At 46.2% G+C, this 72,089-nt stretch overlaps 4 protein-coding genes across 4 annotated transcripts; 3 read left to right on the top strand and 1 right to left on the bottom strand.

Moving 5' to 3' along the window:
* Window positions 1–10,120: 10,120 nt before the first annotated feature.
* Window positions 10,121–11,119, bottom strand: LOC311514562 (olfactory receptor 52J3-like; the record flags this gene model as incomplete). Its single annotated transcript, XM_084617131.1, has 1 exon — window positions 10,121–11,119. The coding sequence occupies one exon, from the start codon at window positions 11,117–11,119 to the stop codon at window positions 10,121–10,123; it is 999 nt and encodes a 332-aa protein (XP_084473257.1).
* A 23,889-nt stretch (window positions 11,120–35,008) lies between these two features.
* Window positions 35,009–36,007, top strand: LOC311514563 (olfactory receptor 52R1-like; the record flags this gene model as incomplete). Its single annotated transcript, XM_084617132.1, has 1 exon — window positions 35,009–36,007. The coding sequence occupies one exon, from the start codon at window positions 35,009–35,011 to the stop codon at window positions 36,005–36,007; it is 999 nt and encodes a 332-aa protein (XP_084473258.1).
* Window positions 36,008–45,439: 9,432 nt separating this feature from the next.
* Window positions 45,440–46,378, top strand: LOC311514619 (olfactory receptor 52R1-like; the record flags this gene model as incomplete). Its single annotated transcript, XM_084617184.1, has 1 exon — window positions 45,440–46,378. One exon carries the CDS (start codon window positions 45,440–45,442, stop codon window positions 46,376–46,378), a length of 939 nt encoding a protein of 312 aa, XP_084473310.1.
* A 24,233-nt stretch (window positions 46,379–70,611) lies between these two features.
* LOC311514583 (olfactory receptor 52R1-like) lies at window positions 70,612–71,601 on the top strand (the record flags this gene model as incomplete). The annotated part of the gene is made up of 1 exon (XM_084617150.1): window positions 70,612–71,601. One exon carries the CDS (start codon window positions 70,612–70,614, stop codon window positions 71,599–71,601), a length of 990 nt encoding a protein of 329 aa, XP_084473276.1.
* Between the last annotated feature and the right edge of the window lie 488 nt (window positions 71,602–72,089).

The following is a 72,089-nucleotide window of genomic DNA, read 5'->3' as shown; positions in this document are numbered from 1 at the left end:
GAAAAGAAGGAAATGGACTCACGCTCTGCCCCTCCCTCAATGAGCAGAGGACAATGAACAAGCCCATATTCCTGAGCATATGCTATTTTGTATTTCACACATTCAAGTGTCACAATCATTATAGTGTTACCCACAGGCGTTCTTGCAAAGTTCTGTGTACCTCGTAACACATTGTATATCAGCCTTGTCAAGGTTCCTCCCCCACTCTGAACTCTAGGGTACAGATGTGGGGACCTGCATGAAAGATCTCCTAAGCTTATCTTTACCAGCTTAGGTCAAAAACTTCCCCAAGGTACAAAATATTCCACCCGTCGTCCTTGGATTGGCCGCTACCACCACCAAACAAATACTGGTTACTGGGGAAGAGCTGTTTGGATGCGTCCTTCCCCCCAAAATACTTCCCAAAACCTTGCACCCCACTTCCTGGACAAGGTTTGGTAAAAAGCCTCACCAATTTGCCTCGGTGACTACAGACCCAGACCCTTGGATCTTAAGAACAATGAACAATCCTCCCAACACTTGCACCCCCCCTTTCCTGGGAAATGTTGGATAAAAAGCCTCACCAATTTGCATAGGTGACCACAGACCCAAACCCTTGGATCTGAGAACAATGAAAAAGCATTCAGTTTTCTTACAAGAAGACTTTTAAGAAAAATAGAAGTAAATAGAAATAAAGAAATCCCCCCTGTAAAATCAGGATGGTAGATATCTTACAGGGTAATTAGATTCAAAAACATAGAGAACCTCTCTAGGCAAAACCTTAAGTTACCAAAAAGATACACAGACAGAAATAGTTATTCTATTCAGCACCATTCTTTTCTCAGCCATTTAAAGAAATCATAATCTAACACATACCTAGCTAGATTACTTACTAAAAGTTCTAAGACTCCATTCCTGGTCTATCCCCGACAAAGACAGACTACAGACAGACACACAGACCCTTTGTTTCTCTCCCTCCTCCCAGCTTTTGAAAGTATCTTGTCTCCTCATTGGTCATTTTGGTCAGGTGCCAGCGAGGTTACCTTTAGCTTCTTAACCCTTTCCAGGTGAGAGGAGCTTTCCCCTGGCCAGGAGGGATTTCAAAGGGGTTTACCCTTCCCTTTATATTTATGACAAGCCTATTGATATTAAAAGTCAGCAAACGTGCCTTCTCTGGGTCGCTAGAGAACCTCTCTTTGTATCTGTATACCATTGCTAAACATTGGGCTTTTCCAGCTGGGAAAAACTCAATACAGATATTCATTAATGCCATGAGGTGGGGGTGCTTCACTTTCCCCTTCCACACAGCAGACCATGTTGATTATGGTTTCCCTACTGTGAGAAACTTTGAGCCTGTTTACAGGTGTTAGCTGAGAAGCAGTATCCACATAATGTTTCTTGTTTACTACTCCTACCATGTCCAAATGCTTTCCTCAAAAATCATACAGATTATACCTTTTTATAAGAGTTACCATCAGTATCAAACTCTTTGTTATAAGGTTTATCATTAGCAACAAACTTTGTATCATGAGATTGAACAATAGCACAAAATCTTTGTTCAGAGCTACACTTTTCTCAGACTTTTTATTTTGTTACACCTTCTGCTTCAACAGTTTGTTTCTTCAAAACACACTGTGACTTTCAACTCCTCTCTGAACCTTAACATGTGTTTAGTAAGTGGTTTTCCTTTCCCCTCAGTGTCCCTCTCAGAAGGGTTGTCTAATTTCTGACTAACAAAAACAAACAGCCTTGCCCCGCCCCTTATCCGAGGTCCCACCCCTTTCACTCCACCCGACTTCCCTCAGTCGCTCGCTCTTCCTCTCCTTCCCTCCCTCTCTCATTTCACTGGGCTGGGAGGGCTGGAGAGGGTCCCTTTTCAACCAAGTGTTCAGTTGAAAACTGGGCATCTTTAAACCTGTCAGTAGGAATCTCAGTCTAAGGTAATCTCTGGGGTCATGGAATACCGGGATATGATGGGGTTAGGATGTAAAGTGAATTTGAGTGTTGGCTAGCCCTCTGTGGAGCTGCTTCCCAAACCCAGGGTTATGCATGCAAAGAAACCCATGCAAAAAAGAAATCCTCCTCCCCCTTTGGGCTTTTCTTGTGATCCTCACTCTATGCAGTGGGACTCCTAACCCCATTCATAAAGGGTTGGGATCTGTGCTCTCTGGGCTAAGAGGTGTTTCTTGTGCCAGAAGCTCTTTCACAAATGCTTTCTGTGTCTTACCAGCCCAGGGAATTTCCTTCTCCCCTGTGTCAGGTGGGTCATTAGCATTTCCACAGACAACCATTTCTTCAGTGGGATCCACACCCTGTCTTAAAGAGAGAGTTAGTTTTCACAAGCACATCAGGAACCAATTCCTGAATAATCAGGACCTAGATTGAGGTGCCCTCCTTCACCCCTCTCTATCCCCAGGAGGTCCGTTGCATGACTGCTCCCTTGGGAAGTCAGTTACACAGTTTCCTCTCAAAACCTGAGCCATGGATTGAGTACCTGAGTGCACAGATGCTTAACCAGCCATTCTGTCCTGGGTATCCTCCCCTATGTGATGAGTGAGAAAATAATTCCTGTTCTCCCACTATTCCGCCCCCCAGTTTCCTACTCTGGCCCCCCCTCTAAGACACATACCCCAATGCTCTCTAGGGTGGGATTAATCCCCTGCTTAGCCATAACTGCCTCAGAGCTAACAGCCTAGACAGTTGTCCTGCTGATAGGTGCTACTCCCTCCTCCCTCCATGAGTTGGTGTTACCTCCTGCTGAGTGTTAAGGGAAATCTCACCCACCTCTGTAATGGTTTCTATGATTCTATCACCCTTCCCTGAGCTCCCCTCCAGGACAAACCTTCCTAAGCTCCCTAGCATTGGGTTGTGATGTTGGACTTTACATGATTTTATAAAAATATGCTAATGAGTGTGCATATAATGTAACGGGAATAGGCTTCATTCAGAAGGTCTCTTGTAAGGTGTCATTACAAAGCTTGTGGCACCTTAGAGACTAACAAATTTATTTGAGCATAAGCTTCCATGAGCAGTGGAATGCATCCGATGAAGTGAGCTGTAGCTCACAAAAGCTTATGCTCAAATAAATTGGTTAATCTCTAAGGTGCCACAAGTCCTCCTGTTCTTTTTGTGAATACAGACTAACATGGCTGCTACTCTAAAACCTGTCATTACAAAGCTTATAATCTACTGAGTGTGGCCATCCTATTTGTATGAATGTATCATTCTTGTACCTGAAACTAGAAATATGAACTGGAACTCTGAGGGCTTCTTGTAATTTTGCAAAGTGTGGGCAATTAATGGCGGTTGGAATCTTGATGGTTCCCGTCAACCAGGACAATTGTCTGTAAATGGCTCCATTTTACTTGTAAGTCTTCTTGTATACATGTTTGCTGGCAAGTGGGTAATGAAGTCTTACAGTGACATGTGATCGTCACCTGAACTGAAATCAATCTTTATGTACTCAATGCTTTTTTTGCCTCTGTCTTCATGAACAAGGTCAGCTCCCAGACCGCTGCGCTGGGCAACACAGCATGGGGAGTAGGTGGCCAGCCTTCTGTGGAGAAAGAACTGGTTAGGGACTATTTAGAAAAGCTGGACGTGCACAAGTCCATGGGGCTGGATGCGTTGCATCCGAGAGTGCTAAAGGAGTTAGCGGCTGTGATTGCAGAGCCATTGGCCATTATCTTTGAAAACACATGGCGATCGGGGGAAGTCCCAGAGGACTGGAAAAAGGCTAATGTAGTGCCCATCTTTAAAAAAGGGAAGAAGGAGGATCCTGGGAACTACAGGCCAGTCAGCCTCACCTCAGTCCCTGGAAAAATGATGGAGCAGGTCCTCAAGGAATCAATTCTGAAGCACTTACACGAGAGGAAAGTGATCAGGAACAGTCAGCATGGATTCACCAAGCACAAGTCATGCCTGATTAATCTAATCGCCTTCTAGGATGAGATTACCGGTTCTGTGGATGAGGGGAAAGCAGTGGATGTATTGTTTCTTGACTTTAGCAAAGCTTTTGACACGGTCTCCCACAGTATTCTTGTCAGCAAGTTAAGGAAGTATGGGCTGGATGAATGCACTATAAGGTGGGTAGAAAGCTGGCTAGATTGTCGGGCTCAACGGGTAGTGATTAATGACTCCATGTCTAGATGGCAGCCGGTATCAAGTGGAGTACCCCAAGGGTCAGTCCTGGGGCCGGTTTTGTTCAATATCTTCATAAATGATCTGGAGGATGGTGTGGATTGAACTCTCAGCAAATTTGCGGATGATACTAAACTAGGAGGAGTGGTAGATATGGTGGCAGGTAGGGATAGGATATTGAGGGCCCTAGACAAATTGGAGGATTGGGCCAAAAGAAATCTGATGAGGTTCAATAAGGATAAGTGCAGGGTCCTGGACTTAGGACGGAAGAACCCAATGCACAGCTACAGACTAGGGACCGAATGGCTAGGCAGCAGTTCTGTGGAAAAGGACCTAGGGGTGACAGTGGACGAGAAGCTGGATATGAGTCAGCAGTGTGCCCTTGTTGCCAAGAAGGCCAATGGCATTTTGGGATGTATAAGTAGGGGCATAGCGAGCAGATCGAGGGACGTGATCGTCCCCCTCTATTCGACATTGGTGAGGCCTCATCTGGAGTCCTGTGTCCAGTTTTGGGCCCCACACTACAAGAAGAATGTGGACAAATTGGAGCCAGTCCAGCGAAGGGCAACAAAAATGATTAGGTTCTGGAACACATGACTTATGAGGAGAGGCTGAGGGAACGGGGATTGTTTAGCCTGCAGAAGAGAAGAATGAGGGGGAATTTGATAGCTGCTTTCAACTATCTGAGAGGTGGTTCCAAAGAGGATAGTTCTAGACTATTCTCAGTGGTAGAAGAGGACAGGACAAGGAGTAATGGTCTCAAGTTGCAGTGGGGGAGGTTTAAGCTGGATATTAGAAAAAAACTTTTTCACTAGGAGGGTGGTGAAACACTGGAATGCGTTACCTAGGGAGGTGGTAGAATCTCCTTCCTTAGACGTTTTTAAGGTCAGGCTTGACAAAGCCCTGGCTGGGATGATTTAATTGAGGATTGGTCCTGCTTTGAGCAGGGGGTTGGACTAGATGACCTCCTGAGGTCCCTGCCAACCCTGATATTCTATGATTCTATGATTTAACATGGTGCTTTACCATTGAGAAGGAGGGTGGGAACCTAGAGAGAGACAAAGAATTCTCACCTTATGTAAAAGATATATAAGTGGTTGGAACAGAACAAAGGGGCTGCCATCATGAGAAATCCCCTAACTACCACCTGTGCTGGAACAAGGGCTGTACCAGGGGGAAGGATTGTGCCCAGACTAGGAAGGTGTCCGGTCTGTGAAAGAAACTTATTGAAACATCTCTGAGGGTGAGATTTTATCTGTATTCAGTTTTATTAGTGTACTAGACTTAGACTTGAGTGTTTTATTTTATTTTGCTTGGTAATTCACTTTGTTCTGTCTGTTACTACTTGGAACCACTTAAATCCCACTTGCTGCATTTAATACCACCACTTTTTACTTATTAATTAACCTAAACTATGTATTAATACCTGGGTGTGGGGCGGGGGGGCAAACTGCTGTGTATATCTCTCTATCTGTTTTATAGAGGGCAAACAATTTATGAGTTTACACTGTATAAGCTTTATACAGGATACACCAGATTTATTTGGGGTTTGGACCCCATTTGGGAGTTGGGCATCTGCGTGTTAAAGAAAGGAACATCTTTTAATTCGCTTTCAGTTAAGTCTGCAGCTTTGGGGCATGTGGTTCAGACCCTGGGTCTGTGCTGGAACAGACTGGTGTGTCTGTCTCCACAAGACAGGTTGCTGGAGTCCCAGGCTGGCAGGGAAAGCAGGGGCAGAAGTAGCCTTGGCACATCAGTTGGCTGCCCCAAGGGGGTTTCTGTGATCCAACCCATCACATGGTCAAGTGGTCCTAGTCAAGTGGTCAGTAGACTATCCCGACCGCTATATTGTTACTATTCAAGCATGCGGCCACTATCCATAAAGACTCTATGGTATAGTTTGGTTCATTTCAAATTTTTACCTCATTTTATTCTGCACTTTCTTTCACATATAGTGTCACTTCCCAACCAGCACGACCTGTTCTGTCCTTCTGAGATATTTTGTACCCTGGTATTACTGTGTCCCATTGATTATCCTCATTCCACCAAGATTCTATGATGCCTATTATAAAAATATCCTCATTTAAAATGAAGGACTCTAGTTCAGTGGTTCTGAAAGACGGTCCTCCACTTGTTCAGGGAAAGCCCCGATGGGCTGGACCAGGTGTGTTTACCTGCCGCATTGGCAGGTTTGGTTGATCGCGGCTCCCAGTGGCCGCGGTTTGCCGCTCCAGACCAATGGGGGCTGCGGGAAGTAGTGTGGGCCAAGGGACGTGATGGCTGCCCTTCCAGCACCTCACTGGCCTGGAGCGGCGAACCGCGGCCAGTGGGAGCCGCGATCCAACGAACCTGCCAATGCGGCAGGTAAACAAACCGGCTCGGTACACCAGGGGCTTTCTCCAAACAAGCGGCAGACCAGCTTTTAGAACCACTGCTCAAGTTCACACATTTTATTATTTGGACTTCTAGCATTTGTATATATGCAATTTAAAAACTTGTTAATTTTAGCTGTCTGCCGTTACATGGTGTAAATGAATGGGACTCTTTTTCATTTGTTTCTCATCAGATCCTACCCATATTTTATCATCTTCCATCCTCTCCTCCTTACAAGGAGAATCTCCATTACTAGAGCCTCCCCTAAGGGGTAACTCTGTTTGAACCATGTGCTTCTCTGTACGTGTTGGTTTTCCCTCAGCCCTTAGTTTAAAAAATTCTCTATGTGCTATGCTAATTTTAAGTGCCAGCAGTCTGCTTCCATTTTGGTTTAGGTGGAGCCCAGGCTTCCCATATAGGCTCTGCCTTTCCCCAAAGTGTCCGCAGTTCCTAGTCAAACTTAACCCTTCCTCTCTACACCACCGTCTCAGCCACGCATTGATACCTTGCAGTTCTGCCTGTCTCACTGGCCCTGTGCATGCAACTGGAAGTATTTCAGAGAATTCTACCATGAAGGACCTGCACTTCAATCTCTTTCCTAGAAGCCTAAATTTGGCCTGCAGGACCTCTCAGGAGATCCGCAACCTTCACACAAGGCAGGCAAGTCACAATGCAGTTCTCCCGGTCATCACAACCCAACTATCTGTGTTTCTAATGATTGAATCCCCCTTAACTATTACCTGTCTCTTCCTAATAACTGGGGTTCCATCCCCTGGAGAGGTATCCTCAGTATGACAGGAGACCATGACATTATCAGAAAACAGGGTTCCAGCTGCTCCAGTTTGAAGCTGTTTTCCCCTGAGACTTTCATCCTCCTCAAAAGCACAGAGCTGTCAGACTAGGGGTGGGACCATTCTGCTTTGTCCTGGAAAGTCTCATTTATGTATCCCTCTGTCTCCCTTAGCTCTTCCATTTTAGCCACGCGGCTCTCCAAAGCCCGTACATGGTCCTTTATCACCTAACTCCCAGTAATTGGGGTGTGTTGGGGCCTGGCTAATGAGCTGGAGAGAGGTGCGTATTTCCTCATGGGACTGTCATCTGTGAGCCCTCTCCTGCAGTGAGGTGCCCAGGACAGGTCAACATTTTCTAGTGACAGATCTGATAGAGAGTTGGGAGACTCAGATCCAAAATCTCTGCTCTACCTGATTTGGACCAGGGACTAAAACACAGGTCAACCACAGGAGTGCCCTGAACATTACTCAAATGGCAATACTAGGTTGGTCATTCAGTCTGGAGCTCATAGATTATCAGGGTTGGAAGGGACCACAGGAGGCCATCTAGTCCAACCCCCTGCTCAAAGAAAGACCAATCTCCAGTTTTTGCCCCAGATCCCTAAATGGCCCCCTCAAGGATTGAACTCACAACCCTGGGTTTAGCAGGCCAAAGCTCAAACCACTGAGCTATCCCTCCCCCTTTGTACAAATAAATCTTCAGTGGAGCTGGGATTTGAATCTGGGTCTCCCAGACTCCACGTAAGGGCATTAAATTGCAGAACTATGGGATATTCTGGGGGTTCACACATATGGACACACATGCAAACACTCACATGGGCCCATGTGCAGACACACACACATACACCCATGCACACATACACACACAGATACCCAAGTGTGATGGGTTGGATCACAGAAACCCTTGGGAACTGCCAACTGATGTGCTCTGAGCCTGTTTCCCCTGCCAGCTTGGGACTTCAGAACCAGGCCTTGTTCTAGCCAGCTTGCCTGCTACAAACCCAGGCCTGAACAACGTCACACAAAAGATTCAGGCTAAACTGAAAACAGCTTAAAAAGTGTTCCTGTCTCCAACATTCAGATGCCCAGCTCCCAATAGGGTCCAAACCCCAAATAAATCTGTTTTACTCTGTTTTAAGCTTATACAGGGCAAACTCATAAATTGTTCGCCGTCTATAACAATGATAGAAGGATATGCTCAGCTCTTCTGCCCCTGCCAGATATTAAGAGATACTCTGGGTTAATTAATAAATAAAACTTTCTTTATTAAATCCAAACATAGGATGTAAGTGGTCAAGTAATAACAGACAGAACAAAGTGAATTACCAAGTAAAATAAAAAAAACACACGCAAGTGTAAACCTAATACAGTAAGAAAGTGATTACAGATTAAATCTAAACCTCAGAGATGTTCCAATAAGATTATTTTACAGACTAGCCTCCTTCTAGTCTGGGTCCAGCAATCACTCACACCCCCATGGTTACTGTCATTTGTTCCAGTTTCTTTCAGTTATCCTTTGGGGTGGAGAGCCTACCTCGTCAGCAAGCTGAACACCAAATAGAGGGGTCTCCCAGGGGCTTAAATAGACTTTCTCTTGTGTGTGGAAACCCCTTCCTCTCTCATATCCAGAAATCATCTCCAAGATCGAGCTTTGGAGTCACATGGACACATCACATGTCCATGCCTGACTCAGTTCCTTACTAGCCAGGCCACATTCCTGGGAAAGCTCAGATGTGGATTGGCGTTTCCCACTTCATAGTGAGCTTATGTGTTTCTTCATTGGGCACTTACTGAGAATAGTCTTTTCTCAGGAAGCTAACCAACTGCTTCACTGAGACTACTTAAAATTAAACAAGTACATGGCCAGGATTCATAACTTCAAATAGAAAAATGATGCATGCATACAACTGGGATGAATATATTCAGTAGATCATAACCTTTACAGATAAGGTGCCGTGTATTTTTGTAAATACCCAGCTAATGGCAGGTATGTGGTTTATTTCCCTCCATGTGAGCTACTGCAGCCACCCCAGCCTCTGTCCAGCATCCCAGCTTCCCAGATAAAACAGGGGCTGATCCTTCTGCCTCTCTCCGCTGTTGCTTCAAAGCTGTCCACCTAGCTTCAAAGCTGATCCCTTGCCCTGTCCGCAAGGCCTGGCTCAGGGAAAACAGCTCCCAGCCCATCCCCATTGCAGGAGGAACAAAAGGGAGCCAGAAGCTAAAGAAATAAGTCATACAATGGTCTATACCCTCAGAATTTTGTATATGAGCTGTAGGGCCCACAACCTGTATGATGCATAATCTCACCCTGGCTTCCCTCTCTGCTCCTAAGTGGCATGTCGGCCAGACACTGTGTCCTCACTGTACTCACTGCAGGCTCTTTCTAAGGCTGCAGCAGCTCCAGTCCCACCCCCGGATCCTATGGAGCCCTGCTGAAATGGTGGGAGAGGGAGGTGATTCGGTGAGTGAGGGTGGAAGAGACGGAGAGGAGTGAACAAGAGGGGCGGGGCCTTTTGGGGTAAAGCACAGAAATGGTTGGAGGCTTGAGGTGACATGTGGAGCATGGACTGGGCATTGGAGGAAGGAATTGGGCGGAGGGCAGAGCTTCAGGGGTCCATTTAACAGAAATGAGAAAGATGGCATCCCGATGGGTTAAGGAGTTGAACACAGAGCAATTCCCCTGTTTATCACATTGACACAGCACAGTAAGAGCAGGAAAGGATTTAATATATTTTTGACCGTCTAAGAAGTGACTCGGGGAAGAGGGCCCAGCACCATGTTACCAGCCAGCTCCACAAAGAGCTTTTTCTGAGATCCAGAGCACCAGCAGAAAACATTTAAATCCCCTTATGAGTAAAGAGATGGAGAAACCTGTCCTGAATCTCTTTGGTCCTCACCCCGTAGATGATGGGGTTCAGCATGGGGGGCACCAGGAGGTACACATTGGCCATGAGAATATGGAAATGAAGGGGCACATTATGCCCAAACCGGTGTGTGAGTAAGGAGAAGAGAACCGGGATGTAAAAGACTAAAATGACACCGAGGTGGGAGCTGCAGGTCCCCAAAGTCTTGATCCGAGCGTCCTTTGTGGGGAGGCTGAAGATGGCCCTGAGGATCTGGATATAGGACATGGCGATAAAAAACACATCCACACTGGTCACAAAGAATACCAGAAAGAGTCCGTAGTAACTGCTGATGCGGATGTTTGCGCATGCCAGTTTCACCATGACCATGTGCTCGCAGTACGAGTGAGGGATGATGTTGGTTCTGCAATATGGCCACTGCCTCGCCAGGAGGAGAAAGGGCAGTACAAGCATGCCTCCACGCAGCACCACGGCTAGGCCGATCTTTGCCACCACAGAGTTTCTCAGGATGGTGAAATGTCTCAGGGGATGACAGATGGCCACGTAGCGATCAAAAGCCATGGCCACAAAGATCCCAGACTCCATCACTGAGAAGCAGTGAATGAAGTACAGCTGGGTGAGGCAGGCACTGAAATTGATCTCCCTGGAATTCAGCCAGAAGATGCTCAGCATTTTGGGCAGGATGGACGTAGACAAGACCAGGTCGGTGACAGCCAGCATGCAGAGGAAATAGTACATGGGCCCATGGAGTCTCGGCTCCCTCTTCACTGTTAGCAGGATTGTGAAGTTCCCCAAGATGGCTATGGTGTACACAGTGCAGAAAGGAATGGAGAGCCAGACATGGGCTGCCTCCAGACCAGGAATGCCCAGTAGGATGAAGGTGGAGGGGTTGGTGAAGTGAGTTGTGTTGGAAGCTGACATGGAGTAGGGGAGAAAGTGTCCAACTCTGAGGCAGAATGGTGTCTCCTGCATATACTGGACAATCACTGGAATTTCTGTATGTGCCCAGGATCTCGGATGATTGTCGCAGTAAATATTCCTGGATGGAGAGACAAAGAAACAGGTGTATGATAGAGGAGAGGAAAATTAAAAAAATGGAGCTGATTAGATTCAAATGGTCAAACAGAGAACTATTCCCAACCAGTAATAACTGTAGATACTTAGTGTTTCACAAGAGCTAGTTCCTCAAAGCTAAGGCAAAATATCGGAAAAAATTAGACAGAAAACTTGGGAGAGAAAATTGGAATTCTATAAGAAGCATTTATTAGATAGCTAGAAAGTCACAATTCCATAGTCAAAGAAGTGGACAGCTTTGTATAAACACCTGGTTCAGTGACAAAGCAAAGACATTTTTTTGCAGGGGTGGAGGGAAGAAGAGAAATATATAACACATGGAAAAAAGAGAAATAAATATTAAATAATACAAAATTGAAGTTGTGAATATTGGTCATGGACATTGAAGACATGAGGGAAAAATCCATGTGTGGCAGGTCTCAGGATCACAAAGGAGGTTGTTCAGTATATTAAAAACCAAAGAAATACTCAAAAAGGCTTAGGCCAATTCCTAGAGGAGAAAGAAAACATGTAATGTTGCAAAAAAGGTAGATTTCTTCAGTAAATATATTTGTTCTACATTTGGAAAGAAGCAGTATGAGGGACTCATATCACATGAGGTGAGAAAATACTTTCCAGTCCATTAGCAGTCAAGGAGGGAGTATAAGAGCATCTATAGTAGAACCTTAGAGATACGAACACCAGGGTTACGAACTGACCGATCCATCACAAATCTCATTCGGAACCAGAAATAAATGATCAGGCAGCAGCAGAGTAAAAAAAGAGAGACAAATAAAGGGCAGTTCTGTGTTAAACATCAAAAAGAAAGGGAAAGTTTTAAAAAAAGATTTGACAAGATTAGGAAGTAATGGAAAAGCTGGTCTGGGATTGGTTAAAATAGTCTCAGAATGTAATTAATGCCAAAAAACAACAGAGTTGATTAACACGTTTATCCCTTAATAAGAGTAGCGGTTTGGTTGATCAAAGGGGCCACTCAATTGCATAAAGTTTGATTTCTCTAAAGCATTTGATTTACTAGGCGACAACATTCAGATAAAAAATGAACAGTATAATATCAGTAGAGCGTATGTAAAATGGACTAAAAACTGCCTAACTGACAGATCTCGGAAAGCTGTTGTCAAAGGGCCACGATCAGTGGAGGGGCAGGGGGCGTTTCTAATGAGGTTGGGCAGAGATCATTTCTAGGCCCGATGCTATTCAATATTTTCATCAATTACCTGGAAGCAAATAGGAAATCATTGCAGATCAAATTTGTGGACAACCCAAAGATTGGCAGAGTGGTTACAATGAGGTGGCCAGGGCAGGCATATGGGTTGATCTGGAGCCTTTGGTGAGCTGGGTTCATGCATATAAAATGTTCTAATACAGTCAAATGCAAAGTTATCCTCTCCGATCAGGGTACGCAGGCCGACCCACAGACTAAGGCATTGTATTATGGAACGCAGGGCTTCTGAAAGGAATTTAGGGGTCATTGTGGACACCCAACTCACCGTGAGGTGCTAGTGTGATGCCAGGCAGGAAGATAGATGGGTTGTGGCTCTATCCCTTCTGGCTGACACAAGCCTCAAAGGCCAGAGGACCCAGTGAGGGGTTGGGCGGGCACTGGTGTTGTGGGGGAATTGGGAGTGTACAGGCACTGTAAATAAAGAAACACGGATGAAGCACCTGCAAGAAGGTTCTGAGACCCTTTCTTTTGCCTGTTCAAGCACAGGGCGCAGGGACAAGGGGGAAGAAACCTGGGTTGCCCTGTGACAGGAAGCCATAAAAAAGGATGGAGAAAAATTATTCTCTTTTTCCACTGAAAGGAGGACAAGAGTCAATGGGTTCAGTTACAGCATAGCAGATTTCAATGAAATCTCCGGAAAAACTTCCTAACAGGAAGAACAGGAGGAAAATGGAACGGATGACTCAGGAAGCTGTGGAAGGTGCTTCGCTAGAGCTTTTCCAAAGGAGGCTCGATGCCCATCTGTCTCGAATGGTTTATACAGAACACATCTTTCATCTTTGCAGGGGTTTAAACTACCTGAGCCTTGAGGTATCTTCTAACCCTTTGGCTCTATGATTCAATGATGGAAAATTCTATCACAGAGCAGGCCTCAGTTAAACACAAGTCATGGGGCTCAATACAGGGGTAACTAGCTGAAATTTAATGGCCTGTGTTGTGCAGGAGGTTGGATGGGATAATTGAATAGTCCCTTCTGGCCTTAAACCCTATGAATCCATCGATAAAGGAAGTAGATCAGGGATTTATATTTGCTATGTCTCATAAAACACAGACAAGGGAACACTGAATTACATTCAAAAGTCTGAACTATAAAACTGATAAGAAAATTGTTTACATAATACATATTTGCCCAGTGGAACTCCTTGCCATAGACATTATTGGAGCAAAGAGCTTAGTTGAATGGGATTCAAAAATGGATTGGCCCTTATAGGTAACTCTGATGGCCCCACCGTAAGTTAAGGTTGTCTGGCACCTTAACGAAGAAGACTTCATTTTCAGTTGCTTACAAGTTTGCCAAACTTTCACCATTTGGTCTAAAATTTCCCTCAATGGGTGTCTGCTTCCAGCTGATTTTTTTTTTTAAAGTTTCCGACCTAACCATTCAGCTGACTACTCAAATGAAGCTAGGAGAGACGATGTCTTGCCCACGTTGAAAAATTCTTTTACTTTGTCTAGTGAGGAGCCCTAGTACCTCCATACTTTTCAGCACATAAAAGTCAGGTAACCGTCATCCTGTTAACTACCAGAGCCCTGAAATCCAAGGGGAGGAGGTGACAGGGTCAGTGCATTAACACACAGTTGGCTCCTGAGATCTTTCCTCTCCTCTTAGTCAAAGGGGAGTTTTGCTTCAGTGGGGCCTGAGCAAAAATACAGGCCAGAGCCTTACAACTTGGCCTTGTAGTGTACATCTACTAATGCCTGTGATCCTGAAGGATACTCTGTGCCCACCGAAATACAGCCACCTCTGGAATAGAGGACATCAGCCAGCCTGGGGGGCGGGGAAACAGCAGTGAGGGACATTTTGGCCCATGAGAGTGGAGCAAACTCATCAGCTCTGGCAAGGGACCTGGGATATTCAATGGTGTGCAGAGGGGAAAGGACCGCAAACTTACTGTCTATTGCACCATGCACACGTTTCCCTGGGTTTATTGAGAAGGGAGCTCCTCAGCAAGAGATGGGTACCTGTGAATGCTGAGACAGAAGTGTCTTCCCTCAGGTAGCCGTGTCCTACACCTCTCTCACCCCAGCATCTGCAGGTGCAACCCAAGATGAGAGCCGAATTGGGGATGTGCACTGTTTATAACAAAGCTCTGTGGAATCCCATGGGAGTTTGCTCAGCCTCTAGTGGAGAAGCATGCAAACAGGCTCGAGACCAGAGAGATTCAAGCTAATCTCTCTCTTTCCATGTCTCTGCTTCTGTGCTCTTTATCTATCTTTAGCAGTAAACAGTAATTGAGGGACCTTCCCAAAGGGACATGAGAACTCTTAGACTCTGTGCTGAGTCAGAGAGGAATTGCCTGCTCTGTGTATTTGTGTATATTTAAAAATTCTAGTTCTTTAGTAGGGATAATGCCTAGGTCTCCAGAGGATCTGAAAGCCTGTAAATACACAGGACGTATGGGTAGGTAATAGAAAAACAGATCTGGAGAAAGATGACTTACCGGAGACACTAGCAGTTTTTTTCAGGTACATGGGGCTGTCGCAAAGTAATCAGGGATATGCAATTCTCGTCATTAACTATCGCCATACTATGCAGCACCTTTCACTGAAGGATCTTCAAAATACCTAGAAAATGAAAGTCACTATGATCATGTCCCCATTATACAGATAGGTAAACTGGGGTAAAAAGAGATGTGACTTGGCCAAGGTCACACAGAGAACAACAGATGGAATCCAGGATCCTGACTTCCTTGCCATGACCAGGGTTTCTCCATCAGTAACTGAGCGCATGAAAAGAAGGAAATGAACTCACGCTCTAGCTTGGCCTGTTCTTTGGGCAGAAGTTACGGATTTCCCTCGGGATGCAACTTGAAACTGGGGTACCACCGAATCCTCTGGCATACTAATCTGGGCTCCTTCTCTTGCTGTAGGTCTCTGACAAGTGGCAAGCCTCACCAGGCCTTGCATTTACACAAACAGGGATACACCAGCTGCACTTATAGGAATGCTTTCACCACTCATGAACCAACAATAGAGAGACTCCAGACAATTCCTCCCATCTCCCCAGCCTAGCACCCCAGAGCTTTCTCATCTTGCCCTGGTCTGAAGCTTGAACCATGTAATTTTATTACCCAGTCTGCCCCTCCCTCAATGAGCGGAGGACAATGAATAAGCCCATATTCCTGAGCCTATGCTATTTTGCATTTCACACATTCAAGTGTTGCAAACATTGTAGTGATCTACAGGCATTCTTGCAAAGTTCAGTATACCATTTAACACTTTGTAGATCAGCCTATTGATATCAAAAGTCAGCAAATGTGCCTTCTCTGGGTCGCTAGGAAACCTCTCTTTGTATCTGTCATAAATATAAAGGGAAGGGTAACCACCTTTCTGTATACAGTGCTATAAAATCCCTCCTGGCCAGAGGCAACATCCTGTTACCTGGAAAGGGTTAAGAAGCTCAGCTAACCTGGCTGGATCAACCCAAAGGACGAATAAGGGGGCAAGATACTTTCAAATCTTAGGTGCGGAGAAGGATTGAGATGGGGGTGCTTCAATTTCCCCTTCCACATAGCAGACCATTTTTATTATGGTTTCCGTACTGTGAGAAGATTTGAGCCTGTTTACATGTGCTAGCTGAGAAGCAGTATCCCCATAAGGTTTCTTGTTTACTACTCCTACCATGTCCAGATGCTTTCCCCCCTTATCATGCACATTATACCTTTTCATAGATGTTACCACCAGTATCAAATTCTTCGTTATAAGGTTTATTGTTAGCAACAAACTTTGCATCATGAGATTGAACACTAACACAAAATCTTTTTGTCAGAGGTACACTTTTCGGAGACTTCTTATTTTGTCACACCTTCTGCTTCAACAGTTTGTTTCTTCAAAATCCACTGTGACTTTCAACTCCTCTCTGAACCTTGACATGTGTTTAGTAAGTTGTTTTCCTTTCCCCTCAGTGTCCCTGTCAGAAGGGTTGTCTAATTTCTGAGTGAACAAATCCAAACACATTTGCTCCACTCCTTCTCTGAGATCCCACCCCTCTCACTCCATCTGACCTCCCTCAGTCACTAGGTCTCCCCCTCCCTCCCTCCCTCTCTCATTTTAACTGGGCTGGGAGGGCTGGAGAGGGTCCCTTTTCAAACAGGTGTTCAGCTGAAAACTGGAGACCTTGTAACCCTGCCTGTCAGTAGGGATCTCAGTCAAAGGTCATCTTTCGGGTCATGGTATACTGGGATCTGGTGGGTTAGGATGTAAAGGGAATTTAAGTGTTGGCTAGCCCTCTGTGGAGCTGCTTCCCAAACCCAGGTTTATACATCCAAAAAAACCCATGCAAAAAAATCCACCCTTTGGGCTTTTCCTGTGATCCCCACTCTAAGCACTGGGACTCCCCACCCCGTTCATAAAGGGTGGGGATCTGTGCTGTCTGGGCTAAGTGGTGTGTCTTGTGCCAGCAGCTCTTTCAAAAATGCTTTCTGTGTCTTACCAGCCCAAGGAATTTCCTTCTCCCCTGTGTCAGGTGGGTCATTAGCATTTTCACAAACAACCATTTCTAAAGTGAGAGCCACACCCTGTCTTAAAGAGACACAGTTAGTTTTCACAAGCACATCAGGAACCAATTTCTGAATAATCAGGACCTAGATTGAGGTGCCTTCCGTCACCCCTCTCTATCCCCAGGAGGTCCGTTGTGTGACTGCTCCCTTGGGAAGTCAGTTACACAGTTTCCTCTCAAAACCTGAGTCATGGGTTAAGCGCGTGAGTGCACAAATGCTTAACCAGCCATTCTGTCCTGGCCATCCTCCCCCATGTGACGAGTAAGAAAATAATTCCTGTTCTCCCACTATTCCGCCCCCAGTTTCCTACTTTGGGCCCCCCTCTAAGACACAGACCCCAATGCTCTCTAGGGTGGGATCTATCCCCTGCTTAGCCATAACTGCCTCAGATCCAACAGCATGGACAGTTGTCTCCCTGACAGGCGCTACACACTTCTCCCTCTGTGGGGTGGTGTTACCTCCTGCTGAGTGTTAAGGGAAATCTCACCCACCTCTGTAGGGGTTTCTATGATTCCATCACCCTTCCCTGGGATCCCCTCCAGAACAAAGCTTCCTAAGCTCCCTAGCATTGGGTTTGTCCCCTGTTTAGCGGCAACCTGGACATTTGGGAATAGACTCTCCTCCTTCCCTGAGGAGATGTTGCCTTCAGCTGCAGGGCAGGAGCTGATCTCAGCCACCCCCACCCATGGAAGCATTCAGCTTCCCACTGCTGCAAAGGAATAAAGAAGACTTACTCCCATTTCCTCAGCAGTTGCTAGGACTTTCCCGTTTCTCTCTGGGGTCCCAGCAGAATGCTCCTTCTTCCTGCAGGTGGATATTTTAACAGCCTTAGTTAAACAGATGAAATAATAGAATCATAGAATCATAGAATATCAGGGTTGGAAGGGACCCCTGAAGGTCATCTAGTCCAACCCCCTGCTCAAAGCAGGACCAATTCCCAGTTAAATCATCCCAGCCAGGGCTTTGTCAAGCCTGACCTTAAAAACCTCTAAGGAAGGAGATTCTACCACCTCCCTAGGTAACACATTCCAGTGTTTCACCACCCTCTTAGTGAAAAAGTTTTTCCTAATATCCAATCTAAACCTCCCCCACTGCAACTTGAGACCATTACTCCTCGTTCTGTCATCTGCTACCATTGAGAACAGTCTAGAGCCATCCTCTTTGGAACCCCCTTTCAGGTAGTTGAAAGCAGCTATCAAATCCCCCCTCATTCTTCTCTTCTGCAGGCTAAACAATCCCAGCTCCCTCAGCCTCTCCTCATAACTCATGTGTTCCAGTCCCCTAATCATTTTTGTTGCCCTTCGCTGGACTCTCTCCAATTTATCCACATCCTTCTTGAAGTGTGGGGCCCAAAACTGGACACAGTACTCCAGATGAGGCCTCACCAATGTCGAATAGAGGGGAACGATCACGTCCCTCGATCTGCTCGCTATGCCCCTACTTATACATCCCAAAATGCCAAAATCATTTCCAATTAGCATATCAGCAGGGTTATTATCTCCTACGCACACTGATTATACAGCTTCCAAACCCTCAGTTTCTATGCACATTTTAGCCAAAGGCACAAGGATTTGTTAACAGCCTAAGAACATAAGAACACTAATATTGTAGTAATAAAGTCTCTGCCATCTGTCCTGTCAGTATGTCACCCTTTTGAACTATACTCTACGTAAGCACAGGCATTTCTACCCCTGTATCTTCCCACCCAACGTGTTCCATGCCATTAGTCCTGATGAACTTGATGTTTTTCATGCCTGGGAGTGCAGAGGCTAATTTTACAATCCCAGTATGATATGTGACAGGAACCTGAGGGGCATCTGTGCTCAGGGTCACAGCATTTGCATGGGCTACCTGCTGCTGGCTTTTGCCCAGCACAGGGCATTTATTCCTCAGGTGATCAGTGGAATTACACTGACAGCACCTTCTGAATTCTTCTGTTTTTACTAGAAATTTGGGTCGGGGATTAGAGAAATGAGGTAAAATGGACCCCTACGTCCCACCAGGCTTAAACCCCTCTGTTTCTGGTTTATTCAAAATAGATGCTTGTGTCTCTCAAAATCAGTAGCTAGGTCACTCATCTCATCCATAGTTTTCACCTTTTTGTCCAATAGTCACTGTTTTACATCATCTTCACATATGTTTAAGAAATGCTCTTAAGCAACAAGGTCAAACTTTCATTGTTTAGATATATTCTGCATTGTTCATACCAGCACCATACTGAGGATTCCACTCTGTATGTTTCAGGGACAATTTGAAATTATTTCAACAGCATTTCTTTGACTTTGCAATAAACTACAGCATCCTCAGATGTCATTTTATTGAGTATATAGAATCACAGAATCAAAGAACTGGAAGGGACCTTGAGAGGTCTTCAAGTCCAGTCCCCTGCACTCATGGCAGGACCAGCAACATTTAGACCACCCCTGACAGCTGTTTGTCTAACTTATGCAGAGCTGTACCAGTTAACTTTGCAACTGAAGTGGGCATCATCTGGTCATCAGGAGTCTTATGAATCACACAGAGCCTCTCAAAGGTAGTGAAGTATTCATCAATATCATCTCCCTCCTTGTATGCAGAACACAACTGTTCCCAGATGATCCCTCTGGCACACAAGCCTGTTCCCCCTTCCCACTGTAAGGTAGTGACAAGGAGAAGACCCCTCCATGTACTGCACTTACACAAACATTCACAGGCAGGGACACACCCAGCTGAGTTACATGAATACTTTCACCAGCCACTCATCAACTAAGAGGAAAGAGTCTCCAGCCAGTTCCCCACAGCTCCCCAGCCTAGGACCCCAGAGCTATACCATCTTGTCTTGGTCAGAATCCCGACCAGTGTTAGTTTATTACTCAGTCTTCCCCTCCCTGAATGTGGAGAGGACAATGTACCAGCCCCTGTTGCTTAGCAAATTTCCCTTTATGCCATGTGGAGGGAATTTCATTTTTCGAAGCAAAAGTCTCCAGCACAGTCAGTGGAAAAGTGCAGGCACAAAATGGAATCCAGGGTCACATGAGCTAGTCACATAACTTTGTATGTGTCAATGAGTCATAGCAGGGGCCATAACCCACATTCTTGTTAGAATGTCCACAGGAAAGTCCATCAGGTGGGGATGAGCTTTCTCCATGGCCTATTGTGATTATGGATTTGCCATGAAGTTGAATAGTCCATTCACAAAGTGCTGGATAGACTGTATGTAAAGTACCCTGTGGGAGTTACCACAGGAGCAAACACATTTGAAATACAGTTACATAGTCAATATTCATAACTTCAGATCCAAAGAAGAGTCATATATGCATAGGATAATCATATTCAGAAAACCATAACTTTTCTATAGACACCTCACATGATATATTTTGGACTAGATTTGTTGCAATTATATAACAGTGGTGCATACGGGGGTGCCAGGGTGTTTTGTTTTTGGGTACAGCATCTTACAGCAATACATCTATCAAATTAAAGCTCTCTGAAATCTAATTTTGTATTTTTATATAAGACATGCATCCATGTCCTGAAAAAGACTGCATTATAGCCTGTACCATAGGAGAGAAGCAAACAGAGGTAGGAAGAAAAGAAAATGAAAGAGTGTTTTCCCCTTTACCCAACACATGTGCAATATGTGACCCCCTGAAAATGTCCCTCTCACTTTACTTGTTCAGCAAGTATCACCTGCATTTTCTGTTTGGCAGACCTCAGCCTCACACACATTATTGGATCAACAGAAATTTTGCCACAGTAACTGGGGAGCCATTCGTACTGACAGTCATCATCAGCATCGTCATGGCTAATCCCAAATGAATGTAGGCTCCTTGCAAACCGTGGACTGTCTGGATCTGTCTCCCGGAAGGTGATGAAGCAGGTTTGGCTGTATATTCACACAGTGACAGTCTGGTTGTGCCTCTGAAGCTTTCAGCACCCACGTGAGCTGCCAAAACTACCACCATTTATGGGAGTAGTTCTGGGTTCAATATATACTCAATACTGATCTTGTGCTGCCCCTTGATATGAAGCAGGTATTGGAGACTATGAGCATTGATGACCTTAGCCCAGATTTCTTCAGCCTCCCTCAGCCCCAAATTTTGCTTTCATCCACTGGAGCTTTGGCATCCATTGTTCTATAGATCTGCGGTTTTGTAGTAAGGCTGCGGTCCTGACATCCCCACAAAGGCCATGAAAGGAACAGGGCAGTAGTTCATAGAATCATAGAATCATAGAATATCAGGGTTGGAAGGGACCCCTGAAGGTCATCTAGTCCAAACCCCTGCTCGAAGCAGGACCAATTTCCAGTTAAATCATCCCGGCCAGGGCTTTGTCAAGCCTGACCTTAAAAACCTCTAAGGAAGGAGATTCTACCACCTCCCTAGGTAACGCATTCCAGTGTTTCACCACCCTCTTAGTGAAAAAGTTTTTCCTAATATCCAATCTAAACCTCCCCCACTGCAACTTGAGACCATTACTCCTCGTTCTGTCATCTGCTACCATTGAGAACAGTCTAGAGCCATCCTCTTTGGAACCCCCTTTCAGGTAGTTGAAAGCAGCTATCAAATCCCCCCTCATTCTTCTCTTCTGCAGGCTAAACAATCCCAGCTCCCTCAGCCTCTCCTCATAACTCATGTGTTCCAGTCCCCTAATCATTTTTGTTGCCCTTCGCTGGACTCTTCCCAATTTATCCACATCCTTCTTGAAGTGTGGGGCCCAAAACTGGACACAGTACTCCAGATGAGGCCTCACCAATGTCGAATAGAGAGGAACGATCACGTCCCTCGATCTGCTCGCTATGCCCCTACTTATACATCCCAAAATGCCATTGGCCTTCTTGGCAACAAGGGCACACTGCTGACTCATATTCAGCTTCTCGTCCACTGTCACCCCTAGGTCCTTTTCCGCAGAACTGCTGCCTAGCCATACGTTCCCTAGTCTGTAGCGGTGCATTGGGTTCTTCCGTCCTAAGTGCAGGACCCTGCACTTATCCTTATTGAACCTCATCAGATTTCTTTTGGCCCAATCCTCCAATTTGTCTAGGTCCTTCTGTATCCTATCCCTCCCCTCCAGCGTATCTACCACTCCTCCCAGTTTAGTATCATCCGCAAATTTGCTGAGAGTGCAATCCACACCATCCTCCAGATCATTTAGGAAGATATTGAACAAAACCAGCCCCAGAACCGACCCTTGGGGTACTCCACTTGATACCGGCTTCCAACTAGACATGGAGCCATTGATCACTACCCGTTGAGCCCGACAATCTAGCCAGCTTTCTACCCACCTTATAGTGCATTCATCCAGCCCATACTTCCTTAACTTGCTGACAAGAATACTGTGGGAGACCGTGTCAAAAGCTTTGCTAAAGTCAAGAAACAATACATCCACTGCTTTCCCTTCATCCACAGAACCAGTAATCTCATCATAAAAGGTGATTAGATTAGTCAGGCATGACCTTCCCTTGGTGAATCCATGCTGGCTGTTCCTGATCACTTTCCTCTCATGCAAGTGCTTCAGGATTGATTCTTTGAGGACCTGCTCCATGATTTTTCCAGGGACTGAGGTGAGGCTGACTGGCCTGTAGTTCCCAGGATCCTCCTTCTTCCCTTTTTTAAAGATTGGCACTACATTAGCCTTTTTCCAGTCATCCGGGACTTCCCCGGTTTGCCACGAGTTTTCAAAGATAATGGCCAATGGCTCTGCAATCACAGCCGCCAATTCCTTCAGCACTCTCGGATGCAACTCGTCCGGCCCCATGGACTTGTGCACGTCCAGCTTTTCTAAATAGTCCCTAACCACCTCTATCTCCACAGAGGGCTGGCCATCTCTTCCCCATTTTGTGATGCCCAGCGCAGCAGTCTGGGAGCTGACCTTGTTAGTGAAGACAGAGGCAAAAAAAGCATTGAGTACATTAGCTTTTTCCACATCCTCTGTCACTAGGTTGCCTCCCTCATTCAGTAAGGGGCCCACACATTCCTTGGCTTTCTTCTTGTTGCCAACATACCTGAAGAAACCCTTCTTGTTACTCTTGACATCTCTGGCTAGCTGCAGCTCCAGGTGCGATTTGGCCCTCCTGATATCATTCCTACATGCCCGAGCAATATTTTTATACTCTTCCCTGGTCATATGTCCAACCTTACACTTCTTGTAAGCTTCTTTTTTATGTTTAAGATCCGCTAGGATTTCACTATTAAGCCAAGCTCTACGAGCACCCACATCTTTCGAGCAGCCTCCACCCCTGTCTATGAAGCTTCTCCTTGCCTAGCAATCCCTCCAGTGATGGCAGAAGGGTTCTGTTTATAAGGAGGTTGGATGAGATGACCTTCTGAGCTCCCTTCCAACCCTGATATTCTATGATTCTATGAAGGAAGGAGGGGCGAGTACATGGAAAAGTCCACCAGGGTCGCCGGCAATGGCAGGACATGTATTGTCCTGGTTCTTGGGGGTCCCAGGTGCACCTCCATGATGGGGCAGGGAGACAATCCCTCTGCACATCCCCCATCAGAGGTAACACCAGGCCTCCTCCGAGAAGTAATGCACCAGGTAGTGGACCCCTTGTAGGCACCAGTCGGACTCCTCCAGCGCCACTCCATCACTCGCCACGGGATGCAGTTTGATTTGGATCTGCTGGTGGAAGGACAGGATGTAACGGATGATAGGGTCCTTACAACCCAATGGGAGTGGGCTCATTATAGATATCAGCCTCCTTCGGGGTGGAGAGGAATGGCAGAAGGATTCTGTTAGTAAGGAAGGGAGGAATGGAGGTAAAAACCACACCTACGCCCACGTCCCCAAGGGGCTGAATAGGGACAAACTCCCCACACTGCCAGTCCCTTCTCCTCTGGCTCCTGGAGGATGGCCTCCTATGCCAAGAAGACCACCTTCCCATACATCATGGAGATCGCCACCATAGACATAGGCTGCACCACCCTTGCCAATGTCTGCACCTAGGTCTCCACGTGGGGCAAGGCAAGCACCAGGAGGCAACAGACACCATGCTTCTTGGTCAGGGTGGGGAAGGGACTCCGGCCACCAGGGATGGAACTGGAGGTGGCAGTTGGGGCAGATGACGTGGTGGTGCATGGAGGGGCTGCGGGCACCTGGGCGTTTACTCTGGGATCCAAGGGTGGAATGTCTCTAGAGCTGGTGGGAGGAACTACAAGGGAAGGGGCCTGCAGCTAACAATCTAACAAACACTGAGTTGGGGTAAGCAAACTAAGAGGAAAGAAAAACTCCCAAAGGGCCAAAGCAGCAGACGGGGAGAAAACAGGCAAAAAGGGGCGGGCGGGGCAAGTGGCAGGCGGAAGGAGCCAACTGCTGCAGGAGGGCTGGTGGGCAAAGCAGAGGGAGGCCCACCATCCAAATGAAGCTGGGAGGGTAAGTCCAAAGGGGGATGGGAGGCATGTGTCACTCAGCGCCTGTGTCACTCAGTCTTTTTTCCTGCCGCTGGAACAGTCCCAGATGGCGTAAAGGGTGAAGCAGATGGCCGCATCAAGGGGTGAAGAGCAGGTCCAGTTGGTCAGTGGGTGGGGGAGTTCTGGAACTGGTGCTGTTCAATGTCTTCATCGGTGATTTAGATAACGGCATTGAGAGTACACTTATGAAGTTTATAGATGATACCACACTGGGAGGGGTTCCAAGTGCTTTGGAGGATATCATTATAGTTCAAAATGATCTGGACAAACTGGGGAAAAGGTCTGAGGTCAATGGGATGAAATTCAATAAGGACAAATGCCAAGTACTCCACTTAGGAAGGAACAATCCGTTGCACACATACTAAATGGGAAATGACTGCCGAAGAAGGAGTCCCGCGGAAAGGGATCTGGGGGTCACCAGGCACCACGAGTTAAATATGAGTGAACAGTGTAATGCTTTCATGAAAAAAAGCAAACATCATTATGGGATGTATTAGCCAGGGTGTTCAAAGGAAGACACAAGAAGTAATTCTTCCACTCTACTCCACGCTGATTAGGCCTCAACTGGAGTATTGCGTCCAGTTCTGGGTGCCACATTTCAGGAACGATCAGGAAAAATTGGAGAAAGTCCAGAGAAAAGCAACAAAGGTGATGATTAAAGGTCTAGAAAACATGACCTATGAGGGAACTTTGAAAAAAACTGGGTTTGTTTAGTCTGGAAAAGAGAAGACTATGGGCTTGTCAACATTTACATTTTATAGTGCTCTAACTTGCTGGCTAACGGGGTGAAAAATCACCCCCCTAAGCTCAGCAAGTCTGAACACTTTAACGCTCTAGTGTAGACAGGCTCCGAGCGCTGGGAGCCATGCTCCCAGTGCTCGAAGCTAATCCCCTCATGGAGGTGGATTACCAGGAGCGCTGGGAGAGTTCTCTCCCACCGCTCACACGCGACCACACTCGCACTTCAAAGCGCTGCAATGGGAGCGTTCCCGCAACTGCGCTTTGAAGTTTCCAGTGTACCCATGCCCTATGAGAGGGACATGATAACAGTTTTATGTAATTGTTCTTCTTAACCTCTGCGGATAGGACAAGAAGTAATGGGGTTAAATTGGAGCAAGGGAGGTTTATGTTGGACATAAGAAAAAAATCCTAACTGTCAGGGTGGTTAAGCCCTGACATAAATTGCCTATGGAGGATGTGGAATCTCCATCATTGGGGATATTTAAGAGCAGGTTGGGCAAACACCTGTCAGGGATGGCCTAGATAATATTTAGTCCTTCCATGAGGGCAGGGAACTGGACTAGATGACTCTCAAGGTCCATTTCAGTCTTATAATTTTATGAAAATGAGAGATTTGATGGGAAAGTGGGTAAGGAACTGAGATGTTACAAGTTTTGAAGGAATGTTTGACCCTGTTGCTCATTTCGTAAACATACACAAAGATGATTTAAAACAGTGTCTATGTGATAAAAAAGTGAAAACTATGTATGAGATGGCTTCTCTAGCAGAGGGGGTGTAAACTTTGTGGGAAGCAGGATTCCATTTTACCTCATTCCAATAATCCCAGACCCAACTCTCTTGTAAAAACAGAAGAGCGCGGAAGGTGCTATCACTGTAATTCCACTGATCACCTGGGGAATCAATGCCCTGTGCTGGGAGGAAGCAGGCAACAGGTATCTCATGCAAATACTGAGACCCTGAGCACAGAAGCCTCTCAGATGCCTGTCACTTCTCAAACTAGCCTCTGCACAGCTAGGCATGAAGCACAACAAGGCTGTCGGCATTAACTGCAGGGAACACCTTCAGTGGGAAGATAAAGGGGCAACAATTTCTGTAGGAGTATAGTGTTGTCATAAATATAAAGGGAAGGGTAAACCCCTTTGAAATCCCTCCTGGCCAGGGGAAAGCTCCTCTCACCTGTAAAGGGTTAAGAAGCTAAAGGTAACCTCGCTGGCACCTGACCAAAATGACCAATGAGGAGACAAGATACTTTCAAAAGCTGGGAGGAGGGAGAGAAACAAAGGGTCTGTCTGTCTGGATGCTGCTCTTGCCAGGGACAGAACAGGAATGGAGTCTTAGAACTTTTAGTAAGTAATCTAGCTAGGTATGTGTTAGATTATGGTTTCTTTAAATGGCTGAGAAAAGAATTGTGCTGAATAGAATAACTATTTCTGTCTGTGTATCTTTTTTGTATCTTAAGGTTTTGCCTAGAGGGGTTCTCTATGTTTTTGAATCTAATTACCCTGTAAGATATCTACCATCCTGATTTTACAGGGGGGATTTCTTTATTTCTATTTACTTCTATTTTTTATTAAAAGTCTTCTTGTAAACACTGAATGCTTTTTCATTGTTCTCAGATCCAAGGGTCTGGGTCTGTCGTCACCTAGGCAAATTGGTGAGGCTTTTTACCAAACCTTGTCCAGGAAGTGGGGTGCAAGGTTTTGGGAAGTATTTTGGGGGGAAGGACGTGTCCAAACAGCTCTTCCCCAGTAACCAGTATTAGTTTGGTGGTGGTAGCGGCCAGTCCAAGGATAACGGGTGTAATATTGTGTACCTTGGGGAAGTTTTCACCTAAGCTGGTAAAGATAAGCTTAGGAGGTTTTTCATGCAGGTCCCCACATCTGTACCCTAGAGTTCAGAGTGGGGGAGGAACATCCCTTGACATCAAGGTTCTGAGAAGGGTTCTGGAATCATAGAAACCACTGAGGAGGTGGGTGAGATTTCCTTTAACTCTGCAGCAGGAGGCAACCCCAACTCAGGAAGGAGACGGGGTGCAGCGCCTGCCAGTGACACAACCTCCCAGGCCCTTCATAGCTGAACTGGGGACAGGTCCCACCCTAGAAAGCACAGGGAAATGTTCCTGGGGGGCACAGAGGAAGAAACTGGGGGAGGAATAATGGGAGTACAGGAAAGTCTCCTCACTGGTCACACGTTGGTGGGGGAGACACCCAGGACAGAATGGCTGACTCAGCATCTATGCACCTAGATACTCAAGCTGTGGGTCAGGCTTTGAGTGGGAACCATGTAACTGACCTCCTGAAGGGGAGCAGTCACACAACTGACCTCTCGGGGACAGAGAGAGGGGTGACGGAGGATACCCCAATCCAGGTCACAATTTTTCAGGACTTTGTTCCTGATGGCCTTGTGAAAGACAGGATGTGGATCCAAATGAATAAATGGTTGTCTGTGAAAATGCTAATGACCAAATTGACAGAGAGAAGGAGTAAATTCCCTGGGTTGGGAAGACACAGAAATCAGCTGTGAAATAGCTGCTGGGAGAAGATACACCTCTTATTGCAAAGAGCACAGATCACAACTCTCTAGGTCCCAGTGCTGAGAGTGGGGATCAAAAGGAAAACATGAGATGGGAGCGGGTGAATTTTTTTGCATGGGCATAACCCTGGGATTGACAAGCAACTCTACAGCGGGCTAGCCAACATGCAAAGTCCCCTTACATCCTTATCTCACCTGACCCTGGCAGACAAAGAACCAAAAATGACCTTAGACCGAGATCCGTACTGAAGGGGACACAGAGGGGAAAGGAAAACCAGTAATTAAACATGTTAAGGTTCACAGTGGAATTGAAAGACACTATGGGTTTGAACAAACCAAACTGTTCAAGCAAAAGGTGATTTATAATGAAAATACTTGGAAACGCCTGCCTGTGATAAAAGATGTGGAGTTATGGTTAAATCTCATGATGCAAAGTCTGCTACTAACGGTGAAACAAAGAATTTGGTACTGATGGTAAATGCTATGAAAGGGTGTAACATGCATGATTTTGGGGCAAAGCTTTTGGACACACTAGGAGTTGGAAACAAGAAGCCCTTGGGGATACTGCTTCTCACTAACACCTGTAAACAGACTCAAAGCTCATCACAGCAGGGAAACCATAATAAACCTAGTTTGCTGTGTGGAAGGGGAGACTGAGGCACACCACCTCATGGCATTGATGAATATCTGTATTGAGTTACCCCCAATTGGAAAAGCGCGATGGTTAACAATGCTGCACAGATACAAAGATACGTTCTCTAGAGACCCAGAGAAGGCACACTACCTGACTTTTTATATCACTGGGATGGTCTATAAAGTGTTAAAACTACACAGAACTTTGCAAGAACATGTGGATAATACTACAATGTTTTTCAACTCTTGGGAGCTTTATGGTAAAAACCTAAAGAGGGCCTTGGGTACACTGTGTCCATATTAGACAGTGACTAACTCTGCTGCAGTAAATTAAGGGGGAAGGTGTAACATTCTGCACCCAAAACAACACCCTGGCACCCCCATACTTACCACAATGATTTGATTATGATGTGTTTTACATACAGTATATCATGTAAGATTTCAATGGAAAAGTTTTATTTGCTGAATATGATTATGCTATGTGTATGCATGTATTAGTTTTATACCTAAAGTTATGAATATTGACTACGTACCAGTATTTCAAATGAGTTTGCTCCTCGGTAACACCCACACGAGACTTTACATCCACTTGGATGAACCATTCAAGGGAATGGCTCGTTAAGAAACATGATAGGCCTTAGAAGAAGCTTAACCCCACCTGATGAACTTTCCTGTGAACGTTCTAGCCAGGATATGGGTACTGACCCCTGCTATGACTCATCGAAGCAAGAGTGTGTGACCAGTCATGTGACACTGGACTCCATCTTGTGCCTGTTCTTTCTCATTAACTGTGATGCGGGCTTTTGCTTGGAAAACTGAAATTCCCTTCTTGTGGCAGAAGATATAATGGGGAGAAGCAGCATCATCACTCAACCTCACTCCCCACATATTTCTAGACTTGTAAACACCTTAGAAACATGGACTGAACTGGGGATGTGGTCCCAGGCTGAAGGGATATCTAGTCTGTGAAAAGAAGACTGGTGGACTAACTGTATCATAAAGATGAGATACTGCTTGATTCAATCTCTGTCTAGTGTACAGAATTTAAGTTGTGATTTTGTTTATTTCTTAGGTAATCAACATTGATCTGTACGCTATTACTTATAATCACTTAAAATCTATCTTTCTGTACCTAATCTGTTTTATATTTTTTTACCTAACAGCGAGTTGTTTGAAATGTTAAAAGGAAATCTGTTCAGGAGCAAGGGCTGGTGCATTGTCCTCTCCACATTGAGGGAGAACAAAGGTCTCAAGTTGCAGTGGGGGGGAGGTTTAGGTTGGATATTAGAAAACACTGTTTCACTAGGAGGGTGGTGAAGCACTGGAACGGGTTACCTACGGAGGTGGTGGCATCTTCATCTGTCATAAATATAAAAGGAAGGGTAAACCCCTTTAAAATCCCTCCTGGCAAGAGGAAAAATCCTCTCATCTGTAAAGGGTTAAGAAGCTAAAGGTATCCTTGTTGGCACCTGACCAAAATGACCATGAGGAGACAAGATACTTTAAAAAGCTTGGAGGAGGAAGAAAAACAAAGGGTCTGCGTCTCTCTGTGTGATGTTTTGCCAGGGACAGAACAGGAATGGAGTCTTAGAATTTAGTAAGTAATCTAGCTAGGTATGTGTTAGATTATGATTTCTTTAAATGGCTGAGAAAAGAGCTGTGCTGAATAGAATGACTATTCCTGTCTTTCTGTCTTTTTTGTAACTTAAGGTTTTGCCTAGAGGGATTCTCTATGTTTTGAATCCAATTACCCTGTAAGGTATCTACCATCCTGATTTTACAGAGATGATTCCTTTACTTCTATTAGAAGTCTTCTTGTAAGAAAACTGAATGCTTTTTCATTGTTCTCAGATCCAAGGGTTTGGGTCTGTGGTCACCTATGCAAATTGGTGAGGATTTTTACCAAACCTTCCCCAGGAAGTGGGGTGCAAGGGTTGGGAGGATTTTGGGGGGAAAGACGTGTCCAAACTATATTTCCCAGTAAACCCAGTTAGAGTTTGGTGGTGGCAGTGGAAATCCAGGGGCAAAGGGTAAAATTAATTTTTACCTTGGGGAAGTTTTAACCTACGCTGGTAAAAGTAAGCTTAGGAGGTTTTCCTGCAGGTCCCCACATCTGTACCCTAGAGTTCAGAGTGGGGAAGGAACCTTGACAAACCATGTTCCAGGCTGAACCCCAGGAAGTCCGTCACCCACCCAACAAACAGGCCAGACTAGACCATGTTTTCATTTCCCTCTTGTCGTGTGCTCAGTTAATGACGGAGAGACCATGGTTATGGCAGGGAAATTAGGACTGATTCATTCTGTCTGTCATTTTCTGTGTGACCTTTCCCAATTCACATCTCCCCGAGCATCAGTTTACCTATCTGAATGATGGGGATGTTTTCATAGTGACTTTCCTCTGCTGGGTATTTTGAAGTTCCTCTAATAAAAGGTGTTACAGGGTATGATGATAGTTACAGACGAGAATTAAAGATCTGTGATCCATTAGAGACATCACTGTGTGCCTGCAGAAACTGCTCAGGTCTCCCTTCAGTCATCTATCTCTCAGTCTCTCTGTCTACTACTACTCATCCCACCTGGGCATTTACAGGGTGTCAGGCCCTATGCAGATCTAGGCATTATCCCTAGTTTTCTTAGTAATCAACTATAATTTTTAAATATACACAAATGCACAGAGCAGCCAATTCATCGCTGACTAAGCAGAGAGACCAAGAGTTCTCATCTCCCTTTGGGAAGGTCTCTTAATTACTGTTTACTCCTATAGCTGGATAAAAAACACAGAAGCACAGACATGGAAAAAGAAATATTGGCTAGAGTGCCTCCGGTGTCCAGCCCATTTCCATTCAGATGCTGCTTCTCCCCGAGAGGCTGAATGAACCCTGCAGGGGTTGCACAGAGCTATATTATAAACAGTGCACACTTCTGTGTCAGATCTCAGCATGGGATGCTGCTGCAGATGCTCGGGTGAGAGAGGTGTGGGACACGGCTACCTGACAGGGATTCCCAGGGAAGACACTTCCGTCTCAGGATTCACAGGTACCCATCTCCTGCTGAGGAGCTCAGCTGTCCGACAAACCCAACAGAACATGGGTGGGATGGGATAGAGATCAGGTCATCCCAAGACTGTGGACATAGGAGGTTAGTTTGCTCCCGTATCACTGGCCAAATTCTCCCTCTTTGCTGCCCACTCCACCACAAGCTGATGATCTTCAGCCCCAATGTGTCTGTATTTCAGTGACATAGGGGATATTTCATCATGAAAGGTGTTTCATCCCCTGTCGTCCATTTCCAGCCTCTGGCAAACAGAGGCTAGAGACACCTTCCCCTCCCCCCCCCCATCCTGGCTAATCGCTATTGATGGATCTGATCTTCATGAATTTATCCAGTTCTTTTTTGAACCCTGTTACAGTCTTGGACTTCAAAACTTCCTCTGGCAAGGAGTTCCACAGGTTGACTGTGTATTGTGTGAAGAAATACTTACTTTTGTTTGTTTTCACCTACCATTTCCTTATCGACACCAGTCATGATTTTACAGACCACAGGCATGTCCTCCGTTAGTCATGTCTTTTCCAACCTGAAAAGTCCTAATCTTGTTAATCTGTCATCACACAGAAGTGCTTCCATACCCCTAATCATTTTTCTTGCCATTTTCTGAACCTTTTCCAGGTCCAATGTATCTTTTTTTTTTTTTTTTGAGATGGAATGACTGTTAGGGGGATTATTCCTTCACCCTCCCCCTTCCCTGGTTCTTCTCGCATGAACACAGCAATAATCCCTGAAGTCCAAAGGTGCAAACAATTCAATGTTTATTGGGAGGAACTTCTGCAAGCAGGATTCCAGTTTTCTTCCTTAGTGTCCCCCTTCCCAGCTTTGACACCACAGAGCCTTACCTGTGTCCCTGTTCCCATTCCTCCCCCCTTAGCAAAACATGATTCCAATTTCCCCAACCCCATTCCCAGTTCCCATTTCCCCCCCTTACTTCCTGATCGACTGCAGACTATATAGTAAAACTTGAATTCTGCTTTGCTATACCTTAATCAATCATTTTACTGAAATTTAACTAACCAATCCTAATCATGTTACAATATGTTATTTAACCAATTATATCCCACCGCCTTCATTAGTTTACACCCATCAAAATTAATTCTACAGCAGACAGAAACAATCACAGAACCAGACAGAGATTATACAGACAAACAATAGCAAAGTGGGAACTATAATGACAAAACAATACAGAAGTGAGGATTTCACATCCCAGCTATTGATAAGTGAGTTCTTTCCAGACAGGATGCTATCAGACTAAGTTTCCTTTTACATCTTCTAGGCACTTCCCTTTCTCTGGAGGAGATAGGCACTATCAGGACAGGATTGTATCCTAACAGCCCCATAGCACCTTCTTTCAATGTGACTAGTTTGGAATGTGAGGAGGTGACCGTTCGCTTCCCAGCTCATGGCTGCCTCTGCTGCTTAGCCAAAAGCCTTAGACTAAGCACAGGGCCTCAAACTGTCACAGTAAGAGAAGGCCCTTACACCGTCAGACAGTGATTTTGATTCTTTCTTTTATGCCTCTAGAACTAGCCAAGTGATAAGAATACACCTACATTCTTAGAGTCTAGGCCTTTATAGACAGGCCTGAATATCTATATCCTGACACCCACATGCTCATTGACCCACTCAAAGAATTCTAGTAGATTGGTGAGGCGTAATTTTCCTTTACACACGTTGACTCTTCCCAAACAAATAATGACTGTCTGCATGTCTGACAATGTTGTTCTTTACTATAGTTTCAACCGGTTTGCCTGGTACTGAAGTCAGGCTTACCGTCCTGTAATTGCCGGCGTCATCTCTAGAGCCATTTTTAAAAATTGGCATCACATTAGCTATCCTCCAGCCATGTGGTACAGAACCTGATTTAAATGATCGGTTACAGGCTACAGTTAACAGTTCTTCAGTTTCACATTTGAGTTCCTTCAGCAGTCTTGGGTGAATCCCATCTGGTCCTGGTGACTTCTTACTTTTTTAATTTATAAATTTGTTCCAAAACTTCCTCCAATGACACCTAAATCTGGGACAATTCCTCAGATTTGTCACCTAAAAAGAATGGCTCAAGTTTGGGAATCTGCCTCACATCCTCAGCCGTGAAGACTAATGCAAAGTATTCATTTAGTTTCTCCACAATGGTCTTATTGTCCCTAAGTGCCCATTTTTCATCTTCATTGTCCAATGGTTGTTTAGCAGGCTTCCTGCTTCTGATGTACTTAAATAAAATTTATTTTTTGAGTTTTTGGGTAGTTGTTCTTCAAATTATTTTTTGGTTTCCTCATTTTTTTTTTAGAGAGGGATAGGTAATAAGACAGAAAATATCATATTGCCTCTATATAAATCCATGGTATGCCCACACCTTGAATATTGCATGCAGATTTGGTTACCCCATCTCAAAAAAGATCTATTGGAATTGGAAGAGGTTCAGAAAAGGACAACAAAAATGATTAGTTGTATGGAATGTCTTCCGTATGAGGGGAGATTAATAAGACTGGGACTTTTCAGCTTGGAATGTCAGTACTGGTTATCCATCATAGAGTCAGTTAGCTGTAAAAATCCTCTTTGTAGCTGTTCTTTACTTGCTTTACCTGTACAGGGTTAAAAAAGTCCCCCAGTAATGAAAAAAGAGGGCACCTGACCAAAAGAGCCAATGGGAAGGTAAAACTTTTTGAAATTGGGAAAGAAACTTTCCCTTTGTCTGTTGTTCCCTGGGCTGGAGGGACAGAACAGCCACACTGCAGGCAGCTAAAGCCAGGTATGATCATATATTATCAGACCATGCCTAGAACTACTTACCTGAACTTCAAATGTGTAAGTAGATCAGAATGATTAGTTAGACGTGATTAGGGTTATTTCTTTTATTTGGCTTGTGGACTCCTTTTAAGCTGAACCCCCAAGAAAGCTATTTTGGGTGCTTGATTTTTGGAATTGCTCTTTTAAAATCTTGTAAAAGCCTAAGTTTCAGATGTATTTTCTTTTTGTTTTTTAGTAAAATTTACCTTTTTTACGAACAGGATTGGATTTTGGTTGTCCTAAGATGTTTGTGCATGTTGTTTGATGAGCTGGTAGCGACAGCTAAATTCCTTTGTTTTCTTTCTCAGCTCTACCATGGTGGTGGCGTGTGTGTGTGTGTGTAAAAGGCTTGATGGTACCCCACAGGGAGGAATTCCCAAGTACTCCTTCCTGGGTTCAAAGATTTTTTATTTATTTATTTTTTTTTGCATTTGGGTGATGGCAGTGTTTACCAAGCCAACATTGGAGAGAATGTGAAACCTTGGGAGTTTAATACAAGCCTTAAGCCTTAATGCAAGTATTAATATTTAAAATCCTTACAGGCCCCACTTCTGCACTTGGAGTGACAGAGTTGGGATTCACTCTTGACAGGAACAATGATGAATAACCAGTATTGACAATCATGTCTCCTGCTGATGCCTATTAAGGTTTCCCAGACCATGACGTGTAGGAATTACTGATGCCAAGAGCCCCATAAAATATGGAATTGGCATTAGAGGGGTCTGCTGTTCATAATTCATTTCTCTGAACATTGAAAGTGTCATTTTTCAGTGTGTGAGGAGCGACCAATCTGCCTCACCCGGGAGAACAGCCTCCAGTTGTGTATGTAGTGTCTCAGATTAACTCTGTCTCTCCACCCAGGCATTTGTACGGCCACCATCACCCTAGAGCCGGGGCACATACAGGAAGCCAGAGGAACATACAGTACATGCAGGAGACACCGTTCTGCCTCAGTGTTGGACACCTTTTCCCCTACTCCATGTCAGATTCCAACACCACCGACTTCACAAACCCCTCCACCTTCATCCTGCTGGGCATTCCTGGCCTGGAGGCTTCCCACGTCTGGATCTCCATCCCATTCTGCACCATGTACATCATAGCCATCTTGGGAAACTTCACCATCCTGGTCACCATGAAGACAGAGCCGAGTCTCCATGGGCCCATGTACTATTTCCTTTGCATGCTGGCCTTCACCGACCTGGTTGTATCTACATCCATTGTGCCCAAAATGCTAGCAATATACTGGTTGAATTCCAGAGAGATTGATTTCACTGCCTGCCTCATCCAGCTGTACTTCTTTCACTGCTTCACAATGATGGAGTCTGGGATCTTCGTAGCCATGGCTCTGGATCGCTATGTGGCCATCTGCCATCCCCTGAGACATTCCACCATCCTGACAAACTCCGTAGTGGCCAAGATTGGACTGGCCGTGATGCTGAGAAGTGGAATGGTCATACTGCCATATCCCTTCCTGTTGAGGCAGTGGCCATATTGCAGAACCAACATCATCCCCCAGCCGTACTGCGCACATATAGCCGTGGTGAAGCTGGCCTGTGCTGACACCCGCATCAGTAGTTACTACGGCCTTTTTGTGGTATTGTGTGTGATTGGTCTGGATGTGATTTTTATTGCCCTGTCCTACACCCAGATCCTCAGAGCCATCTTTAGCCTCCCCACAAAGGATGCCCGGATCAAGACTTTTGGGACATGCATCTCCCACCTCTGTGCCATCTTAGCCTTTTACATACCAAGTCTCTTCCTCTCCCTCATGTACCGGTTTGGCCAGAATGTGCCCCTGCATTTCCACATTCTCATTGCCAACGTTTACCTCTTGATGCCCCCCATGCTAAATCCCATCATCTACGGAGTGGGGACCAAACTGATCCGGGACAGGCTGCTCCGGATCTTTACTCATAACAGAACCTAATTTTTTTCTCCTGGTGCTCTGGCTCTCAGACCTCCATGCGGAGCTGGCAGGTGACATGGTGCTGGACAGTCAGAGAGACATTAAATCCTTTCCTAACCTTACTATGCTGAGCTAGTGTGGCAAATTAGGGAATCGGTATTTGCACAAGTCATAAAGTTGCCACCATTCTAATTGCTGGTAATTGCACCACCTTTTTGGCCGAGACCACACCCCTGTGGCTTGCAAGGGAGCCATTTCAGACATTCCAAGGAATGGCAAATTTTCCAATTTTTTAGGCCTCACCTCATATTGCTAAAAACACTGAATCATTGCTTCAGCAGGGAATCATTGATGAGTGTATAACAGTATGCAACTCTCCAATCTGGCCAGTACAAAAACCAAATGGGTCATGGTGTCTTACTATTGACTACCGAAAGTTGAATCAAGTGACTCTAGCTTGTTTAGCTGTTGTATCCAAAAAGCCTGACCTGATTAAATCTATCAATCCCAAAGCAAAATGGTTTTCCACCATGTGTCTAAGGAAAGTCAACATTAGCTTTCACAGTAGATGGGATTCAGTTTACATTTCAAGTCTGACCTTAAGGGGTAGATAAGAGCTCAGCCATTTCCCATAGGCAAATAAAATTAATTTTGTCAAGGTTTTCTAAACCATCTGTTCTATTGCAATGTGTAGACATTTATTTAGCAACAGAAATTAAAGAGAAACACCTGGAGTGTCTAAATGAACTTTTTCAAATAATCAAGGACACAGGATTAAAGTGTAATCCAACAAAAGTATGACTAATGGTTCCAGAAATTTCCTTTTTAGGTATCACATTGTCTCAAGGAGGTCAATCACCTGCACAGCAAAAGGTGGATGCAATTTGGAAATTACCTATGCCCACTACCATAGCTTCTTAACTCTAACAATGTAAGGTACAAACTCATATGTCGGGTTTGTATAGACTAGGATTACATGTAACATTGAGAGATAACCAAAAGTCTTATGTAGACTGGAGAAAAAAAATCTTTTCCTTACTGAAGAAATCTGGGGCGGGGGTGGGGTGGGGGGGAATGTAAAATATATATCCCAAGAGAAACTCACTCTTTACCAGTCAGTGATGGAATTCCATATGGATCATAGGAAAACAGAACCAGGCGTTGAAGCTCAGTGAAAGGTGGAGCAATGGCTATTCATGGTGTATGGGAGGAAAAATTAAAACAATATGTACATAATGGGCTAACCCCTTACCACGTATATTTCTTATTCCCTTACCTATGTGATCAACTGATTCTATCTCAAGTTGCAGTTGTGGAGGTTTAGGTTGGGTTTTAGAAAACTTTTTCACTAGGAGGGTGGTGAAGCACTGGAAAGAAACCTCAGTTTTTTCAGGTATATGAGGCTATCGCCAATGGATCACCGATCTTTAATTCTCATCTGTGACTATCATCATACCCTGTAGCATCTTTTATTAAAATATCTTCAAAATACCTTCCAGGGGAAAGTCACTATGAACATATCCCCCGGGAATGGGTTACCAAGGGAGGTGGTGGAATTTCCTTCCTTAGAGTTTTTTAAGGCCTGGCTTCACAGAGCCCTGGCTGGGATGATTTAGTTGGGGATTGGTCCTCCTTTGAGCAGGGGGTTGGACGAGGTCCCTTCCAACCCGATCTCCTGAGGTCCCTTCCAACCCGAATCTTCTATGAGTCTATGAACTGTCACAACACCAGCAACAGCCAGGCACAATATTAGAGAAGGGTATAAAGATGTTCAGACTTAAGAGGAAATACAGAACATAAGTCCACCTCAAATTCAAGAAGCACCCTATGATTACAGTCACGTACCACAATGCAGAGGGGTAATTACTTCAACAATTGAAAGAGTCCCAAAAGAAGGAACTAAGCCCTAGTAATAATGCAAAATAATGGTGTGTGGGTAAAATTAATTTACATATAATCTTTTAGGCATAAATTTTCAGTTATATATAAGATTTGATTATCAATTGATTGTTGATATTCACTTTAACCATTGCTATATGTTGTCATAGGTATGTGACAGGGCACTTTGTATCTAATCATCATTTGATAATAAGATAACTCACACCCAGTGTAGCCAATCAGTTTAGTTTAGAATTCATTTATTGTCTGGTACTTAATTAATCAACACGTTATATTCGGTGTACTCACTATATGCTAATCAAAATTGATTTATGGAATTCTAGAAGTATAAGATTAAGTAAGACAGAAGAATGAGTACTATTTAATGGAACTAGGTGAGAAATCAGACAAGCTGAAACACAAGGAAACTGTAGGCTAAAACCAGCAAGACCTAGCTTAACTATTTTAGGCCTTGGATACAAGAAATGGCCCAGGAGTGACCTCATGCCCTAAAATTCTGGTGACACTGCAAAAGCAAATTCAGAAAAGCTTAGAATTAAACACAAGATTGCTGCAACGCTGTCCGTAACACGTGCCTTAACCGCAAAGCGAAGGTGGCGCATCACCTTACGCCACCTGTGGAATCCGGGGTCCCTCATGACTCCAGGGGCCGACCAATAAGAAAGAGAGGGACAATGGCAGCATGTACAGGCATAGAAGTAGGTCTAGTCAAAATCACTGTATAAAAAGGGGTGCCCAAGAATAGCAAATTCAGCTCCCTTTGGGATACTCCAGCAGAAACCCGTACTGACAATCACTCCACGCAAGGGCCAAGAGACTTTGAGAGGGCCGACACACTGTAACACCACCTAGGAGGATGTGAGTGTGTCTATAGTTACAGTTAGTCCACGGTACATGTACGTGTTTGGAATTATATATGCTGTTGCGTTCATGATTGGATTGGTATCTTTAATAAAATTACTAAAAGATAAATGCTCTTGTAATTGTCTGTGTTGTTTGCTTGTGGTTTACTGTATTCCTATGGGCTCTGGATCTAAAACAAACTGAGATGACGCCACTGAATGCATCTGATGAAGTGAGCTGTAGCTCAGGAAAGCTTATGCTCAAATAAATTGGTTAGTCTCTAAGGTGCCAGAAGTCCTCCTTTTCTTTTTGCGAATACACACTAACACGGCTGCTACTCTGAAACCTGAGATGACTCTGTTGAACTTAAGACTGTAGCCGCCAGAGCTGAACCCAGGGAAGTGTGATTAACTTTAAATAGAATAAAAGGAAACAAATCTAAGACTTGAACACATTACTTAGGATTCGAATGAGCAATCTCTCACCCTGACTGATGATACAAGTGGGCTCACACATTCCTGAAGCACAGGGTGCATCTGCCTTACAGCCTGGTTCCCCTTCCCCATTCAAAATCCTTTGTTTTCCAGACATTCTTTCGGTGTCGAGCTGTGGGGGAGTGAAGACAAGTGAGGATGTCACTCCGCATCTTTTATAGTTTCTTCCAGCCTGCTGGAAAGTCTGTGCATGTAACATGGGAGGTCCACTCCCATTGGCCAAACTTTCTCCATTGTATCCATGCTCCCTCTGAGGAGGCTTCCTTATTCAGATTCCTATGTTAGTGGATTCTTCCCTGGATAGATGTAAATTACAGAAATTAATACTGTCTGGCTACTCTATTGTCATGCCAAATGCCTGCTTTGGAGTGTTCCCAGCCTCATGTCACACATAGCAAGATTTCATAATGTCACATACGTTGATAGCAATGAGCTATTAATATTTAGCAGATTAAGACTTTTAGAATGATATCTCCGAAGACATACTTAGTACAAAACTTATAATTCCATTGCCATGAGAAATATGATGAGATAACTGGCTCTGTGGATGGCGGAAAGCACTGGACGTGTTATTCCTTGACTTTAGCAAAGCTTTTGATAGGGTGTGCCTGCAGAAAGTGCTCAGGTCTCCCGTCACTTATCTATCTCTCGGTCTCTCTGTCTACTACTACTCATGCCAGCTGGGCATTTACAGGGTGTCAGGCCCTATGCAGATCTAGGCATTATCCCTAGTTTTCTTAGTAATCAACTATATTTTTTAAATATACACAAATGCACAGAGTAGCCAATTCCTCTCTCACTCAACACAGAGCCCAAGAGTTCTCATCTCCCTTAGGGAAGGTCCCTTAATTATTGTTTACTCCAATAACAGGATAAAGAACACAGAAGCACAGACATGGAAAAAGAAATATTGGCTAGCATGCCTCTGGTGTCCAGCCTGTTTCCATTCAGACGCCGCTTCTCCCCTAGAGGCTGAGTGAACCCTGCAGGGATTACACAGAACTATATTATAAACAGTGCACACCTCTTTGTCAGCTCTCAGCGTGGGATTCTCCTGCAGATGCTGGGGTGAGAAATTTGTGGGACACGACTACCTGAGGGGAATTCCCAGGGCAGACACTTCCTTCTGAGGATTCACAGGTACCCATCTCCTGCTGAGGAGCTCACCTCTCTGACAAACCCAGTAGAACTTGGGTGGGATGGGATAGAGATTAGGTCTGTCATCCTTTTCTGCTCTGCACAGCCATTAAACATCCCAGGTCTCTGGACGTAGGTGGTGAATTTGCTCCAGTTTCCCTGGCAAATTATCCCTCTTTGCTGCACCCTCCACCCCAAGCTGATGACCTCCAGCCCCAATGTGTCTGTATTTCAGTGACACTGTGGATCCTTCAGCATGAAAGGTGACAGTAGATGTCTGATACAAGGCCAAATTTGGAGGCCATGGCCCATAGTTTGCTAAGACCCCACCGAGGCAAAAGTCTCCTTGCAGGTAGAACTGAGAAAAGACCTCAGGAGCGAGAAGTGTGTTAACACACAGACAGTGTGACCTCCTCCTCTTGCATTTCAGGGCTTGGCTGTTAATGAGTGACAGGGAGGGGAGCTGTTACCTGACTTTAATTTGCTGGAAAGCATGGAGGTGATAGCACTCCTCACTGGAACAATTAAACAATTTTTTCAACATGGGCAAGACGTTTTCTCAGAGATTTATTAATGAAGTCAGCTGAACTGTTGTGCCTGAAACTTTCAAACTTGAAGCAGAAACCCAGTATGGGAATTTTTTAGTCCAAACAGTGACAGTTTGGCAAACTTATAAGCAACTGAAAATAAGGTCTTCAAATTGAACATGCCAGGCTGCCCTAACTAAAAGTCGTGCCACCATCACCACCTACAATGGCCAATCCAGAAAAAAATAAGAACATACGAATAGCCATACTTGGTCAGACCAAAGGTCCATCGAGCCCAGTCTCCTCTCTTCCGACAGTGGCCAGTGCCAGGTGCCCCAGAGGGAATGAACAGAACAGAGAATCATTAAGTGATCCATCCCCTTTGCTCATTCCCAGCCTCTTGCAAACAGCGGCTAGGGTCACCTTCCTGCACATCCTGGCTAATTGCCATTGATGGACCTATCCTCCATGAATTTATCTAGTTCTTTTTTGAACCCTGTTATGGTCTTGGCCTTCACAACATCCTCTGGCAAGGAGTTCCACAGACTGTGTGTTGTGGGAAGAAATACTTCCTTTGATTTGTTTTAAGCCTGCTGCCTATTAATTTCATTTGGTCACCCCTAGTTCATGTATTATAAGAAGGAGTAAATGGCACTTCCTTATCGACTTTCTCTACACCAGTCATGATTTTACAGCCCTCAGGCATGTCCTCCCTTAGTCATGTCTTTTCCAAGCTGAAAAGTCCCAATTTTATTAATCTCTCATCACACAGAAGTGCTTCCATACCCCTATTCATTTTTGTTACCATTTCCTCAATATGAGGCACTCTAGTTCACCCATTTAATTATTTAGAATTTTAGCATTGGTATAGAAGCACTTTAAAATCTGGAGTCCTTTTAGCTGTCTGCCATTACATGATGTAGTTGAACGGGACACTTTTTCATTTCATTGTTTCTCATCAGATCCTACCTGTATTTTATCATTTTCCATCATCTCGTCCTCATTAGGACTTAGAGAATCTCCATTAATAGAGCCTCCCCTTCGTGATGTCTCTGTCTGAACCATGTGTTCCTCTTCACCTGTCGGCTTCCCCCAACCCTTAGTTTCAAAACTGCTCTGTGACCTTTTTAATGTAAAGTGCCAGCAATCTGGTTCCATTTTGGTTCAGGTGGAGCCGCTGCTTCCTCTATAGGCTCCCCTTTTCCCCAAAGTTTCCCCATTTGTGAATCCCATTCAGCTAAACACTTCAACCTAATATGTCAGTGCCAATAAGTTCCACAGGTTAAATATGGATTCTGTTAAGAATTTTCTTTTCTCACTGTTATATGTTCAATGTAATTGAATGTTCCCTTGCTCATGTTATGAGGTACAGTAAACATTATTGCCTGATCTAGTTTCTTAATTGATAGATTCACAGTGTTCAAGGTCAGAAGGTTTCAGAGTAGCAGCCGTGTCAGTCTGTATCCATAACAAGAAAAGGAGGACTTGTGGCACCTTAGAGACTAACACATTTATTAGAGCACAAGCTTTCATGAGCTACAGCTCACTTCATTGGATGCATCAGAAGGGACCATTAAATCATCCAATCTGTCCTCTTGCATAACACATGCTATTAAATTTTACCCAGTTTCCCCAGTATTCATCTCCATGATCTGTGTTTGACTAAGTCCTGCTCCTCACTAGATTACATTGTAGAATCACAGAGCCATAGGATAAGAAGGGCCCTCAAGGGTCATCTAGTCTAACCCCCTGCCTGATGCAATATTTATTATGACTAAACCATTCCAGACAGATGACTTTCCCTTCTCCTTTAGAAAACCTTCAGTGAAGGAACTTCCACAACCTCCCTAGGCATCTGTTCAATTGTTCTCTTATTCTTACAGTTACAAATTTTTTTCCAGATATTTCATCTAAATCTGCTATGCTGTAGTTTGAACCTATTGCCTCTTCTCCTGCCCTCTGTGGCAAAATAGGACAACTTTCCTCCAGCTTTTTATGGCAGCCTTCCAACTATTTGAAGACTGCTATCATGACCCCCACTTAATCTCATCTTTTTGAAAGTAAACATGCCTGGTTCCTTCTGCCTTTGCTCATATGGCTTGTATTTCCTCCCGTTGATCATCTTTGTCATTCACCTCTGGATCCTCTCCAGGTAATCTACATCCTTTCTATACAGAGTGCCAAATTGGACTCACCACTCTAACTAAGGCCTAACCAGTGCTGAATAGAGCGGTACTATATCCTACTGTGACTTACATTTTATACCTCCGCTAATACAATCTAACATTGCATTTGCCTTTTTTTTGAAGCATCAGAAAGAATTCAAAGCTCTGAGAGATGTAGTTATATCAACCTAACCCCTGAGTAGACACCATGAAGTCTTCCCACAACCTAGCTAGCACTTCTCAGGGAAGTGGATTACATACACTGATGGGAGAACCCCAGCCGTCAGTGTTAGTATCTACACTGAATCACTACGGAAATGCCACTGTAGCTTTCTAAGCGTAGAGAATCCCTCAAACAGATCTTCTAGAAAAGGATCCAGTTTGGATCTGCAGACATGGGGAGTTGGAGAATCCACCACTTCCTATCGCAGTTTGTTCCAATGGTTAATCACCCCAGCTTCCAGCCATTGGTTCTTGCTCTGCCTTTCTCTGATAGATTACAGAGCCCGTTATTATTATTTAAGATGAATAAATGAAGTTCTTTAAGTCTTTCTCTGTCCAACATTTTCTCCTTCCTCCAATAATTTTGTGGCTCTTTTCTGCACCTCTTCAATTTTTCAACATCCCTTTTGAAATATGGACTCTGTGGTTCGACGAGTGAATTTCTCCTTGTGCAGAGATAAAATCCTTCCCCTGCTCAAACTCACGACTCCCTTGTTTATGCATACGAGGATCGCATCAGCCCTTTTGGCTGCATCATCGCACTGGGAGCTCACGATGAGTTGGTTGCCCACAGGGACCCCTAAATCCTTTTCAGGGTCCCCACATTCCTTAATACAGTGCCCTAGTGTGTGGGTCAGGTCTGCATTCCCTGTTCAGAGAGGATCACTTTGCATATGACTGTATTAAAACATTTTCTTTGCATAGGCCCAGCTCAACAAAACACACCAGATCAATCAGTATGCCTGCCCTGGCCTCTTTATTGTAACCATTCTGCCAATCTTTGGGTCGTACACAAATTTTATCTGCAGTGGTTTTCTATTTGCTTCCAGATCATTGATGAAAATATTGAATAGGATCAGGCATAGGACTGATCCCTGAAGAACCCCACTAAAACATCAAAATTTGCTGACAATGGCCCATTGACAACTGCTTTCTGGGATCTGTCAGTTAGGCAGTTTTAAGTCAATTTTACATGTGCTCGATTGATATTCTACAGTGTTCTTTTTTTAATCAGGATGTTTTCCCCTTCTAAATCAAATGCCTCAGAGAAATCAAAGTCCATTGCATCCACATCATTCCTTTGATCAACCATATACACATTCTCCCATTAAAGGATGAAATTAAACTGCTTCTTTACAAATGCAGAACAAATTTTTTTTTGGAACACATCTCCTTTTTCTGAAAGATTAACATTGCTGCCTTCGGTTTGCCACTGAACCGAGGTTTGTCCAAAGTTCTGTATTTTCTTGACTATGGAATCGTGACTTTTTGAATATCTAATGAACTCTTCTGAAAGAACTCCCAATTTTCATTCCCGTTTTTCTGTCTAATTTTTTCCTCCCAATCAGTTTTGCTGTGGGGAATTAACCCATTTGAAGCAATAAGGCTCTCCTCTATCATATGCCCCCTTCTTTGTCTCTTCTCTATATTAAACAGTCACAGACTTTTCAATCTGTCTGCATATGGTAACCCTTTTAGAGAGACTGGGTAACCAAAACTGAGTTCATAGTCAGAGCAGGTTATTCTTCATCCCATTCCTTTGGCAGCCAAACATTGTCTTTGTTTTGGCCGCTGCTGTGCACAAGCAGGTGTTTCCATGGAGCTGCTATCAATGACTCCCAGGTCTTTTCCCTGAGGTATGTTCCAGTTGGAATATTTTCACTTGGCACATATCTTGGCAATGGTTTGTTTTTTCCCCACTGTCAGATTTTGAGCAATCAGGTGAATGCAGAACTCCCTAGAGCATGGACTTGTTAGCCTGGCTTTCATTGCATTAAGGAACGATGATGGATAACCAGTATCCACATTCATGTTTACTCCTGGTGCCTATTAAGTTTTCTCAGACCATGAAATGTAGGAATTATTGATGCAAGAAGCCCCATAAACTATGGAATTGGCATTAGTAGAGTCAGTTGTTCATAATTCATTTATCTGAATGATGAAAATATAATTTTTCAGGTTGTGAAGAGCGACCAATCTGCCTCACCCATGAGAACAGCCTTCAATAGCGTATGTTGTATCTCATATTAACGTTGTCTCTCCATCCCGGAATTTGTACTACTACCATCACCATAGAGTCTGGGCACATACAGGAAGCCAGGGGAACATATGTACATGCAGGAGACACCGTTCTGCCTCAGAGTAGAACACCTTCTCCTCTACTCCATGTCAGGTTCCAACACAACTGACTTCACCAACCCCTCCACCTTCATCCTGCTGGGTGTTTCTGGCCTGGAGGCAGCCCATGTCTGGATCTCCATCCCCTTCTGTGCCATGTATGCCATAGCCGTCTTGGGGAACTTCACCATCCTGTTCATTGTGAAGACAGAGTCGAGTCTCCATGGGCCCATGTACTATTTTCTTTTCATGCTGGCCATCACTGACCTGGTCATATCTACGACCATCATGCCCAAAATGCTGGCAATATACTGGTTCAATTCCAGGGAGATCAATTTCATTGTCTGCCTCGCCCAGCTGTACTTCCTTCACTGTTTCTCAGTGATGGAGTCTGGGATCTTCGTGGCCATGGCTTTTGATCGCTACGTGGCCATCTGCCATCCCCTGAGACATTCCGCCATCCTGACAAACTCTGTTGTGGCCAAGATCGGCCTGGCCATGATGCTGCGGGGTGGCATGCTTGCATTGCCCTTTCTCTTCCTAGTGAGGCAGTGGCCATATTGCAAAACCAACATCATCCCCCAGCCGTACTGCGCCCACATGGCTGTGGTGAACATGGCCTGTGCCGACACCCGTGCCAGTAGTTATTATGGTCTCTTTGTGGTATTCTGTTTGATTGGTCTGGATGTGAGTTTTATTTCCCTGTCCTATACCCAGATCCTCAGAGTCATCTTCAGCCTCCCCACAAAGGATGACCGGCTCAAGACTTTTGAGACCTGTATCTCCCACCTCTGTGCCATCTTAGTCTTTTACATCCCAAATCTCTTCTTCTCCCTCATGTACAGATTTGCCCAGAATGTGCCCCTGCACTTCCACGTTCTCATTGCCAATGTGTACCTCTTGATGCCCCCCATGCTAAACCCCATCATCTACGGGGTGAGGACCAAACAGATCCGGGACAGGCTGCTCCAGCCCTGTACTCATTAAGGAATCTATTTTTTTCTCCTGGTGTTCTGGCTCTCAGACCGAGCTCCATGCAGAGGTGGCTGGTGATATGGTGATGGGCCCCCTTCCCTGAATCACTTACATGGTTGTCAGAGTGATATTATATCTTTTCCTGGAATTGCTGTGCTGTGTCAGTGTGACAAACTGGGGAATTCGTCTATGTTCAAGTTACGCCCTAACGCCCTATTCCTTCAAGGCTCTGCTCCCTGACCCACCTATCTTCCCAGCAGACCTGATCGGTTAGGGGTTCTCAGATCACGCCTCCTGAATGGGGCCGTGAAGGTCAGGAATATATTTTGTGTGTGTGTGTGTGTGAGAGAATTGGTCCATGTCTGTGTGCATGTGCGTCCGTGTGTGTGTGTGTCCGTGTGTGTGTGTGTGTGTTTGTGCACTCATGTAGTTCCGTGTGTGTTTGCATGTGCGTCTGTGTGTTTGCACCCTCAGAATATCCCACAGCCCAGAGGTTTAGCACCCACACCTGGATTTTGGGAAACCCACTTTCAAATCCCTGGTCCACTGAAAGTTTATTTGTGCAAAATGGAACAGCTCCAGCCACAGAGACTGAGAGCTCCGCCCAGAAAGCCATTTGCCTGCTGTTCAGGGCACACGTGGGACATGGGAGACCTGTGTTTCTGTCCCTGCTCCGAATCAAGTAGAGCAGAGATTTTGGGTCTTGTTCCCCCACGACTCTCTTGGGTCCCTAAGGAAATGTGCTGACCTGTCCTAGGCACCTCGCTCCAGGAGAGGGCTCATAGCGGACAGTCCCATGTGGAAATAGGCACCTATCTCTAGCTCATCATCCAGGCTCCTAGAAGCCCAAATCAGTGGAAGTTAGGTGCTTAAGAACCCATGTGAACCACTAGAAAATCCCCCCATTGGATGAGTATTCCCCATGGACATCTCCATTCGAGACATATCAATTAGCCAGTTCTCACTCCATCTAATAAATGCTCCATTGATACTCTCTGCTGCTAGACATGTGGACAGCGTTGACAACAGGTGTTAGGGGGCTTATTCCTTCACCCACTTACTTCCCTGGTCCTTCTCGCATGAACAGAGAGCAACAATACCCGAAGTCCAAAGGTGCAAAGAATTCGATGTTTATTGGGGTGAACTTCCAGCAAGCATGATTCCAGGTTCTTTTCTTAGTGTCCCTATTCCCAGCTCTGACACCACAGAGCCTTACCTGATGCTAGATATGCGGACAGCGTTGGCAACGGGTGTTAGGGGGCTTATTCCTTCACCCACTTTTCCAAGATTTTGGATCTTGTTCCCCCACGACTCTCTTGGGTCCGTAAGGAAATGTGCTGACCTGTCCTAGGCACCTCGCTCCAGGAGAGAGCTCATAGCTCTCATCGAAAATCCTCCCACTGGATGAGTATTCCCCATGGACATCTCCATTCGAGACCTATCAATTAGCCATTTCTCACTCCATCTAATAAATGCTCTATTGATACTCTCTGATGCTAGATATGCGGACAGCGTTGGCAACGGGTGTTATGGGGCTTATTCCTTCACCCACTTACTTCCCTGGTCCTTCTCGCTTGAACAGAGAGCAACAATACCCAAAGTCCAAAGGTGCAAACAATTCGATGTTTATTGGGGTGAACTTCCAGCAAGCATGACTCCAGGTTCTTTTCTTAGTGTCCCTATTCCCAGCTCTAACACCACAGAGCCTTACCTGTGTCCGGGTTCCCATTCCTACCCTTAGCTAAACATGATTCCAATTTCTCGAACCCCATTCCCTGTTCCAATTTCCCACCCACTTCCTGATTGACTGCAGACTGTATAGTAAAACTTGAGTTCTGCTTAGCTATGTCTTAACCAATCATTTTCCTGAACTTTAACTAACCAATCCGAACATATTGTAACATGATTATGTAACTAATTATATCCCACCACCTAAATTAGTTTACACCCAGCAAAATTAATTCTACAGCAGACAGAAACAATCACAGAACCAGACAGAGATTATACAGACAAACAACAGCGAAGTGGGAACTATAATGACAAAACAATACAGAAGTGAGGATTTCACATCCCAGCTATTGATAAGTGAGTTCTCGCCAGACAGGATGCTATCAAACTACGTTTCCTTTTACATCTTCTAGGCACTTCCCTTTCTCTGGGGGCATTATCAGGACAGGATTGTATCCTAACAGCCCAATAGCACCTTATTTCAATGTGACAAATTTGGAATGTGAGGAGCTTATGGCTGCCTCTGCTGCTTAGCCAAAGGCCTTAGCCTAAGCACAGGGCCTCAGACTGTCACAGGAAGAGAAGGCCCTTAGACCGGCAGACAGTGATTTTGATTCTTTCTTTCTTTTATACCTCTATCACTAGCCAAGTGATAAGAATACACCTAAATTCTTCGAGTATAGGCCTTTACAGACAGGCCTGAATATCTATATCCTAACAATGGGGTTTGTTGCAGGGATTGGTTCCTGGGTTGAAAATGTCAGCCTGGAGATCCTCAGCTTTCATCAGTCGCACATTTCATTCCCATCCAGGGGAGATGAGGGACCTATTGTTCCATAGAACTGCAGGTTGTAGCAAGCCTGACACCACAACAAAACCACAAAGTCTATGGAATGGAAGAGGGCAACAGCAGCTGCTCTCCAAGTGCCCACATCTTTCGAGCAGCCTGCAGCCCTGTCTATGAAGCTGCCACCTGATAACCAGTCCTACCATACAGGTTAATACCAAGCAGGTTGCATTTTAAGGCTGCTTGATGGTAATGGCCAGGGACTTTGTTTTACCTGGATTAATAACCAGACTAATGTGCACTGTTTCGTGCCCAGCCAGATCAGCTCTCAGATGCAGCGATTCACATTACTACACCTTCAGTTGTCACTGAAGTTGATGGAATAACAGCCCTTTGTATGCTTGTAACTGGTACATAGGATGGGATGCACATTAGAAGTGGAAGAGAGAGGAAGGCGTTGGCGGGGGGTGGAGGGTGAGTTAAAAAGGAAAGGGAGAGATGGACCTAAATGAACACAGAGAGAGAAGATGGGACAAAGCCTACTAAAACAGGGACTTCCTGCCTCTTCAGTTCTGGGGAGCACTTTCCAAAAGAGAAGAGAAATCCTCTTCCTGACCCCAAACCAGTACTGACTGGTTGAGGAAACATTTCCTTCAGGGGAGTCCAGCTGGGTCAGTCCTGAAACCAGAGCACTTTGAGAAACACTGAGGGCAGAGGAGCCACATTTTGGTGAAGAGAACATCTTGTGGACACCTCCCTGCCTGGCTCCACTCCTCTTTGTGGGGGTTTAACTCTATCAGATATCAGCTCTCTCGTAAACGGCTGATGGAAGCTCGATGTGACGGGTTGGATCACAGATACCCCCTGGGGGCTGCCAACTGATGTGCCAAGACTACTTCTTCTCCTGCTTTCCTGCCCTGTCAGCTTAGGACTTCAGTGCCCTGCCTGGTATGAGCCAGACCCCCTAGTCTGCTGAAAACCCAGACGCAGGTCTGAACCACGTTCCCTAACAGCTGTAGGCTTAACTGAAAACAGATTACAGAAGTGTGCCTGTCCCTGACACACAGATGCCCAACTCCCAATGGGGTCCAAACCCTAAATAAAACAATTTAACCTTGTCATAAATATAAAGGGAAGGGTAAACCCCTTTAAAATCCCTCCTGGCAAGAGAAAAAATCCTCTCACCTGTAAAGGGTTAAGAAGTTAAAGGTAACCTCCCTGGCACCTGACCACAATGACCCATGAGGAGACAAGGTACTTTCAAAAGCTGGGAGGAGGGAGAAAAACAAAGGGTCTATGTCTGTCTGTATGCTGCTTTTGAAAGGGACAGAACAGGAATGGAGTCTTAGAACTTTTAGTAAGTAATCTAGCTAGGTATGTGTTAGATTATGATTTCTTTAAATGGCTGAGAAAAGAACTGTGCTGAATAGAATGACTATTCTTGTTTGTGTGTCTTTTTTGTTACTTAAGGTTTTGCCTAGAGGAATTCTCTATGTTTTGAATCTAATTACTCTGTAAGGTACCTACCATCCTGATTATACAGAGGTGATTCCTTTACTTCTATTAAAAGTCTTCTTGTAAGAAAACTGAATGTTTTTTTCATTGTTCTCAGATCCAAGGGTTTGGGTCCGTGGTCACCTATGCAAACTGGTGAGGATTTTTACCAAACCTTCCCCAGGAAGTGGGGTGCAAGGGCTGGGAGGATTTTGGGGGGAAAGACATGTCCAAACTACATTTCCCAGTAAACCCAGTTAAAGTTTGGTGTTGGCAGTGGCAGTGGCAGTCCAGCAATCACTCACACCCCCTCTAGTTACTTTCCTTTGTTCCAGTTTCTTTCAGGTGTCTTTAGGGGTGGAGAGGCTCTCTCTTTAGCCAGCTGAAGACCAAATGGAGGGGTTTCCCAGGGGTTTAAATAGACTTTCTCTTGTGGGCGGAGACCCGCTCCTCTCTCCTATGCAAAGTCCAGGTATAAAATGGAGTTTTGAAGTCCCCTGGGCAAGTCACATGTCCACACATGACTGAGTTCCTTACCAGCCAAGCCACATTCCTGGGAAAGCTCAGATATGGATTGGCGTCTCCAAGTTCATTGTTGGCTTAAGGGCTTCTTGAATGGGCACTTACTGAGAAGAATCTTTTCTCAGGAAGCTGATCAACTGCTTTACTAAAACCTACTTAGAATCAGACAAGTGTACAGCCAGTATTTATAACTTTGAATACAAAAATGATATCTGTATTGTGATAGGGTGGGGACAGATGACCACAGGAGAGCTATCCTATTGGGATCCGGGAAGTGGGTGGGCAAAGCCTAAGAGGGGGATCCAGAGGACTCAGACACCAAATAAATCTGGAGGGCAACTAATGAAATAACAGGGACAGGAGTGTGGTCAAAGGGTCAAACAAAGGGAATCAGATGGGGACACTGAGCGGAGAACCCTGGACAGTGCCCACTGCTCCTCAAAGGCATCAAGGGAGTCAGTGGACGCCACCCAGAGGATCTCTGCCCGGATACGTGAACGGACCGAGGATTGGAAATAGGCCCCACAATCACAGGAGACTCCATCGGCCAACCTCCTCACTCTGGTTTTATAGATGGCAATTTTAGCTAGGACTAGGAGGTTGACCAGGAGATCCTGTGACTTTGTGGGGCCATGGATAGGGAGTGCATAAATAAGAAGGTGAGGGGGAAAGTGCAACCAAAAATGTAATAAAATATTGGTGAGGAGCTGGAATAGGGGCTGCAGCCTGGCACACTCCAGATATATGTGTGCCAGGGTTTCCCTCACACTGCAAAAGGGGCAGGTGTCTGGGAGAGGGGTGAACTGCACAAAATACACGCCCGTGCTCACAGCTCCGTGAAGGAGCCACCAACTTATATCCCCGGAGGGCCTCGGGACCAAGGTGGAATATAGGCTGGCCCACCGGGGCTCCTCATCCTCCAAATGTGGCAGGAGGTCCCGCCATTTTGTATCGGGGCGGGACACGAGGGCGAGGGCGTGAAGGGTGTGGAGAACGAACGTGTATAGATATTTCCTTGGCACGGTCTGGAAACAAACTGGCTGCAGCTCATGCAGCCGGCTCATGGTGAAGGGGTGGGGGGTTCGGTTGGGTCCACGGGGCAGGGGCCCAATGAAAAGGTCCGGCAGGCCTGGGGTGGAAGATGGGCGGGGCGTTCCCTCGTGCAGGACCCGGTCAAGATAAACCCAAGCAGCGGGCAGCAAAGCGGCCTTCACCTCCTGAAGTACACCCCAGAGAGAACGAGGCCTTGACAGCCCCATGCGCTGAGCAAGCATCAGGGGATCCAGCCAGTCTCCCCAGTCATAGTCCATGAGGTCTCCGACTCTTGTGACTTCTGCCAGGGCCAACCTCTGGCACACCGAGGGGGACTCCGCCACCTGCACGGGGAGTTGGGGGTTGTGTAGCAGCGGTTCCGCGAGGAGACCTGCCCCCTCCGTGGCCGCCACGGACCTGGTCATTGAAAACAGTTTCCAGGTCCGGAGGAGGTCCTGGTAGGAGACCGGCAGCCCGGAGAGGTCTCGCAGAAGACCTCTCAGATCTACAGGAGAGGTATCAAATGGAGAGGTATGGGTCCCCGATTAAGCAGGTCCCTTTTCCCTGGCTAAGGTCTTATTGGGATCCAGGAAGAGGGTGGGCGAAGCTCGCCCACTGCTAAAGGATCACCCCCCAGACTAAGGGGGGGATCCACAGGACCTGGGAAGCCAAATAATTACGGGGGACAACTAATGAAGAACAGGGATGGGAGTGCGGTCAAAGGATCAAACGAAGGGAACCGGATGGGGACACCATCGGCCAACCTCCTCACCCTGGTTTTATAGATGGCCACTTTAGCCAGGGCCAGGAGGAGGTTGACCAGGAGGTCCCGTGACTTAGTGGGGCCACGGACAGGGAGTGCATAGATAAGAAGGTGAGGAGAAAAGTGCAACCAAAACCTTAACAAAATTTTTGTGAATACCGGAATAGGGGCTGCAACCTGGCGCACTGCAGATAGACGTGCGCCAGGGTTTCCCTCATGCCACAAAAGGGGCAGGTGTCCGGGATTGGGGTGAACCGCGTCAAGTACACGCCCGTGCTCACGGCCCCATGAAGGAACCGCCGACTGATATCCCCGGCGGGCCTCAGGACTAAGGTGGAGTAGAGGCTGGCACACCAGGGCTCTTCACCCTCTAGAGGTGGCAGGAGGTCCCGCCACTTTGTGTCAGGGCGGGACGTGAGGGTGAGGACATGAAGGGTGTGGAGCACGAGCGTGTAGAGATGTTGTTTTGGTGCGGTCTCGAACTGGACCGGCTGCAGCTTGCGCAGCCGGCTCACAGTGAAGGGGCGGGGGGGTCGGTCGGGTCCACGGGGCAGGGGACCGATGAAAAGGTCCGGAGGGCCTGGGGTGGAGGGTTGGTGGGACGCGCCCTCGCACAAGGCTCGGCTAACATAAGCCTGAGCAGCGGGGGTTAAGGCGGCCTTCACCTCCTGAAGTACGCGCCGGGGGGAGCGGGGGCTGGAAAGCCCCATGCGCCGAGCGAGCGTCAGGGGATCCAGCCAGTCCCTCCGGTCGTAGTCCAGGAGGTCTCCGACCCTCGTGACTTCCGCCAGAACCAACCTCTGGCGCACCGAGCAGGAATCCGCCACCTGCACACGGAGCTGGGGGTTGTGTAGCAGGGGCTCCGTGAGGAGATCTGCTCCCACCGTGGCCGCCACGGACCTGGTTGTTAGAAACAGTTTCCAGGTCCGGAGGAGGTCCTGGTAGAAGACCGGCAGCCCGGAGAGGTCTCGCGGAAAACCCCTCGGAGAAAGATAAAAGAGCTGCTGGTCGTATCGGAGCCGTTGGAAGCGGCGCAGGAAGGCGTGCGCCAGTATGCTCCACGCTGAACTACGTGCACTATAAAAGAGCCTCTGCAGGGCCTGGAGGCGGAAAACGTGGACCTGAGTGTACAGACACTTCAGGCCCTGCCCTCCTTCCTTCAGGGGTAAATGAAGAACTCCAACAGGGGCCCAGTGCATTCCTGACCAAAAGAAATCTAGAATCAATCTCCAGAGGTAGGTCAGGAAACCCGGGGCCGGGGCCAGGGTGTTGAGCCGGTACCAGAGCGTAGACAGGACTAGTTGGTTAAGCACCAGTGCTCTCCCTCGGAGGGAGAGACATCGGAGTAGCCTCGTCCATTTCTGGATCCGCTCTATCACCCCACCCTCTAGATTTTGCCAGTTCTCCAGAGGGGAAGGGTGCGTGGCGGAAAGGTAAACGCCGAGATAGAGCAGTGGACCCGCACTCCACCGGAAGGTCTGAAGCGTGGGTGGGAGGGAGCTTACCTGCCGCCAGTCCCCCACCGCCAAGCCAGAGCTCTTGACCCAGTTGACTCGGGCGGAGGAGGCTGCCGAATAGATGGCCTGGCATGCCTCCACTCACGCCAAGTCGCCCGGGTCCTGGACCACGAGGAGTACGTCATCGGCGTACGCCGACAGGACCAGACGCAGCTCCGGCTCCCGCAGCACCAACCCTGTCATCCTCCTGCGGAGGAGACAGAGGAAAGGCTCGATCGCCAGAGCGTACAACTGGACCGAGAGGGGGCACCCCTGCCTCACTCCTCGCCTGAAGCTGATCGGTTCAGTCAGGGTCCAGTTGAGCCTAACCAAACACTCCGCGGAGGCATACAGCACCCGGAGAAAACTAACAAACTGAGATCCGAATCCAAACGCCTGCAGAGTGCTCAGGAGGTACCCATGGTCTACTCTATCGAAGGCCTTCTCCTGATCAAGAGACAGAAGGGCAAATGACAGACCATCTCTCCGCCCGAGTTCCAAGAGGTCTTGGACCAGAAATAGGTTGTCAAAAATGCTGCGACCCGGGACAGTATAGGTCTGGTCTGGGTGAATCACGTCCACCATCACGGACCAGCTGAGCAGCGGGGACAGCAGAGCAGCTCACAGCAGGAGTTTGCCTGGGACTGGTAAGTATCCGAGTGTGTGTTTGTTTGCTTGCTGAGGAAGTATCCGAGCGTGTGTTTGCTGGGGTGGGCAGTGTGAGAGCCTGAGTGAGTGTCTGATTGGCTGCTAGCCTGCAGGGGGCGGGCAGTAGGGTGTCTGTTTGTTTGCGACAGGGAAGCCTGGCTGTTTAAAAATAGCCAGAGCTTCGCGAACCAGCTGAGCAGCGGCGAACTAGCTGAGCAGCGGGGACAGCAGAGCAGCTCACAGCAGGAGTTTGCCTGGGAGTTCATCTGGAGTGAGCCCAGTGAGGCTTACTTCTTGCAAACTGCTCTGAGGAAGCTCGTAGTTGGAAGGTGATATAGAAGGGGGGGGGGGTTCAGCTGTTGTGACCTGCACTGGATGTGCCATGTTTGTCTTCTTCCACAGGACAGAAGCAACTTTGTCTGTACAAAGTGCAAGCTGGTCTCCATATTGGAAGAGAAGATTGAAGGTCTGAAGCAACAGATAACAACCCTGCGTTGCATACGAGAAACTGAGGATTTTCTGGACAAAACTCAGGATAGGCTTCTAGGGGCACAAAGCTCTACAGATACAGAGCAGGTTGCACAGAGGAGCCAAGAGGCCAGTGAAGAAGCTTGGCAACATGTGACCTCCAGAAGAGGTAAGCGGAATGTCCGGGTTCCAGTAACACAGACACAGGTAACTAACCGCTTTCATGTTCCCTCCACAGGTATCGTTGCGGAGAGTGGACCAGATGATACGTCTGGGGCGAGAAAGCAGAAGGAGACTCCGCTGGTTGGAAGGCATGAGATGCGCTGTCCTGAGGTTGGGGGTTCCACGACCACCACTACCAAGAGGAGAAGGCGGGTGGTGGTGGTCGGGGACTCTCTCCTCCGGGGGACTGAGTCATCTATCTGCCGCCCTGACCGGGAAAACCGAGAAGTCTGCTGCTTGCCAGGGGCTAAGATTCGCGATGTGAAGGAGAGACTGCCTAGACTCATCAAGCCCTCGGATCGCTACCCCTTCCTGCTTCTCCACGTGGGCACCAATGATACTGCCAAGAATGACCTTGAGCGGATCAATGCGGACTATGTGGCTCTAGGAAGAAGGATAAAGGAGTTGGAGGCACAAGTGGTGTTCTCGTCCATCCTCCCCGTGGAAGGAAAAGGCCTAGGTAGGGAGCGTCGAATCGTGGAAGTCAACGAATGGCTACGCAGGTGGTGTCGGAGAGAAGGCTTTGGTTTCTTTAACCATGGGATGGTGTTCCATGAAGGAGGAGTGCTGGGCAGAGACAGGCTCCATCTTACGAAGAGAGGGAAGAGCATCTTTGCCAGCAGGCTGGCTAACCTAGTGAGGAGGGCTTTAAACTAGATTCACCGGGGGAAGGAGACCAAAGCCCTGAGGTAAGTGGGAAAGCGGGATACCGGAAGGAAGCACAGGCAGGAATGTCTCTGAGGGGAGGGCTCCTGCCTCATACTGGGAATGAAGGGCGATCAACAGGTTATCTCAAGTGCTTATATACAAATGCACAAAGCCTTGGAAACAAGCAGGGAGAACTGGAGGTCCTGGTGATGTCAAGGAACTATGACGTGATCGGAATAACAGAGACTTGGTGGGATAACTCACATGACTGGAGTACTGTCATGGATGGTTACAAACTGTTCAGGAAGGACAGGCAGGGCAGAAAAGGTGGGGGAGTAGCACTGTATGTAAGGGAGCAGTATGACTGCTCAGAGCTCCGGTACGAAACTGCAGAAAAACCTGAGTGTCTCTGGATTAAGTTTAGAAGTGTGTGCAACAAGAGTGATGTAGTGGTGGGAGTCTGCTATAGACCACCGGACCAGGGGGATGAGGTAGATGAGGCTTTCTTCCGGCAGCTCACGGAAGCTACTAGATCGCATGCCCTGATTCTCATGGGTGACTTTAATTTTCCTGATATCTGCTGGGAGAGCAATACAGCGGTGCATAGACAATCCAGGAAGTTTTTGGAAAGCGTAGGGCACAATTTCCTGGCGCAAGTGCTAGAGGAGCCAACTAGGGGGGGAGCTTTTCTTGACCTGCTGCTCACAAACCGGGTAGAATTAGTGAGGGAAGCAAAAGTGGATGGGAATCTGGGAGGCAGTGACCATGAGTTGGTTGAGTTCAGGATCTTGACGCAGGGAAGAAAGGTAAGCAGCAGGATACGGACCCTGGACTTCAGGAAAGCAGACTTCGACTCCCCCAGGGAACGGATGGCCAGGATCCCCTGGGGGACTAACTTGAAGGGGAAAGGAGTCCAGGAGAGCTGGCTGTATTTCAAGGAATCCCTGTTGAGGTTACAGGGACAAACCATCCCGATGAGTCGAAAGAATAGTAAATATGGCAGGCGACCAGCTTGGCTTAATGGTGAAATCCTAGCGGATCTTAAACATAAAAAAGAAGCTTACAAGAAGTGGAAGGTTGGACATATGACCAGGGAAGAGTATAAAAATATTGCTCGGGCATGTAGGAATGATATCAGGAGGGCCAAATCGCACCTGGAGCTGCAGCTAGCCAGAGATGTCAAGAGTAACAAGAAGGGTTTCTTCAGGTATGTAGGCAACAAGAAGAAAGCCAAGGAATGTGTGGGCCCCTTACTGAATGAGGGAGGCAACCTAGTGACAGAGGATGTGGAAAAAGCTAATGTACTCAATGCTTTTTTTGCCTCTGTTTTCACTAACAAGGTCAGCTCCCAGACTGCTGCGCTGGGCATCACAAAATGGGGAAGAGATGGCCAGCCCTCTGTGGAGATAGAGGTGGTTAGGGACTATTTAGAAAAGCTGGACGTGCACAAGTCCATGGGGCCGGACGAGTTGCATCCGAGAATGCTGAAGGAATTGGCGGCTGTGATTGCAGAGTCATTGGCCATTATCTTTGAAAACTCGTGGCGAACCGGGGAAGTCCCGGATGACTGGAAAAAGGCGAATGTAGTGCCAATCTTTAAAAAAGGGAAGAAGGAGGATCCTGGGAACTACAGGCCAGTCAGCCTCACTTCAGTCCCTGGAAAAATCATGGAGCAGGTCCTCAAAGAATCAATCCTGAAGCACTTGCATGAGAGGAAAGTGATCAGGAACAGCCAGCATGGATTCACCAAGGGAAGGTCATGCCTGACTAATCTAATTGCCTTTTATGATGAGATTACTGGTTCTGTGGATGAAGGGAAAGCAGTGGATGTATTGTTTCTTGACTTTAGCAAAGCTTTTGACACGGTCTCCCACAGTATTCTTGTCAGCAAGTTAAGGAAGTATGGGCTGGATGAATGCACTACAAGGTGGGTAGAAAGCTGGCTAGATTGTCGGGCTCAACGGGTAGTGATCAATGGCTCCATATCTAGTTGGCAGCCGGTATCAAGTGGAGTACCCCAAGGGTCGGTCCTGGGGCCGGTTTTGTTCAATATCTTCCTAAATGATCTGGAGGATGGTGTGGATTGCACTCTCAGCAAATTTGCGGATGATACTAAACTGGGAGGAGTGGTAGATACGCTGGAGGGGAGGGATAGGATACAGAAAGACCTAGACAAATTGGAGGATTGGGCCAAAAGAAATCTGATGAGGTTCAATAAGGTTAAGTGCAGGGGGGTAGAGGGGGATGGCAGGGAAAAAATTGCCACTCCTAATCGGTCGCGGCTAGAAAGTGCAAAGACTGCTTCCTGGGGGGAATCTGCGAAAGGCGGAAAGGAAATAACCCCAGGGGCGGCATTAGCATTGCATGAGGAGGGGACTTGGGCAGGGACAGGGGTGGGGGCAGGGGCAGGGGTAAGGCTCTGGGGTTCAGGAGGCAAGCAGCTAAATGAAAGTGCCTCCTGAGCAGAGTCAAGGGTTAAGGGGTAAGGGAGGGGGCTCCCAATAATGCCAGGCGCTGGCTCCATGGTGGTCTTAGCGGCCATGGCATCAGGTGGTGGACCACCTTCTGCAGGGTGCTCACCCGGGAAGGCAATTAGGGGGAGGGAGCATGGGGAAAGGGAGGCTGGGGTAAGGTTGCCCAGCTCGAGGCCAGCCGGCAGCATATCATCCCCTCCCTGGGTGACCGGGGTCAAATCTAGGGCCTCAATCTCCGCATACACAGGGGAGAGGCCAGCTCCTGCCACCCCGGGGGCCTCTCCTCTACGGCCCGCCTCAAGGGTCGCCTCGGGGTCCGCGGGGGGTTCGGGTGGTATCCAGGCAGAAGGGGCGTCCTCAGAAGTCTCGGAGGGGAGGCTCTCCTGTGGAGGGGGGATTCTGCCCTCCAATGCCAGTCCGTCTTCCCCTCCCGACACCAGCGGATGGATCTCACTCGTGGCCATGGCGGGAGGCTCGATAGCAGTGCCTCCTTTCCTGGTCTTCCGGGGGGCTTCCGCGTCGGATGGATGCAGCGGAGCTCGAGTCTTCCGCTTGCCTCGCTTCCCCTGGACTAGGGTCCAGCCCTCCATAGCGTCATCTGGGGGCTGGTTAGCAGGGGTCGTGTCGGGGGGCAGGGGCGATGGTTCAGGGGTTCGGGGGGGTAGCGGTGAGGCACGCATGAGGAGCGGGGGTTTCTCTTTGGGGCGGGTCCTCTCCTATACCTGGTAATATCCTTGCCACACCCTCCTCCATAGGCTCTGCTGGCTTGGTACTAGCAAGGGTGGAAGTCCCTTGCTCGCCCGGGCATTGTAGGGAAGGTATCTCTTGGGCCCGGACAGGAGCAGCGATGGGTCGAGTAGGAGGGGGGTTGGTTTCAGGTGCCGGGCAGCCAGGCGCGTCGGCCGCGATGGGGCCGATGTCCTGCCGGGTCTCGGCGGTTTCGGGTGTCCCTGTCCCCCGAGCCAAAGGGCAGTCTCTGCGGACATGCCCCGCTGAGCGGCAGAGGTAGCACCGGGCCTCTCCGGTAGAGTAAAAACCTGATAGCGGGCTCCCTGGTAGGGGACTAGGAAAGACCCCTCAAGCGCCTCTTCGTCACGCGCCTCTGCCGGCGGTAGAAGCTGCACTTGCCGGCGGAACGAAAAAATGTGACGGAGGGTGGGGTCCTTGCAGCCCAATGGGAGAGGGCTGATGACAGAGACAAGTCTCCCCAGGGTGGAAAGAGCGGGTAACAGGGCAGCATTGGGTAAGAACGGAAGTGAGGACGAGGCGAACGCCCGAGTCTTCTAGCGGCTCTAGGGGGACAAACACCCCCCCCACCGCCAGGCCCCTCTCTACCGCCTCCTGGGCGGCAGCCTCTGAAGCTAAGAAAAAAACGACCTTCCCATACATCTTGGAGGCCGCCACAATAGCCGTGGGTCCTACCACCTTTGCCAACGCCTGCACGTATGTCTCCACGTGGGGCGAGGCGGGCACCAGGAGGCAACGGACGCCGTGCCTCCTGGTCAAGGCGGGGAAAGGGCCCCGGCCGCTGGTGATGGTGGCGTAGCCGGGGGTTGAGATGACGAGGCGGCAGGCAGGGGTGAGCCCATCACCGCCCGGGCATACGTCCTGGGTGCCGGGGGAGGGACAATCGCAGAGCTGGTGGAGGGAAACGCAGGGAGGGACGCCACGGCTGATGACGAGGCCACAGCGGTGGGGGCAGCCCCTGCCATGGAGGGCTTAGTGGTTTTAGCGGGGCCCTTTCCTTTCATCCCGCCCTGGCCCTTCCGGCCAGCTGAGGGGGGTTCCTAGAATCTGGGGGGGCGGTGGGCGCAGCAGCAGCAGTGATCGCCCCGGTGCCTCCTCCTGCCGGTGCCCCAGCGTGGGGGGTGGCAAGTATCTTAACAATAGTGGTGGGGGGGACTTTGGGGGTCGGGCAGGAGGGGTGGTGGGGGAGGGACAGCTAATTTTGTTGAAGCGGCCTCGCCCCTCTCCTTCCCCGCCATTGTGAGCAGGGAGAGATGGGGAGACACCGGAAGGAGGAGGGGGGAGGGGGAAAGCAAAGTAACCGCTCCTCCCCGCTGGTTGCAGGCGGGGGCGGGGGGGGGGATGCCGAAGAAGTTGGACTGGGGGGGGAATCGGGGTCCAGTAATAGGGGCTGTGGGATAGACACAAAGACACAGGATTAAAGTGAAATCCAACAAAGGTATGACTAATGGTTCCAGAAGTTTCCTTTTTAGGTATCACATTGTCTCAAGGAGGTCGATCACCTGCACAGCAAAAGGTGGATGCAATTTGGAAATTACCTATGCCCACTACTATAGCTTCTTAACTGTAACAATGTAAGGTATAAAATCATATGTCAGGTTTGTATAGACTAGGATTACATGTAACATTGAAAGATAACCAAAAGTCTTATGTAGACTGGAGAAAAAAAATCTTTTCCTTACTGAAGAAATCTGGGGCGGGGGTGGGGGAATGTAAAATATATACCCCAACAGAAACTCACTCTTTACGAGTCAGTGATGGAATTCCATACGGATCATGGGAAAACAGAACCAGAAACCTCCGTTTTTTCAGGTACATGAGGCTTTCGCCAATGGATCACTGATCTTTAATTCTCATCTGTGACTATCATCATACCCTGTAGCATCTTTTATTAAAATATCTTCAAAATACCTTCCAGGGGAAAGTCACTATGAACGTATCCCCCAGGAATGGGTTACCAAGGGAGGTGGTGGAATTTCCTTCCTTAGAGTTTTTTAAGGCCTGGCTTCACAGAGCCCTGGCTGGGATGATTTAGTTGGGGATTGGTCCTCCTTTGAGCAGGGGGTTGGACGAGATGATCTCCTGAGGTCCCTTCCAACCCGAATCTTCTATGAGTCTATGAACTGTCACAACACCAGCAACAGCCAGGCACAATATGAGAGAAGGGTATAAAGATGTTCAGACTTAAGAGGAAATACAGAACATAAGTCCACCTCAAATTCAAGAAGCACCCTATGATTACAGTCACGTACCACAATGCAGAGGGGTAATTACTTCAACAATTGAAAGAGTCCCAAAAGAAGGAACTAAGCCCTAGTAATAATGCAAAATAATGGTGTGTGGGTAAAATTAATTTACATATAATCTTTTAGGCATAAATTTTCAGTTATATATAAGATTTGATTATCAATTGATTGTTGATATTCACTTTAACCATTGCTATATGTTGTCATAGGTATGTGACAGGGCACTTTGTATCTAATCATCATTTGATAATAAGATAACTCACACCCAGTGTAGCCAATCAGTTTAGTTTAGAATTCATTTATTGTCTGGTACTTAATTAATCAACACGTTATATTCGGTGTACTCACTATATGCTAATCAAAATTGATTTATGGAATTCTAGAAGTATAAGATTAAGTAAGACAGAAGAATGAGTACTATTTAATGGAACTAGGTGAGAAATCAGACAAGCTGAAACACAAGGAAACTGTAGGCTAAAACCAGCAAGACCTAGCTTAACTATTTTAGGCCTTGGATACAAGAAATGGCCCAGGAGTGACCTCATGCCCTAAAATTCTGGTGACACTGCAAAAGCAAATTCAGAAAAGCTTAGAATTAAACACAAGATTGCTGCAACGCTGTCCGTAACACGTGCCTTAACCGCAAAGCGAAGGTGGCGCATCACCTTACGCCACCTGTGGAATCCGGGGTCCCTCATGACTCCAGGGGCCGACCAATAAGAAAGAGAGGGACAATGGCAGCATGTACAGGCATAGAAGTAGGTCTAGTCAAAATCACTGTATAAAAAGGGGTGCCCAAGAATAGCAAATTCAGCTCCCTTTGGGATACTCCAGCAGAAACCCGTACTGACAATCACTCCACGCAAGGGCCAAGAGACTTTGAGAGGGCCGACACACTGTAACACCACCTAGGAGGATGTGAGTGTGTCTATAGTTACAGTTAGTCCACGGTACATGTACGTGTTTGGAATTATATATGCTGTTGCGTTCATGATTGGATTGGTATCTTTAATAAAATTACTAAAAGATAAATGCTCTTGTAATTGTCTGTGTTGTTTGCTTGTGGTTTACTGTATTCCTATGGGCTCTGGATCTAAAACAAACTGAGATGACGCCACTGAATGCATCTGATGAAGTGAGCTGTAGCTCAGGAAAGCTTATGCTCAAATAAATTGGTTAGTCTCTAAGGTGCCACAAGTCCTCCTTTTCTTTTTGCGAATACAGACTAACACGGCTGCTACTCTGAAACCTGAGATGACTCTGTTGAACTTAAGACTGTAGCCGCCAGAGCTGAACCCAGGGAAGTGTGATTAACTTTAAATAGAATAAAAGGAAACAAATCTAAGACTTGAACACATTACTTAGGATTCGAATGAGCAATCTCTCACCCTGACTGATGATACAAGTGGGCTCACACATTCCTGAAGCACAGGGTGCATCTGCCTTACAGCCTGGTTCCCCTTCCCCATTCAAAATCCTTTGTTTTCCAGACATTCTTTCAGTGTCGAGCTGTGGGGGAGTGAAGACAAGTGAGGATGTCACTCCGCATCTTTTATAGTTTCTTCCAGCCTGCTGGAAAGTCTGTGCATGTAACATGGGAGGTCCACTCCCATTGGCCAAACTTTCTCCATTGTATCCATGCTCCCTCTGAGGAGGCTTCCTTATTCAGATTCCTGTGTTAGTGGATTCTTCCCTGGATAGATGTAAATTACAGAAATTAACACTGTCTGGCTACTCTATTGATACGCCATATGTCTGCTTTGGAGTGTTCCCAGCCTCATGTCACACATAGCAAGATTTCATAATGTCACATACGTTGATAGCAAGGAGCTATTAATATTTAGCAGATCAAGACTTTTAGAATGATATCTCCCAAGGCATACTTAGTACAAAACTTATAATTCCATTGCCATGAGAAATATGACGAAATAACTGGCTCTGTGGATGGGGGAAAGCACTGGACGTGTTATTCCTTGACTTTAGCAAAGCTTTTGATAGGGTGTGCCTGCAGAAAGTGCTCAGGTCACCCTTCAGTTATCTATCTCTCGGTCTCTCTGTCTACTACTACTCATGCCGGCTGGGCATTTACAGGGTGTCAGGCCCTATGCAGATCTAGGCATTATCCCTAGTTTTCTTAGTAATCAACTATAATTTTAAATATACACAAATGCACAGACTAGCCAATTCCTCTCTCACTCAGCACAGAGCCCAAGAGTTCTCATCTCCCTTTGGGAAGGTCCCTTAATTATTGTTTACTCCAATAACAGGATAAAGAACACAGAAGAACAGACATGGAAAAAGAAATATTGGCTAGCATGCCTCTGGTGTCCAGCCTGTTTCCATTCAGACGCTGCTTCTCCCCTAGAGGCTGAGTGAACCCTGCAGGGATTACACAGAACTATATTATAAACAGTGCACACCTCTTTGTCAGCTCTCAGCGTGGGATTCTCCTGCAGATGCTGGGGTGAGAAATTTGTGGGACACGACTACCTGAGGGGAATTCCCAGGGCAGACACTTCCTTCTGAGGATTCACAGGTACCCATCTCCTGCTGAGGAGCTCACCTCTCTGACAAACCCAGTAGAACTTGGGTGGGATGGGATAGAGATTAGGTCTGTCATCCTTTTCTGCTCTGCACAGCCATTAAACATCCCAGGTCTCTGGACGTAAGTGGTGAATTTGCTCCAGTTTCCCTGGTAAATTATCCCTCTTTGCTGCACCCTCCACCCCAAGCTGATGACCTCCAGCCCCAATGTGTCTGTATTTCAGTGACACTGTGGATCCTTCAGCATGAAAGGTGACAGTAGATGTCTGATACAAGGCCAAATTTGGAGGCCATGGCCCATAGTTTGCTAAGACCCCACCGAGGCAAAAGTCTCCTTGCAGGTAGAACTGAGAAAAGACCTCAGGAGCGAGAAGTGTGTTAACACACAGACAGTGTGACCTCCTCCTCTTGCATTTCAGGGCTTGGCTGTTAATGAGTGACAGGGAGGGGAGCTGTTACCTGACTTTAATTTGCTGGAAAGCATGGAGGTGATAGCACTCCTCACTGGAACAATTAAACAATTTTTTCAACATGGGCAAGACATGTTTTCTCAGAGATTTATTAATGAAGTCAGCTGAACTGTTGTGCCTGAAACTTTCAAACTTGAAGCAGAAACCCAGTATGGGAATTTTTTAGTCCAAACAGTGACAGTTTGGCAAACTTATAAGCAACTGAAAATAAGGTCTTCAAATTGAACATGCCAGGCTGCCCTAACTAAAAGTCGTGCCACCATCACCACCTACAATGGCCAATCCAGAAAAAAATAAGAACATACGAATAGCCATACTTGGTCAGACCAAAGGTCCATCGAGCCCAGTCTCCTCTCTTCTGACAGTGGCCAGTGCCAGGTGCCCCAGAGGGAATGAACAGAACAGAGAATCATTAAGTGATCCATCCCCTTTGCTCATTCCCAGCCTCTTGCAAACAGCGGCTAGGGTCACCTTCCTGCACATCCTGGCTAATTGCCATTGATGGACCTATCCTCCATGAATTTATCTAGTTCTTTTTTGAACCCTGTTATGGTCTTGGCCTTCACAACATCCTCTGGCAAGGAGTTCCACAGACTGTGTGTTGTGGGAAGAAATACTTCCTTTGATTTGTTTTAAGCCTGCTGCCTATTAATTTCATTTAGTCACCCCTAGCTCTTGTGTTATGAGAAGGAGTAAATGGCACTTCCTTATCGACTTTCTCTACACCAGTCATGATTTTACAGCCCTCAGGTATGTCCTCCCTTAGTCATGTCTTTTCCAAGCTGAAAAGTCCCAATCTTATTAATCTCTCATCACACAGAAGTGCTTCCATACCCCTATTCATTTTTGTTACCATTTCCTGAACCTTTTCCAATTTCAATATATCATTTTTTTGAGATGGGGTGACCACATCTGCACACAGGATTCAAGATGTGGGCACATCATGGGTTTATACAGAGGCAATATGATATTTTCTGTCTTATTATCTGTCCCTTTCTTAATGATTCCCAACATTCTGTTTGCTTTTTTGACTGCAGCTGCACATGGAGTGGATGGTTTCAGAGAATGACTTCAAGATCTCATTCTTGAGTGGTAATTTAGCCCCATCATTTTATATGTGTAGTTGGGATTATGCTTTCCAATGTGCATTACTTTGCATTTATCAACATGAAATTTCATCTGGCGTTTGGTTGCCCAGTCACCCAGTTTTGAGAAATCTTTTCATAGCTCTTCACAGCTATCTTTAGAAATTTTGAAGCATCTGCAAATTTTGCCATCTCACTGTTTCCCCCTTTTTACAGATCATTTATGAATATATTGAATAGGATTGGGCCCAGAACAGACCCCTGGGGAACATCAGTATTTACCTCGCTCCATTCTGAAAACTGACCATTTATACTATCCTTTGTTTCCGATCTTTTAGCCAGTTACCAATGCATGAGAGGACCTTCCCTCTTATCCCATGACAGCTTAATTTGCTTTAGCGCACTTGGTGAAGGACCTTGTCAAAGGCTTTCTGAGAATCTATGTACCCTACACCCACCAGATCCCATTTACCCACATGCTCGTTGATCTCCTCAAAGAATTCTAGTAGACTGGTGAGGCATCATTTTCCTTTACACACGTTGACTCTTCCCCAACAAATAATGTCTTTCTACGTGTCTGACAGTCTTGTTCTGTACTATAGTTTCAACCGGTTTGCCTGGTACTGAAGACAGGCTTACCATCCTGTAATTGCCGGCGTCACCTATAGAGCCATTTTTAAAAATTGGCATCACATTAGCTGTCCTCCAGCCATGTGGTACAGAAGCTGATTTAAATGATCGGTTACAGGCTACAGTTAACAGTTCTTCAGTTTCACATTTGAGTTCCTTCAGCAGTCTTGGGTGAATCCTATCTTGTCCTGGTGACTTCTTACTTTTTAAATTTATAAATTTGTTCCAAAACTTCCTCCAATGACACCTAAATCTGGGACAGTTCCTCAGATTTGTCACCTAAAAAGAATGGCTCAGGTTTGGGAATATCCTCACATCCTCAGCCATGAAGACCAATGCAAGGTATTCATTTTATTTTAATAACCTGTTTAATCTAGCTGAGCATTTCACAGTCACGATCACCATCCTGGTGTGGTGGTCTGTAATATATCCCTACCACTATATTCTTATGATTAGACATGGAATTACTATCCACAGAGATTCAATGCTTCAGTTTGATTCAGTTAAGATTTGTATTTGATTCTACATTTTCTTTCACCTATAGTGCCACTTCCCCACCAGCACGTCCTGTTCTGTCCTTCCGATATATTTTGTACCCTGGTATTACTGTGTCCCATTGATTATCCTCATTCCACCAAGTTTCTGTGGTGCCTCTGATATCAATATCCTCATTCAATATGAGGCACTCTAGTTCACCCATTTAATTATTTAGAATTTTAGCATTGGTATAGAAGCACTTTAAAATCTGGAGTCCTTTTAGCTGTCTGCCATTACATGATGTAGTTGAACGGGACACTTTTTCATTTCATTGTTTCTCATCAGATCCTACCTGTATTTTATCATTTTCCATCATCTCGTCCTCACTAGGACTTAGAGAATCTCCTTTAATAGAGCCTCCCCTTCGGGATGTCTCTGTCCGAACCATGTGTTCCTCTGCACCTGTCGGCTTCCCCCAACCCTTAGTTTCAAAACTGCTCTATGACCTTCTTAATGTAAAGTGCCAGCAATCTGGTTCCATTTTGGTTCAGGTGGAGCCCCTGCTTCCTCTATAGACTCCCCTTTTCCCCAAAGTTTCCCCATTTGTGAATCCCATTCAGCTAAACACTTCAATCTAATATGTCAGTGCCAATGAGTTCCACAGGTTAAATATGGATTCTGTTAAGAATTTTCTTTTCTCACTGTTATATGTTCAGACTTTCAATGTAATTGAATGTTTCCTTGTTCGTGTTATGAGACACAGTAAACTTTATTGCCTGATCTAGTTTCTTAATTGATAGATTCACAGTGTTCAAGCTCAGAAGGTTTCAGAGTAGCAGCCGTGTCAGTCTGTATCCATAAAAAGAAAAGGAGGACTTGTGGCACCTTAGAGACTAACACATTTATTAGAGCACAAGCTTTCGTGAGCTACAGCTCACTTCACTGGATGCATCAGAAGGGACCATTAAATCAACCAATCTGTCCTCTTGCATAACACACGCTATTAAATTTTACCCAGTTTCCCCAGTATTCATCTCCATGACTTGTGTTTGACTAAGTCCTGCTCCTCACTAGATTACATTGTAGAATCACAAAGCCATAGGATAAGAAGGGCCTTCAAGGTTCATCTAGTCTAACCGCCTGCCTGATGCAAGATTTATTATGACTAAACCATTCCCGACAGATGACTGTCCCTTCTCCTTTAGAAAACCTCCAGTGAAGGAACTTCCACAACCTCCCTAGGCATCTGTTCAATTGTTCTCCTATTCTTACAGTTAGAATTTTTTTCCAGATATTTCATCTAAATCTGCGATGCTGTAGTTTGAACCTATTGCCTCTTCTCCTGCCCTCTGTGGCAAAATAGGACAACTTTCCTCCAGCTTTTTATGGCAGCCTTCCAACTATTTGAAGACTGCTATCATGATCCCCGCTTAATCTCATCTTTTTGAAAGTAAACATGCCTGGTTCCTTCTGCCTTTGCTCATATGGCTTGTATTTCCTCCCGTTGATCATCTTTGTCATTCACCTCTGGATCCTCTCCAGGTAATCTACATCCTTTCTATACAGAGTGCCAAAATTGGACTCACCACTCTAACTAAGGCCTAACCAGTGCTGAATAGAGCGGTACTATATCCTACTGTGACTTGCATTTTATGCCTCCGCTAATACAATCTAACATTGCATTTGCCTTTTTTTGAAGCATCAGAAAGAATCCAAACCTCTGAGAGTTGTAGTTATGTCAACCTAACCCCTGTGTAGACACTATGAGGTCTTCCCACAACCTAGCTAGCACTTCTCAGGGAAGTGGATTACATACACTGATGGGAGAACCCCAGCTGTCAGTGTTAGTATCTACACCGAATCACTACGGAAATGCCACTGTAGCTTTCTAAGGGTAGAGAATCCCACTGTAGCTTTCTAAGGGTAGGGATTACAGAGCCCGTTATTACTATTTAAGATGAATAAATGAAGTTCTTTAAGTTTTTCTCTGTCCAGCATTTTCTCCTTCCTCCAATAATTTTGTGGCTCTTTTCTGCAACTCTTCAATTTTTCAACATCCCTTTTGAAATATGGACTCTGTGGTTCGACGAGTGAATTTCTCCATGTGCAGAGATAAAATCATTCCCCTGCTCAAACTCACGACTCCCTTGTTTATGCATATGAGGATCGCATCAGACCTTTTGGCTGCATCATCGCACTGGGAGCTCACAATGAGTTGGTTGCCCACAGGGACCCCTAAATCCTTTTCAGGGTCCCCACATTCCTTAATACAGTGCCCTAGTCTGTGGGTCAGGTCTGCATTCCCTGTTCAGAGACGATCACTTTGCATATGACTGTATTAAAACATTTTCTTTGCATGGGCCCAGATCAACTAAACACACCAGATCAATCAGTATGCCTGCCCTGGCCTCCTTATTGTAACCATTCTGCCAATCTTTGGGTCGTACACAAATTTTATCTGCAGTGGTTTTCTATTTGCTTCCAGATCATTGATGAAAATATTGAATAGGATCAGGCATAGGACTGATCCCTGAAGAACCCCACTAAAACATCAAAATTTGCTGACAATAGCCCATTGACAACTGCTTTCTGGGATCTGTCAGTTAGGCAGTTTTAAGTCCATTTTACATGTGCTCGATTGATATTCTACAGTGTTCTTTTTTTTTATTAGGATGTTTTCCCCTACTAAATCAAATGCCTCAGAGAAATCAAAGTCTATTGCATCCACATTATTCCTTTGATCAACCATATATATGTTCTCCCATTAAAGGATGAAATTATACTGCTTCTTTCCAAATGCAGAACAATTTTTTTTTAACACATCTCCTTTTTCTGAAAGATTAACATCGCTGCCTTCGCTTGGCTACTGAACCGGGGTTTGTCCAAAGTTCTGTATTTTCTTGACTATGGAATTGTGACTTTTTGAATATCTAATGAACTCTTCTGAAAGAACTCCCAATTTTCATTCCCGTTTTTCTGTCTATTTTTTTCCTCCCAATCAGTTTTGCTTTGGGGAATTAACCCATTTGAAGCAATAAGGCTCTCCTCTATCATATGCCCCCTTCTTTATCTCTTCTCTAAACTAAGCAGTCACAGACTTTTCAATCTGTCTGCATATGGCAACCCTTTTAGAGAGACTGGGTAACCAAAACTGAGTTCATAGAGCAGGTTATTCTTCATCCCATTCCTTAGGCATCCAAACATTGTCTTTGTTTTGGCCACTGCTATGCACAAGCAGGTGTTTCCATGGAGCTGCTATCAATGACTCCCAGGTCTTTTCCCTGAGGTATGTTCCAGTGGGAATATTTTCACTTGGCACATATCTTGGCAATGGTTTGTTTTTTCCCCACTGTCAGATTTTGAGCAATCAGGTGAATGCAGAACTCCCTAGAGCATGGACTTGTTAGCCTGGCTTTCATTGCATTAAGGAATGATGATGGATAACCAGTATCCACATTCATGTTTACTCCTGGTGCCTATTAAGTTTTCTCAGACCATGAAATGTAGGAATTATTGATGCAAGAAGCCCCATAAACTATGGAATTGGCATTAGTAGAGTCAGTTGTTCATAATTCATTTATCTGAATGATGAAAATATAATTTTTCAGGTTGTGAAAAGCGACCAATCTGCCTCACCCATGAGAACAGCCTCCAATAGCATATGTTGTATCTCATATTAACATTGTCTCTCCATCCAGGAATTTGTACTACTACCATCACCATAGAGCCTGGGCACATACAGGAAGCCAGGGGAACATATGTACATGCAGGAGACACCGTTCTGCCTCAGAGTAGAACACCTTCTCCTCTACTCCATGTCAGGTTCCAACACAACTGACTTCACCAACCCCTCCACCTTCATCCTGCTGGGTGTTCCTGGCCTGGAGGCAGCCCATGCCTGGATCTCCATCCCCTTCTGCGCCATGTATGTCATAGCCGTCTTGGGGAACTTCACCATCCTGTTCATTGTGAAGACAGAGTCGAGTCTCCATGGGCCCATGTACTATTTTCTTTTCATGCTGGCCATCACTGACCTGGTCATATCTACGACCATCATGCCCAAAATGCTGGCAATATACTGGTTCAATTCCAGGGAGATCAATTTCAGTACCTGCCTCACCCAGCTGTACTTTCTTCACTGTTTCTCAGTGATGGAGTCTGGGATCTTCGTGGCCATGGCTTTTGATCGCTACGTTGCCATCTGCCATCCCCTGAGACATTCCACCATCCTGACAAACTCTGTGGTGGCCAAGATTGGCCTGGCCATGATGCTGCGGGGTGGCATGCTTGCATTGCCCTTTCCCTTCCTAGTGAGGCAGTGGCCATATTGCAAAACCAACATCATCCCCCAGCCGTACTGCGCCCACATGGCTGTGGTGAACCTGGCCTGTGCCGACACCCGTGCCAGTAGTTATTATGGTCTCTTTGTGGTATTCTGTGTGATTGGTCTGGATGTGAGTTTTATTTCCCTGTCCTATACCCAGATCCTCAGAGTCATCTTCAGCCTCCCCACAAAGGATGCCCGGCTCAAGACTTTTGAGACCTGTATCTCCCACCTCTGTGCCATCTTAGTCTTTTACATCCCAAATCTCTTCTTCTCCCTCATGTACAGATTTGCCCAGAATGTGCCCCTGCATTTCCATGTTCTCATTGTCAATGTGTACCTCTTGATGCCCCTCATGCTAAACCCCATCATCTACGGGGTGAGGACCAAACAGATCCGGGACAGGCTGCTCCGGCCCTGTACTCATTAAGGAACCTAAATTTTTCTCCTGGTGCTCTGGCTCTCAGACCGAGCTCCATGCAGAGCTGGCTGGTGATATGGTGATGGACCCCCTTCCCTGAAACACTTACATGGTAGTCAGAGTGATATTATATCTTTTCCTGGAATTGCTGTGCTGTGTCAGTGTGACAAACTGGGGAATCGGTCTATGTACAAGTTACGCCCTAACCCCCTATTACTTCAAGGCTCTGCTCCCTGACCCACCTATCTCCCCAGCAGACCTGATCGGTTAGGGGTTCTCAGACCACGCCTCCTGAATGGGGCCGAGAAGTTCAGGAATATTTTTTGTGTGCATGTGCATCCTTATGTGCATCCATGTGTGTGTGTGTGTGAGTCTTTGTGTATGTGTGCACGTGGGTCCATGTGTTTGTCTGTCGAGATCTGTGTACCCATGTGTATGTGCACTTGCATCTGTGTGTGTGTGTGGTCTTGTGTATGTGTGTGCATGTGCATCCGTCT

Source organism: Lepidochelys olivacea, assembly GCF_965140295.1.
Source record: "Lepidochelys olivacea isolate rLepOli2 genome assembly, chromosome: 1".
Classification (NCBI taxonomy): domain Eukaryota; kingdom Metazoa; phylum Chordata; order Testudines; family Cheloniidae; genus Lepidochelys; species Lepidochelys olivacea.
The sequence above is the reverse complement of the archived record's forward strand: the minus strand, read 5'-3'. Positions and strand labels throughout refer to the sequence as shown.